We start from the raw sequence: 72089 nt of genomic DNA, 5'->3' as shown, positions 1-72089 counted from the left end.
TGTCTCAAAAATAAATAAACATTAAAAAAAATTAAGTTTTATAGTTTTACATCTTACATTTAACTCCGTGATTTATTTTTAGTTAATTTTTATATGAGATTTATATTTTAGGTCAAGGGCCTTTTTGTTTTGTTTTTGTTAATGTTTTTGCCATGCATATTCAATTGTTTAGGCAGCATTCATTGAAAAGGTTATTTTTCCTTTATTGAATTGGTTTTTATTCCTTTGTCAAAAATCAGCCAGGTATATTTGTGTGGATGGATCTCTGCTCTTTTATTCTTTTTTTTTTTTTTAATTTTTTTTTTTTCAACGTTTATTTATTTTTGGGACAGAGAGAGACAGAGCATGAACGGGGGAGGGGCAGAGAGAGAGGGAGACACAGAATCGGAAACAGGCTCCAGGCTCTGAGCCATCAGCCCAGAGCCTGACGCGGGGCTCGAACTCACGCACCGCGAGATCGTGACCTGGCTGAAGTCGGAGGCTTAACCGACTGCGCCACCCAGGCGCCCCTCTGCTCTTTTATTCTGATCCATTAACCTATATGCCTGTTCTTCCACCAACACCACATTGTCTTACTGTAACTGTATGGTAAGGCTTAATACCCACACCAAGTAGAGTAATTCTCCCCACTTTATTTTTCTTTGTCGAGATTGTTGGGCTTGTGCCTTGCCAAAGAAATTTTAGAGTAAGTACGCCTGCCCCTTCAAAAAGAACCTTTCTAGAATTTTTTATATGATTTGCTTGATTTTATTTTTAAAATACAAGGTAAAGGGGCGCCTGGGTGGCTCAGTCATTTAACCATCCGACTTCAGCTCAGGTCACGATCTCGCAGTCCGTGGGTTCGAGCCCCGCGTCAGGCTCTGGGCTGATGGCTCAGAGCCTGGAGTCTGTTTCCGATTCTGTGTCTCCCTCTCTTTCTGCCCCTCCCCCATTCATGCTGTGTCTCTCTCTGTCTTTTTTTTTTTTTTTAATTTTTTTTCAACGTTTTTTATTTATTTTTGGGACAGAGAGAGACAGAGCATGAACAGGGGAGGGGCAGAGAGAGAGGGAGACACAGAATCGGAAACAGGCACCAGGCTCTGAGCCATCAGCCCAGAGCCTGACGCAGAGCTCGAACCCACGGACCGCGAGATCGTGACCTGGCTAAGTCGGAGGCTTAACCGACTGCGCCACCCAGGCGCCCCTCTCTCTGTCTTAAAAATAAATAAAACGTTAAAAAAATTTAGAATAAAATAAAATACAAGGTAAAGATCTATTTTAATTACTACTAAAAACTAGTTTTTAAATTTTTTAATGATTACTTATTTTTGAGAGACAGAGAGAGAGACAGAGAGACAGAGTGCAAGGGAAGGGTAGAAAAAGAAGGAGACACAGAATCTGAAGCAAGCTCCAGACTGAGCTGTCAGCACAGAGCCCGATGCAGGGCTCGAACCCACAGACTGCGAGATCATGACCTGAGCTGAAGTTGGACGCTTAACTGACTGAGTCACCCAGGCGCCCCTAAAACCTGGTTTTTAAAAAAGACAGACTCATGGACAAATGCAGGTATCTTGATGAATGTCTCTTGTTCAGATGTTCCACAGATTGCATAAGGGGATACGGTCAGGCTCTGTTCCAGTAGTAAGATTATTGGTCACGATGCCATATATCAGGTAATTCAGTAATCAATTTTTTTTTTTTTATTTTCGTATAGACAGCGATGGCATAAACACAAGATGAGCTTTGCTGCTTTTCGGACATACATCTTGTGAAAAGGGAACAGTAATACCTGCTTATGTTTATACTCTTGCAGAGCTAAGATTAGGATGAGTTTGTCTGTTCTCTTACTTCTTTGGAAAAGCAACTGACATCTTAGCTAACAGTCATTGTTTTGCACTGATTAATTTTAAGTTTTTATTCACATTCATCATAATTAGAATCAGAATTCTACGTGAGGCCCTAGTAGCCGCCTCTAGAAAACCAAATGGATTGTAATTAGGAATTGATGAGGTATTTGGCGGAACCGCGGAGCTTTCTGGGTCACTTTCTGCACGTTCTCTGTGAACAGCCATCCACATGAAGCAGCTGGAGCTCCAAAAGGACATTTGACTGGTAAAATGACTTGATTGATTCAAATCTGATTACATACGAGAAACACATTTAGTTCAAGTTAAGTGCATTAATATATATCAGTTAGGATAAAGACCCAATTGCTTCTTTGTTATTCATTAATGAAACTTAATGACTTCAACAAAACATTAATGAAGAGAAAATGTTGGCTTGCATAATTCATTTGGAAAAATTAATTAATTGTTGTATTAAGGGCAGCCTGTTCCACACAGTAATTACGGAGGCTTTGATGGAGAATTGCTTTATGTTATTTATTTAGCAAGCTGTTGTTTACCTTTTCCATTTTATATTGATTTGTTATGCATATAGTTTTTTTCCCCTACAGAAGGAAATTAAGTCCATTTAAAATGATGATATAACCATGTTCTTATAATTGATAAGGTGACTACATTGTAATAGGTTTACTAAACTCTGCATGCATTACAAAGACGGTGATATTCTACACAAACAGATTTTCAACAGTGATATCTGACAAATCATGTCCTTATTTAGTAGGCAACTAGAAGGCAGAAATGGGATAAAATAAACTTTAGCAAGTTAGCATGATGGCTCTTTTTTTGACTAGGCAAAGTCATGGCTTGTTAATATTGTAACATGAAAGTGCCAGAACTAAATATTTAATAAGAAAATTGCAATACTTAATGTTTTCTGAAATGCAATATCAAGGCCATATGAATGAATAATTAAACATAAAGCTGAATCAATAGTTTAGAATTCTAATTTTCTTTCACTTCTGTCTTCTTCTATGGCTTTGATCTACATCCTAAACCTCATCATAGCTATTGATGTAAAATAGAAATTAACAGAAAAGTTCTTGGTAAGTACAGACTGACTGACTAATGACTTTCATCGGTTTGACAATTAGTACAATAATAAGAATTAATATTATTAAAATTAATCCTCAATATAATGTTTATTAAGTTATTTTTTCATTAGATCCAACAAGGAAAGAACAAGTAACTTGTTTTAAATTGGAAACAGCTGATCAAAGGCTACCCTTCTTTTAGAAGATAATTCATTATCTGCTGTGAATAAATGAAAGCGTTTCCACCTTGAATTGCCTCAAAGAGACTTTCATTCCATCACAGGGTAGATTATTTTGCAGGTAATAGCAAGACCACTTGCATAATGGCACCATGTTTCATTAAGATAAAAAAAGATAAAACCTGAAGTAGTCGCATTCCAAAATAAATCAGCCCGGCTCTCTGCTGATCGGCTTTGCTTTTTTCATTACTGTATGGATATGATGGATATTTTTCAAAACCTAGTTTAGACAAACTGTTCAGAAAGGAATGAGTTCTCCAGATCAAATGAAAATTAAGGTGAAAATAGATGTTCTTCCTCCCTCCCTCCATGGAAATATTTAAGAATAAGAGACAATTATTTCTCAGAACTGTTAAGTCCTCTCAGGATTTTTCTCCTTCATACATTATGCAGCAACTATTTTAAACTCGTCTTATCTCAGAGGGGTGAAAGATAGAGAAAATAAATGAAGGACAGCCACTGAATATCATCCCTTCTGGAGACAGACGCACAGGTCTGCCTGAGTCCCTTATTTCTATGATTCCACTGAAGCAAATAGCTCAAACCTTTTTCTAAACATGAGATTTCCCCCACTTCATTCATTTCTCAAGTAACCACCGGATGGCAGCATAGGACGATAAATCAAAATTGATCACTTAATTCAAAATACTCCACCAGAGGTTATTAATCAGACTGGATTCCTTTTGGTGCCTAACACATGGAACTGGTAACAAATTCATTCACGGAGAAAATGTGTGTGATATTTAGTCCACCCGTGTGTGGTTGCAATGACACCTCACCAAGTAATTTCTCAATTGAGTACAGTGGAAAACATAACAGCATCTATCTTTCATGCTGTAGTATCTTGTAGGGTCACAGTGTCACCAGTGTGAACACGAATTTGCAGTGAGAAATAGCAGAGCTTCAAGAAATGTAAAATATCTGTCCATGACAGTCTTACAGTTTGCTTTTTAGGAATCAGTACTCAGTTTCCCGTCTCTGGTGCCATTTCCCTCTCATAAAAAAGAAACTAAACGGTACAAAAACCATTCTGATTATATCACGTTCTTTCGGCTCATTAACACAGGATTTTTACTCCCCTTATCTTTCTGCAGAACTGGATATAATTTATCTTCAAGCTGGATGAATTAGCCCATGAATTTTAGGTACTTTTTAAAGTTTAAAAATTGTAATCTTTTTAAAAATTAGTTTAGGTTTTTTTAGTACTCCCACATTCCATATTTTATTACTTTAGATGTATTTCCTATTTCTGCACATGCCTACAATCACTTCAGATGATGTTAGTTGTCATGTTAGAAATCCTCACTTAGGACAGCATTTTCCCTCGGGTGTTAAATATTATTCTGTAAGGAAATGCTTCATAGAAGATGTTCCATTTAAGGAATTCTACATATACCCTCTTTTTTGAAGAAAAGGAGTACACACTAACATTCGATCTCTGAAAAGTCCTACAAAGGAGAACTATTTTATCTTTTAAAAATCCAGCTTTTAAATCCTGCCATTAACGTGCACCAATAAATGCTAATTTAAAATATATGTCAAAACATTAAGATTACATTTCAAGTTCCATAATATGTCTTACATTCAAAACTGGCATGTGACATCACAAATACTACCTATCCAATCCACTTAGTTATCAACCCAAAATATTTAACCCTGAAAATTTCAAAATTCCTGAGACAACAATTTGAACCCTGTTTTTAAAAATTCTTACAGGGGTGTCTGGGTGACTTAGTCGTTTGAGCGTCCGACTTCAGCTCAGGTCGTGATCTCACAGCTCATGAGTTCGAGCCCTGCGTCGAGCTCTGTGCTGACAGCTCAGAGCCTGGAGCTTGCTTCGGATTCTGTGTCTCCCTCTCGCTCTGCCCCTTCCCCCCTCTCTTTCTCTCTCTCTCTCTCTCTCTCTCTCTCTCTCTCAAAAAACAAACATTTAAAAAATTAAAAAGAAAAAGAAAATGAAAGAAATAAAAATTCTTACATATCTTAAATAATGTAAATAATTCAGTTTATCTAAAATAAAATTTTAAAAATAAAATGAAATAAATTTTTATGTAAAATTTGTGCACTGTGTAACTATAACTCGGACATAACCTTGAAAAATAACTTATCAATATATGTTGCCATCTTGTGGCCATTTCTTAAATCACAGTTTGGACTGAAATGCAGTGGACATTTGGCTTAAAGGTGTCGTAACAGTAATTACATCCAGAAATAGAATTTTAGAGTAGATCATCACTGAACTCGGATGAACATGGAATTCTCTTTAATTGTTAAGAGAATTTAATTCCAAAAATCTATTAAGTTATTTCATTTATCAACTTTCTAAATATACTGAATGCCTCTAAGGGTAAAGAAGTTTACTATTTCAAAGGGGTTGGATATTAGGCTGATTTTGATCTGCCTACTCACGTATATTTCTATATGGTTGTTCATATACATTTAAGTTACAAATTTACCAATCATGTCAAGTTAGTGATTGTCACATTGCCTTTCAGAAGAAATGATAATCATAATATATCAGCTAATTGCAAATAATGAAAATTAAACTTGTGTTCGGTTCCCCAAGTGATGGAATGTGCCTAATGGAAGCCTTAAAAATAGTTACAATTTCATTTACTTAACCAATACTTTTTAAATACCTACCTAGTGCAATATATGCTAGTAAGTAGAAGTAAATTGTAACCAGGATATATCCAATCTCTAGCTCATGGGGCATGTACAGGAGGAAACAAGCTTTGAATGATAATACATGGAAAGTACTTAATTGGAATTTAACCTAATAATCAGTTCCATCCATTCCTTAGTGTATTGGGGAAGAAAGGGTTTTCACACGTCCACCCATTTATGTACCCAGGAGCTTCTTCTCCACCTATATTCCCTACTGGTCACAGCGTGTATCACCCACCGCCACCCAACACGGTGTTACTGTCAACCACAGGACTCAGTCAACATGAAATAGCCCCCTTTCCTTTACTGGTTTCCTCCTGGATCTCTCAAAATACCATGACAAGGGGCGCCTGGGTGGCTCAGTCGGTTAAGCATCCAACTTCGGCTCATATCATGATCTCACGGTTCAAGGGTTCGATACCCTCATGGGGCTCTGTGCTGACAGCTCAGAACCTGGAGCCTGCTTGGGATTCTGTGTCTCCCTCTCGCTCTGCCCTTCCCCTGCTCACGCTGTCTTTGTCTCTCTCAAAAATAAATAAAATATTTAAGTAAATAAATAAATAAAGGTTTGGAAGACCATAACATTTAGAATGATTCTTGAAAAATTAATAGAAATTAGCTTGGAGCACCTGGGTGTCTCGGTTGAGCGTCCGGGACTTCGGCTCAGGTCATGATCTCACAGTTTGTGAGTTCCAGCCCCACGGTGGGCTCTGTGCTGACAGCTGGGAGCCTGGAGCCTGGATCCTGCTTCGGATACTGTGTCTCCCTCTCTCTCTCTGCCCTCCCCCCACTCATGCTCTCTCTCTCTCTCTTCCTCTCTCTCTCACAAATAAACATTAAAAATTTTAATTAAAAAAAAAAGAAATTAGCTTGAATAAAGGGGATCAGACTTGTAAGGAATGAGAATTCTAAGTAGACCAAAAGTCATATTCAAAAGCCTCAGTGTAAAAAGGAGTATCAGTTAGTAATAAATGCACATCACCATTCCTTAGCAGTCAATTATGACTACTTCAAGTCAGCTTTTTTGGAATATGTATTTCTTCCAGTGAGTTGTGTTAACTATGTTATGTCCCTTTATGTTATTAAATTTTGGGCTTGGTTACACTCCAGTGGTATCTACCCCCAATTTTCCTGACTAAGTATACTAAACCACCCAATCCAACACCTAAAGAACAGAAATGAGAGTCCACTTACAACCACATCCCTACTGTACCAGGTGTGCAGAAGTCAGCTTGGAAATTGAGGGCATGGGGACATCGTGAAGCAGATATCCTCATATGACAAGGATTGCGGTGAGGCTGGTCCAAGACATTGGCAGGCTGGTCATCCCACTCAGCTGTTGGACGTGGAGTGCAAGTTTTCTTGGGGCAAGCAATGTTGGTAGTTACGTGGAAACAGGACTGTTGACAGTTGAGGTCTCTGGATATAATTATACGACCTCTCCACTCACACTATTCAGAGCTAGCACCTGGGAGTCTCCCCCCATAAACAACAAAGGGCTGAGGTCATCTCCCAAGGCTGACAGTGGTTTCACTCAAAATGATGCTGACCCACTCTGGATGGATTCATCCTGTCCTAGGGAGTTACCCTCCCTTCAAAAATAGACTATCTTCCTTCACTACATCCAGAGTGTAGGAAAAAGTAGAGAAAAAGAGCGAGAAAGAGGAGAGTTTTCATAGCTTCCTCACTTGGAAAGAAGTTCAAAAGTACTTGGGGAAAGGTAAGCATCAATCAGCAAGTAAGAAAGGAAAAAAGGTTAGGTACATAATAAAATTATGATAGAAAACAATGGTAATATGACCACTAACTGAAGTTTAAGCCAGCTGGCCTGTGAAGCAGTGCAATGAGAGAGCGAATGGAAGAGAGAGAGAAAAGAGACTCTTATTTTCAAAGTGATTATTTTTAATCAGTCCCTTCTCGGCAGAGTTTCAATTTTCAAAACATGGGTAAAATAATACAAGTGTCCCCATTTGTTTCAAATAGTTTTAGTCTTCAGAATTTTTTCAAATTTGATTTTATTGTGGTAAGAACACTTAACATGAGACATACCCTCTTAAATTTCCAAGTGTTCAGTGTAGTATTGTTGATTATAGGGTCAATGTTGTGCTGCAGATCTCTAGAACTTTTTCAACTTGCATGACTGAAGTGCTACACCCACTGAACAGCAACTCCTCATTTCTCCCTTCCTCAGCCCCTGGCAATCACCATTACACTCTTTGAGTCTCTAAATTGGACTATTTTAGACATTTCATATAGGGAGAATTATGCAGTATTTGTCTTTCTGTGACTGGCTTATTTCACTTAGCATAATGTCCTCATTGTTCATCCATATTGTTGCATAGTGCAGAATTTCCTTCTTTTTTTAAGTCCAAATAAAAATATTTCACTGAATGTATATGCTATATTTTCTGTATCCATCTGTCAATGGAATCTTGGGTTGTTTCCACAGCTTAGCTATTATGAACAGTGCTACAATAAACATGAGAGTGTTAATATCCCTTTGAGATCCTGATTTCATTTTTTAATAAATACCCACAAGCAGAATTGCTGGATCATATGGTAGTTCTATTTTTAATTTATTAAGGCGCCTTCACACTGTTTTCCATAGTGGCTGCACCATTTTTGCATTCTTACTAACAGTGTAGAGGGGTTCTAATTTCTCTATATCCCAGCTTATTATTTTTTTTATAATAATCATCCTGACAAGTGTGAAGTAATATTCCCTGAGATTTTGGTCTGCATTTCCCTGATGTTTAATGACATTGAGCATTTTTTCCATATACTTATTGGCCATTTGTGTGGTTTCTTTAAAGAGGTGTCTATTCAAGTCCTTTGCCCATTTTTATACCAGGTCATTAGTTATCTGTTGTTGTTGCTGTTGTTGTTTTTACTGAGTTGCAGGAATTTCTCATATATTTGCGGGATTAAGTCCTGATCAGATATATAGTTTCCAAATATTTTCTCCCATTCTGTAGGTTGCCTTTTTACTTCATTGATTTTTTTCCCTCTGCTGTGAATCTTTGGAATTTAAAACTGTTTGGAAGTCCCAGCTTGACAACAGAAAAGTTAGGTGCTTTTTCAACATATCTACTAAAAACTCAGCATAACTAAATAAAAGTAAGTTAAAAAAAATCTATCACTGAATAAAAATTATCGCAAAAGTCAGTGGCTTAAAAAACACATATTTACTATCTTTTCACAGTTTCTTTGCTTAACAAATCCAGCTCAGCTTAACTGGCTATGTGTTCAAATCTCTCATATGTTGCAGTCATGGTGCCAGCTCTGTTTTAATCAACACAAAGCTCAGGTGTGCAAAGATATGCCCCCAAGTTCACCTGGTTGTAGGCAGGACTCAGTTCCTCCTGGGCAATTGAAATGAGGGTCTTCGTTCCTTTCTGGGTATGGGCATCCCCAACATGGAGGCTTGCTTCATCAAAAACTACAAAAAGTGCAAGAAGGCAATAGAATCTTCAAGCAAGATGGATGCTACATTTTGTAACCAACTTACAGAAGTTATAGCTCATCAACATTGTTCTACTCTATTGGTTAGAACCAAGTCACTATGTCCCGCTCATACCCAACTATGTGGATACTAAGAAACTGGGAAACATTCTAGAAGTCTTCCTGCCACAGATGGGATGAAACTTCTTGATAAAGTTAGTGGTCATCGTGAAGAGCGCTTACTATACACATTTATCATACAAGAGACTGGAGTCTGCCCTTCTGACCCACATGACACATCAACCATATCTTCGAGACCTGAGAAAACGTCTCTTAAGTTTTCCATTCCAAAAGAAGAATAAGGAAGTGTCTCAGCATTGGATAATACAGTGGATAATGTACAATCCATGCACACTAGTGATATCTGCCAGGGTACACATTTCAGCACCCAGCCCCAGAAGTTTCAGAGCCGCCTAAAGTCTAGGCAGTATTTAACTTCATCCATATTTAATCACACTGATTCAGCCAGCAGTAATATTAAATATTTGGACTCATCATTAGATATGGCACTGTATGGGTCAGGGTTTAGGGAAAACAGAATATATTCAAGGTAGCTTTAGCAACAGATATAAGGGAATTAAGTTCTTACAGACTTGTGAAGCCTGAGGAAACAGATGGAATGGAATTGAACTTAACTGAACACGTTGAACATGTAGGAAATAATACAGGGCCACCCAGGTACCATAGGAGCTGTTTCTACAATGGCTAGTTCCAGGAGTAAGCCACCACTGCCGCATTCATGAAATTACCATTGTCAGGTAAAAGCCACAGTCAAGAAGCATTAATTACCAGGAGGCCGTCAGAGGAAAATAAGACACCTCCAAAGATATTTTCAGAAGAAAGGCATGGAAGAAACAAAAACCAGGCCTCTGCCTATCTTCTACCTTCCAACACCTGTGCGAAACCATCTGATGGATGGAACCTGAATTGTAGCCAAAACCCAAAATACGATGAAGTCTGAGAAATGTAGCTTTTGTTTTTCTAGCTTGTGCACTACAGGAAGGTACAGCAGAAGGCAGAGAGAAAGGATGTTTTGAGTGGTTCTGGGTCAATATGAGCGACAGCTTGTCAGGCCTTTGAATATGACTCAAAGGAATTCTTGGCACCATCAGACGAAAGACTGTAGCCACATGTCTCTTCACCATCATTGTACCAGTTTCTGGCATCCCTTTCCTGCTTGCATTCCAGGAGCAGATGCCAGATCATCAATGTCTACAAAGCAGATCGTAAGAAAAAGGAGTATAAAATGGGATTGTGACACCACACGAACTGAGATCCATCTCTGCTTAATGTACACAGTCCTTCAGCTGTAACAAGTAAGCTTTTGGTTAATAGTTTTTAAGCTTTCACGTTTTGTTTAAGTTAAAGGTGGTTGCAATTATTAACGCTTGCTTTTAGCAAGCTTACAAGAAGAAAGAGAAAACCCATATGATCTGGAGAAGAGATCGTAGTCACATATAAAGATAGAGAATTTGTCCTTTAGCAGCTGAGACACAAACTGAAGAAGCATTCACAATCAATCGGCATTACCTGATAAAGTCCAGAGTGCCCACCCTGATCCGATTTGTTGGCTAGATTAATTTCGGTTTCCTCTTTTTAACCAGAAGCAATTTTTAATATCTTGCCACTGGATTTTAGATTTTTTCCATGCTTTGATTTTATGACAGCTGCACCTTCTTCCCACTTTTTTTCACTGTGGTTCTACACACACAGCTATTTTGAGTACATAACCACATCAACACGTGAGTACAAACTCATGGTTTTAAGTTATCTGGTTGAGCCACCTGAAATCATTTTTTTTTAATTATAGCTGGGAATTTCCACCTCCCTCCCCTATTTTTTTTTTCTTTTTGCCTCTCAATGAAAATTTCTTTCCCATCGAGCCTCTGTAAAACTCTCCTTAGTTCTTATAGATTCTACTGTAATATAAAATAATTGAAACCCTCAGTGTGAATGCTATCTCTTTGGATGCTTTTGCTCCCAGAATTCTAGTTTTCTTTTACTTTCTTGAAACTCTGGCACAGAGGCTATTCTTCTGGATAAGGATCTTGGCTATTTTGTTTTTACATCTGCCTTTACTGGCTTGTTTAATAAATTTCTGACTCCGGTTTTGGTTTTCAGAGTCACAATTTAGGATGTCTGTCTATTATTTCTCCTGTTATCAGCCTATTATTTTCTTCCGCAGCTCTTGGTCCCATACTCAAATGTTGCCTTTATCAAATGTTGTATCAAATGTATCAAATGTTGCCTTGTATATATTTATCTTACTCAGCAAACATCCTTCCACTCTGCTAATTCTGTCATCCCACTTACTTCCAAGCATCAGAAAAATAACTGTGCCCTTGTAGGATTATTCTTCTTCTCAGTTTGAACGTTCTTACCCTCCTCACTAATCTCACACAGAGATTAAAGATCCATACCTTTGTGGAAAGGACAACTCCCACATTACAGGAGGTAGCTTAAAATATGGTCTTTAAATATTTGTAAATATATTTTAGAAATATTTCATATGGCACCTCTCTAATGGAAATTTGCAATCCATTTTGGAAGAAACCATTTGTAATATGGAACTGTTATTGAAATATCAAGATTTTCGGCATTTTTTCCAGCTAGCACATCTGTAGCAAGATAGCAAGTAAGAATTAAAAAAAAAAATTAAATGCATGCTGACTTACTCAAATAAGTGTTTTGGTGTAAATTCTTCTTTGATATATTTTAAAAATTGACTAAAGCAATAGTTTGTTCAAACACTACCATTGTTTTCACAAGCTAAATATAGTTTATAACATCTATTATTGAAAATACTTGGATTCTTGACATGATATGAATAGAATGTTTGTGGATAAAATTTTATTTAAGATTTTATTTTTAAGAAATCTCTATACCCAACATGGTACTCAAAGTTACAACCCCAAGATCAAGAATCCCATGCTCTACCAACTAAGCTAGTCAGGCACCCCTGTGGATAAAATACTTTTGATGTTGGTAAACAAAGCTCGGATATAAGATTCTGATACACTGTATGACATCTAGATAAATTTATAATGATTTCTTCTCAAACAGGGTTAACATGTACGATAAAACCAGTTAAAATAAATTCATCAGTTGCAGAGAAACAAGGAATGAAGCTTAATCATATGCCCAAAACTTTGAAAAGTAACACCAAAATAAATAAAGATTTGTGGGTTTCACAATGTAGCAGATCCTCTGACCCCACCCTACCCCAAACAGACTACGAAGGGAATAAAAGGAAGTTATTTTAATTTTTTTTTAGTATCCCAACCAACCTCTTTCAATTCTGAGATGAACTGGGTAACACTTTGAGTGAGCAGACCTAGAAATTACAAAGGAAAAGCCACAGAGAGCAGAAAACTGCCAGAAGTGGAAGTTCATGTTCACCTTGAGACCTTAGCTTGGGCAGGAAGGTCACACACATCTTTTCATCTATCAGGGCACTAGGCTGAATAGAGGGTGAAATTTTGGTGCCATGACAATAGAAAAGATCCCTACCAGGATAGTTTAGACTCATAAAATTTGGAGATGGTATGTATTTTATGATTTATGCTTTTCTTTAAATGTTTATATTTCTTAATAATGAGCACGTATCAATTTTATTATAACAATGCATTATTTAAATGCATTATTTAAAACAACGCATTATCTTATTAAAACAATGCATTATTTGAATTTAAATGCATTAATAATAAAACAATTATTGTTGTTTTTATTTATAACAATGCCTAAAAAAGTATAAGGAGATAATTGGAGATATTTACCAATCATATGCACAAGAATATTTATCATGATAGTAAGTGGCGATTGACTCATTGGGGCATAAACATGTTGGCACACTCTTCTAGGCCATCAAAATAATAAAACAACTCACCCCTCTCTAATGTTTATCCTTGCTTCTTTATTTAATCCTTTGTTTTTGGTTGGTCATTCTGTCAAAATGACCCCTTTATTCTCAAAAGTCTTATTTGGACAAATTTTTATCCATGAAGCACTTGTTAGTTAATTGAAAAGGTAATTGAAAGCAAAAACCAACTTTGAAGACTACTTGTGAAGACATCTTATAATTACAACACTGATTGGGTTCATTAAATCAACGCGATTTTGAAAATTACTTTCACAAAGACAATTCCTATGTCCACATACTATAGTTTCACTTTTAAAGAAACATTGTTCTTTAAAAAGAGAAATACAAGAAATCTCCAAAAACAGGGGGGGAAAGGGATTTTAAACATGAAGGAAATACTACTAGATATTTTAAATTGTATTTTTAAAAAGAGAAATAGTGGGGCTCCTGGGTGGCTCAGTTGGTTAAGTGTCCAACTTTGGCTCAGGTCATGATCTCATGGTTCATGGGTTCGAGCCCTGGGTTGGGCTCTGTGCTGACAGCTCAGAGCCTGGAGCCTGCTTCTGATTCTGTGTCTCCTTCCCTCTCTGCCCTTCCCCTGCTCACACTCTGTCTCTTTTTCTCTCAAAAATAAATAAACATTTTAAAAAATTAAAAAATAAAAGAGAAATCACAATTCCTTCTTTTAAAATTTTTTTTTTCAACGTTTATTTATTTGTGGGACAGAGAGAGACAGAGCATGAATGGGGGAGGGGCAGAGAGAGAGGGAGACACAGAATCGGAAACAGGCTCCAGGCTCTGAGCCATCAGCCCAGAGCCTGACGCGGGGCTCGAACTCACGCACCGCGAGATCGTGACCTGGCTGAAGTCGGACGCTCAACCGACTGCGCCACCCAGGCGCCCCCACAATTCCTTCTTTTAAATTGAAAACAAATAATTTTATGACTTGAAATAAAACATAAGTGATATTTGAAGTGCATATTGAAACATTTGAAATATAAAGATATTTACAGACTCTACAAGAAAATCAAAGGCAGGATCATAAGATGTTTTACATAAATATTTCACAAATCAGAAAACATTTTATAAATAATTTCTATGGTCAAATGCTATCACTGAACCTGAATCATTAGAACTTAGTATTTACTTGTGGCACAATGAGAAATTAGAAAGCTAATCTGTTGCATGGTAAACAATGCATCTTTTGATTTTGTTTTTATTCCCTAGCTCATCTTTCCACATATAAAATGCCAGAAGGTAGGAAGAAACATGAAAAAAAATTGGAAATCTTTGGGTAGCTAAAAATTCTTACAGAATCCAACATCGGCAAAATGGCAACCTAGGAAGGTCCTAACTCTCCTTCCCACATAAAACTTTAACAAAACAACCAGAAGCTAAGTAAACCAATTTTGTAAAAGCTCTAGAAACAAAGGATTGCTACCTAGCAAATGCCCAGTCAAAAGAAAGCTGACTCCAAAATGGCATGGAAGTTTGTGTTTTTCTTTGCCCTCACCCCACCTCTTCCCTGGTCTTGAGCGGCAACAACCCAGTACCAAGTTGCCCTAATCCTTGGACCTGACTGCACCTGTCTGTTCTAATAAAGCTGCAGGATATCTGTGGGCCTGACTTGTTAGTTTCTGTCTCCCATAACTTGGAATGCAGGCATGAAACAGTGGTAAACACGCCTCATAAAAGCTACAACCCACAACACATGGAGTAAAAGATTATGGGTGGAGACATACAATAGACCATCTAAGGCCTGGGGGAAAATCTAGGGGTGAGACTGTGATATCAGGACATTCAAAACCAACTGCTTATACAGAGGATTTTAGAAAGTCACATGTGCATGCCTGGGCAAGATGCATGCTCAAAAAAAGTCCTGAGAAAATCATAAACCTTAACTTTGGTCTGATCCTAGGCTTGGAGCAAACCTAGCCAAATCAACGAAGGATTCCCACTTAACACACATGGCAAAAAACTACTCCACAAAGACTGGGAATCATCATTGTTTCTCTTTTTTCTCTTTCTTTTTCTTCTTTCTTTCCTTCCTTGTTTCTTTCTATTGAGTGATTGATCGTGTATTTTTATCAGTTTCAGCTCCTGGCATTCGAGAAAAACTCTATCAAAGCATTTTCTGAACATGAGCTAAAGGAACAGAGACTTCAATGAGCACACATGACAAGGAATACATGTCGCATAGTTTGGAAAAGTCTCAAAACAAATACAGCTACAGCTTTTTTAAAAATCCAGCAAACCCTGGAGAAGGGAAATACCTGATTTCCAGAGTTGCCACATTATAAAAATCAAATGCCCAATATTCAACAACAAAAAAATCACGAGGCAGACAAAGAAACGGGAAACTATTGATTATTCAGGGAAGCAAAATAACTCAGCAGAAACTGTCCCTGAGGAAGCCCAGACATCAAGCTTCGCTAAAACAAAGAATTAAGACAGTCTTAAATATGAATTATTTGCAAATTGGTAAGTAGCTCATGGGAAAAAGTGATGCCAAAATGTTGAGATCACTACCTTCCACTTACCTTCTCTGTGAGCCCTCAAATATTCTCTGACTTGATGCCCTTAAAATAAAAGATTTTTAAAAAAACAGTAGTGATGCCTTCAGTTGTTCTATTTGTCTCAGGCCTAATGGTTGAGCTGCAACAACCTAACTAAGTATCAATGAAAGTAAAAATAGTAAGACATTTTATTTCAATATGCAATAATAAGCAATAGCCAGGAAAGTACTGGATTTCAAACCTAGAAACTAATAGGTTTCAAACTTCCATCATCCAAGAGTTGCTTGCTAAAAACTATGGCTAAAAAGGACCGTCAACAAGCATTTTACATTTATAATGTATATGTATTAAATATGCAAACGTATTAACTAAGAACTAAGAGGAAGCAGATATGAGAATTAAAGTAACAGAGCAGTATGTAAGAAAGGAATGACCTGACCTGACAATGTAAAAACCATAAATCTGCTAAAAATTGTAAGTGAAAAAGAGAAAGAAAGGAGTTAGAATATGTATACTCGTTACTCCACCTGCATTAGCTGACACTTAAAATACATTGTGTGAACAGGACGACTCAAATAACAGAAATCTCAGCACATTTAAAAGTACGAAAGTAAGCACGATGGAAGACAATACTATCGACTGAAACTTTGTGGTACAAAAAAATGTAAGGGAAGAGAGAAGAGGTAACATGCCAATGTTATTACCACTAAATATTCCTTCAATATACACAAGCGTAACAAGCCTTAATACACTTATCAAAAGAAAAACAGCTCTAGATTGGAAAAAAAGAGGCAAAACAAAATTCTCCACTTTGAGAATATGTAAGTATATGAGAGATGAACCTAAAACAAAGCGACACAAACAGAAAATACAAAATCAATATACACAATTCTATTGTTGCAACAAATCCAGAAATGACTTTAAGAAGACAATTCCATTGACAATAACATAAAAAAAAAATACCAGGAATAAATTGAACAAAAGAAATGTAAAACTTGTACTGTGAAAACTGAAAAATATTGTTGAAAGAAATATCATAATAAATGAAAAATTCATCTTTGTGGATCAGAAGGCATAATATTGTTAAAATGGTAATACACCCTAGGTAAGTACAGTAACATGTCAGAATTAAATTCTACTATCAAACATGTACTCAGTGATACTAGTTTTCTTTCTTCCTTTCCTCTTCCCAATCATCGTAAACGTTACAGATGCACATTATAATCTTAATTGCATCTAGATAGAACAGCTACAGCAGAAAATGCGATGGGTTTACGACACAGATACAAGACATTACATATCCAAAACTATAATATGGCCTAAGGAAATGGGAGCCCTCAATAAATCATTAAAATTTCTATCAGTGGGCTTTCAGAATTAACAAAGAGCTCCAAGTCAGTGTTTTTCTACCTTTCCTTTGGGAATTCATAAGACAGCAGTAAGAAACATTAAAAGCAAAGCAGAATAGGGGCTCAATTGGTTGAGCGTCTGGACCCTTGGTTTCAGCTCAGGTCATGATCTCACAGTTTCCTCAGTTTGAGCCCCGCTGACAGTGCAGAGCCTGCTTGGGATTCTTTCTTTCTCCTCTCTCTCTGTCTTTCCCCGATTCACAGTGTCTCTGTCTCTCTCAAAATTAGTGAATAAGCTTAAAAAAAAAAAAAAAAGAGAGAGAGCAGAATAGACATAAAACCCTGAAGTTCCATTTTCAGTGAGACCAGGAGACAGGCTGTGGTAACAGACCCAGAAGTGACCCCCTATGGTTTGCTGGTGTCCATGCCTTTGTGTCATCCTCCCCTCTGCATGCAGATTAGACTTGTCGTTTGCATCTGGTCAATAGAATATGGCAAAGATCATGGATGTCACTGCCATGATTAGGTTGCATTATGTAAATAGGTGACTTAGCAGACTGGAGGGAGAGACAAGCAAGAAGATGTGTTGAGGAAATCCACAGGACAAGGAAATAAAGTGGCTTTGAACACTTGCTCGTCCTGAAGGACCTGCAACCGATAAGGACAATAGTCAGCCCCAAAGTGGGGGACCTTCAATTCTATAGCTGCAAGGAAATGAGTTTTGCCAAAAACCTAAAAGAGCTTGGAAGCGATTCTTCCATAGCAAGCCTCCAGATGAGCCCATAGCCCAGCAAACATCTTAGTTACAACCTCATGAGACCCTGCGCACAGGGCGTAACTAAGCGGTGCTCAAGCTCTTGGCCCATGGGGTGGAGAGAACAAATGTGTGCTGTTTGAAGCCACTCAATGCATGCTAATTTGTTGCATAACAATAGAAAATGAATGTACAAAAGTAATTCTCAGGCAACAAAATGCATGCAAGGACAAGTAAAATCAGCTGAAATCAGAAACCTTCTGAGGAATAAAGAAACAGTGAGTTGAAAAGTGAGTGGAGAAAAATCTCAGAAAGTATCAATAAAAACACATTCTTTGAAAGAGCTCATGCTAACGTGCAAAAGCTTTAGAACTTGTTTTCAAATATTGTATGGGATGTGGGGTGACTAGTTACCATCAAGGACTCAGGTTAGTTTATAGATATTTGCAAACCATGCAGGATTATAGAAGGCATAGCATGGATGCACCCTAATTGTAAGAAGCTGAAAAGAGGGAGGGGATCTTAGGTGGGGATGTGATTGTGCCCTCTCTTTCCCAGGAAACTCCTCAATAAGCTAACTTAATAAATCACATTTTATTTCATGTTAATGGGATTTACTCTTCCCAGAGAGAAAAAGTATGAATCGCATTGAAAGGGGCAGGGATGTTTTAGGTTAACAGAAAGAATTTGATCAAGGATCACTGTAAGGTATAACATTGTTACTTAACACATAGCATCTTAACCCTTGTGCCAAGACATTCAGGTGATTAAGCATCCAATAGGTTTTTTTGTCTGTTTAGGTTCTTGGATCACTAGGGATAAGATGCCAAATAATTGCTGAGGGTGAAGTTTCTAAATGTAACCCGCTAGTATATGACCCTCAGTGTATTTTTCATTGGGTCATGATATTACGGTCATTCAAGTCACTGTGAGAGCCTCCACAATATCATAGATGAGGGATTCTAGGAAGTGATGAAGCTGGGACTTCAAACCCAGTTCTGATTCTAGATCTAGTAAAACTGAGCAACCAAACAAATGCTCACATTTGCTGAATGCTCACTCCGGGCCAGGCAATATTCTAAGTACTGTCCTGGCCAAGGTAATCAGAGCGATCCAGTGAGGTGGGGACTGGTATTGTAACTCACGTCTCTCGTCTGATTAAAAGTCACCAGTGGACTCTTACTTTATTCAGAGTGAAATCTCTGACAAGAGATTTATGAGTCTATGTCACTTCCAAAAAAGTACTTTGTAAAATTCTTCTGAGAAATTTCAGAGTCCAGAAATTATGCCAACTTGCCGTGCAATGGTGCTCTTAAAGAATGGAAAGAGATCTGTCTGTTAAAACTGCCTTGAATTAAGAATAAACTAATACACTGGGTACCATTGCCCATTATTTCTGTCTCAAGGGTCATAGTGAAATTACTAAAATCTACAACTCTGCCTGGAAAAAAATTCCCATTTTTTTGAAACTGCCCTGATTTGGGGAAGAAAAAAAAAGTCACCCTGCCAACAGAGGTATAAGCGTGGATAGCTGCAGGTTTAGCAAGTATTATTTTAAGTAGGAAATTAAAGAGAAGTGGAAAAAAGACACTTATATATTTGGTCTCTATCCTGAATTCTTAACCTCATTAATTTTAAAATATAAGTTTTGAAAAATAGCCCGTAGCCCCAAACTGGGATTTTCACCTAATGGTGGCAAGGTATGAAAAATAAATTAATTTTCTCATAGAAACCATCTCAAGTACATTAATTTGATTCATGTTTGGTATAAGCAGCAGCAGCAGGAAGAAAGCACTTATAAATATCTATCCACCACACATGAATTGCACTGAGCTTTTATGGTGTGTGAAATAAAGCGTTTGGTTTTAAATAGAGAAGGGAAAAGAAAAAAAAAAGAAAACTGAATTAACTGTGAGTTTGGGTACAGCTGACATAATTAGGAATAGATAAAATGCATTAATAATCATTGTATCATACACTAGTCATATTGATGTCTTCCTAAAATATCCAAAACATATCATTTGGACACATAAATAAACCCAAAGAGAAAATTAGCTCTCTAGCAAAATAATTTAACAAGTGTCATCTCTTTTTATAGTGAAAGTCAGTAAACACAATGGAGATGATTTTTAATCTATAATAAATGTAGCTATATTGCCAAATTTTATCTCCTTGAGATCTTTGCAGTTTAAAATCTGCTTACTCATCAAGGAGATGGTTCAGCATATTTATTTGGTAGGCTCCTGGGAACATGAATATTTATGTCTTTTACCCTTCCTACCAGCACATAAAATTATAGGGCTGCTGGTGCAGAGATGAATAGGAACCTAGACAGTGGAATATAGAAGGCCCAAGTCATGATGAAAGATTAGAGAGGACAAGCAGGCTCTGCCTAAAAGGGATATTTTTCAAGCATTGTAGCCAGAATGGATTGACTTGGGGTGGAGACAAAGCGTCAAGGGTCATATAAACCAGCCAGAAGGCAAACATCAGATCTGAAATCAGATCAGGCTCATAGCTATAAAGACATGTCAGAAGACAAGTCAGATTCTCATTGTTAGAAGAGGAACAAGAGGCCAAATGCTGACATTAGCAACTTAGGTTCTCAAAAAGACCAGCTGGTTTATGCCTATTTATGCATTTCCTGTGATATTCCCAAGTCATTCACATGGGTGCCTCCACCATATGTGCAAATGCGAGGATCTGGCAAGTGGCAAAGTTAGGATGCAAACTCAGTTCTAATTCTGGCAGGCAGCATCTAAGACAAAAAGGAAAGGGAGGGGGGGAGGACAAGGAGGAGGAGGAGGTCAAGCAGGAAGAGAAGGAAAAGAAGGGAAGAAAGAAACTGAGGAGGAAAAGAATATTTAGAAAAGAAAATAAGGTGGTGAAGAAGAGGAAGAGAAAGAAGAAAATCTTGTGTACATGCTAACTCATTTTACATACGGTGTAGGCATTGTTATAACTCAAGCCCCCAATAGGCTCTCGCCTATTCAAAGATCCCAAACCACTATTATAATCACAGAACCCTGGATGATTGGGTTTCTCACTGCCCTCCTCATCCCACCTCTTCCAACTCTTCCCCTCAAGTTCCACTGTACTAGCTTTGTGGAATATGCCAAGCAGAATCCTACCTCAGGGCCTTTGTGTTAGTGGTTTCCTTTCCTCAGAATGTTCTCTCCCACCCCCTGCCCTTATAACAACATGACTTGCTTAATCTCTCCCTTCAGGTTTTTGCTCAAGTGTCACCTACACAAGGACTTTCTATAACTCTTAATAAAATAAAAATCTCCCATTATTCTCTGCTCCTTATTGTTTAATTTTTCTTTGTACCATTTATTACAGCATGACATTAAGCACATATTTGTATATTTGTTTATTATCTTCTTGGGATGCAGTTGTGAGAACACGGACTTTGGCTATTTTATTCACTGCTGTACCTTTAGCATCTAGACTTAGACTTAGCATATGGTAGGTGACCAAGAAATAATTGCCAATGACTGACTGATTGAATGATTGACTGACTGAATGAATGAATGAATGAAGAGCCTTGCTTTAGACAATAAACTGAAGCACAGAGAGATTAGCAAGCTTATCCAAGTTACATGGTAAGTCTTTTCCCAAGCTGGGCCCAGCAATTTTTGTACCATTTAAAAGAACAACAGAAATTGCATTCAAATTTAAAAGTTCTATTTTGTTTGTGTATACGTGTGTGTGTGTGTTTGTATGTGTTGGTTTGTTTTGTTGTTCTTCTCCTTACAGTATTGTTTTTCTTTAATTTTTTTTAATGTTTATTTATTTTTTGAGAGAGAGAGACAGAACGTGAGTCAGGGAGGGGCAGAGAGAGAGAGGGAGACACAGAATTCGAAGCAGGCTCCAGGTTCCAAGCTGTCAGCACAGAGCCTGACGTGGGTGCGGCTTGAACTCATGAACCATGAAATCATGATCTGAGCTGAAGTCGGATGCTTAACGAACCAAGCCACCTAGGTGCCCCTTGAGCATTGTTCTTATGTTGTCTTAGCCTCATCTGTCAAGATAATAATCTTATTCTATTGTTACATATCTGGTATGTGTGTTGGTGTGTAGATTGAAGATAGGAAATTAGACTAATTGGCTGGCTGAGCTAATACTTTGATTCAATAATTTGAATGGATTCAAATTCTTAGATTACTTAGCAAATCCAGTCAGAAAGATGGGTTATAAGAGCATACACGTTTTTTGAGAGTTAGTAAATATAGTGAAAAAAGTGGGGGGATATTCTGGTTCTTAAGATCTCAGGACCAGAAATCCTTCACTCTGATTCCCAATTGCTGCAAGTAACATAAACTCTCTGAAACTCAGACACGACTTGCGAATACACGAGAGTGAGGGCGAACCCTAATAGGGGTTGTTGGGTGGGGGTGTCAAGACAAAGACAAATTATGACAAAATACTGACATTTTGTACATCTGAATTTGTGATCATGGATATTATCTGTAGCCCAAGGAAACACATATATAACAGAATTCCTTCAAAATGATGTATGATCTTTCTGAAGCACGAGGGTGGGAGGGAGGGAGGGTTCCCTTATAAAGAACACAGTGTGTTGAGAATTGGACTGGAAAAGGTGTTCCTTTTTCGCTCTCGGACACATTCTCCTTGTCGATCAGATACATCCAGCTTCACCAAGTTAGAATCACAGAACAGAAATGTTGACTAACCCACCCAGCTTGGTTCCAGTAAAATTCACATCATTTTTTTCCTCTCTACTCTTTCTCTCCCTATGTCTAATATACTTAAGCCATTTTCCTGCCTTTCCCCAAGTAACCTTATATTATTACGTATTTGCTTTAACTTGTCTGTGATGATCCATATTAAGGGGGAAGAAACCACAGAAATTTCAATTAGAAATTGAAATTGGGACTTTCTGTGAAATTGCCCTTTAGCTTGGAACCTGCCGCATCATGTCAGAGAAACTTGCATGGTGTATGAAGCCAGAAGGCCAGTCTCAGCAGAACTCTGTAACCAGCAATGCGGTTTAACTCCATAGACTCAGATTTACTTCTATACAGGAAGTGAATCTATTAAGGTTAGAATGTAAATCTTTTAATGAAATAAATGTAAATACACTAATCTCACACAGCGTATCTTTAGCTTAATGTACTTTGAAAAGAAAGTGAAATCAATACAAATCATGTGGGAAGTTAGTAACAAATACTCAAGTTTATTCTGGCATCATATTGGACCTATTAGCTTTCCCCGGACGTAAACTGCTGGCTTATAATAACTTTCCCCTGATGTAAACTACTGGCTCATAATATCCGTGGTGCATATTTACCTCCCGCTATGGTTGCAATGTACTCAGGAGACAAAGAACAATTACAGGACAGATAGATTGCCGGTATTTCTGCCCGTGTTTGCATTTTTCAAAGTGGCTTCCAAAGACCCTTCTGTTCTTGAGGTCCCCGTAGAGTAACGACAGTGCTTCCAGGCACTGCCCACAGGTTTGAGCAGCCCCAGGTATCTTTCCGGTCGGTACTGGAGCACAGCTGAGGTAGGTAGGTGTGACTGAAGGGTGTGTCCTCTGCTCTCACAGATCATTGAAAAGGAGCCTTGACACCTTGAGAGCTGGAGGCAAAGGCAGAACACCCAGCCTCTCCTACCTTGAGGATTCATGGAAACGACCTCGCCCAAAGAACACTGCAAAACCAGTTTATCCTGAAAGGAAGTATGTTTCTTTTATGGTGGTCATTGTTGTTTTCCAACGTGGTGAAAAACACTCAAGCTGAGACCTACCTTCAAAGGTTTACCTGCACAGTATAGCATTGTTAACTGTAAGCACGAGGTTGCGTTTTCATCTTGCACGACTGAAACTCTATCCCCATTAAACAGCAACTCCCCATTTCCTCCCCACCTCCACCAGCCCAGAGCAACCACCACTGGGCTTGGTGATTAGTGGCTTCCAGGAGCTGAGAGAATGGGGAAACGAGACTGGCAGTTTAAAGGGTTTCCTTTCTGGGAACTGAAGGATGAACATGTTCTGGAACTCGTTAGTGTCGATGGCTGCACCAGATTCTGAACGAATGACACTGAACTCTACACTTCAAAATGGTTCAAGTAGGGGCATTACTTTAAAACAAAATCATTAAAATGCCTTAAGTAGGTGAATTTTATGTTATGTGAATTTTACCATAATTAAAAGAAAAAAAAATACGGGGAAAACAAAAGTTCTGAGGCTCAAATTAAATGAAATCAAAATAAGCAAACAGAACAGCTAGACCTGCAGGGCACCTGGGTGGCTCAGTGGTTAAGCGTCCCACTCTTGGTTTCCCGTCAGGTCATGATCTCCTAGTTGGTGAGTTCAAGCCCCGCATCAGGCTCTGCACTGACAGTGTGAAGCCTGCTTGGGATTCTCTCCCTCCCTTTCTCTCTGTACCCCTCCCCTGCTCATGCACTCTCTCCCAAAATAAATAAACTTAAAAAAAAAAAAAAAAAGAACAGCTAAACCTACAAACTTAATCTGGATAGTGTTTGCTTAAGTCGCTGCCACCATGTTTTCTGTCCACAAGCCAACCCTAACCCTGACTAACGCAAGAGTCATAACGAAGCTGTCTAGAGCTGGGATTAACTCTTTTAAGTAAATAAATAAATAAAATATTATCAATGTTCGTTGTAGAAGATGAACACAAAATACAAATCAACCATAATTCCGTTGTCTGGAAAGAATCTATTCAGATCTTTTTTTATACATAGAAGCATAAACTTTTCCTTAAAAAGAGATTAAATATTTTAGTAAATTCAACAACATGAATTCATTGCCTGTATACCTAACACTTGCACATCTTTCACTATGTACAGGCAGTGCTCTGTTACCACAAATACTCGGTGCCCAGGAGGAGACGAGTGACACGCACTCGGGGAATCAGAAAAGACTGTTTCTTCTGCAGTCTTCTGCAGTGGAGTCATCTCCAAAGGCTGAGCCCCGAACCTTGGCATCAGCCTCTTTTTATGGCTGGGATTGTAGGGGCTCAAGGGGAAAAAATGAAAAAGGGGAGGGGGCACTTATCAGTGGTGCTACTCGGGCAGTTGGTAGATGCAGGAGTGCAGGAGGTAAGCAAGATTACCAAAATCAAAACCATTCAAGGGGAGCATCTGGTCTTGGACATCTGGTTGACCCCCTTTTTTTATCTGCCCTTGCCAGATTTCCTTCTCACTTTTGCCCACTTCTCTTCTCAGTTCTACATGCTATGAATATAGTAACTCATTCAATCGTCCCATTAACCCCTTGAGGTTGGTATTGTTATCTTGCTTTTAAAGATGAGAAAACTCGGGGCGCCTGGGTGGCTCAGTCGGTTGAGCGACCGACTTCGGCTCAGGTCATGATCTCATGGTTTGTGAGTTCGAGCCCCGCGTTGGGCTCTGTGCTGACAGCTCAGGGCCTGGAGCCTGCTTCTGATTCTGTATCTCCCTCTCTCTCTGCCCCTCCCCCACTAATGCTCTGTCTCTCTCTGTCTCAGAAATATATAAACATAAAAAAATTTTTTTAAAAAGGTGAGAAAACTCAGACTAAGACTGAGACTGCAAAAAGTCTGACTCTAGAGGCATCCATTCTCACCACTCTGACCATATCAATTCTGCTGGATGCTTGGCATTTACCAAATGTTTGGATATCAGAAACAAAAATTCGGGGCACCTGGGTGGCTCAGTGCATTAAGCAACCGACTTTTGGTTTTGATTCATGGTTTCGTGGGTTCGAGTGCCATGTTGGGCTCTGTGCTGGCGGCATGGAGTCTGCTTGGGATTCTCTGTCTCCCTCTCTCTCTGCCTCTTCCCCGCTCATTCTGTCTCTGTCTCTCTCAAGATAAACAAATAAACTTTAAAAAAAAGAAAAGAAAAGAAACAAAAAATTCAATGAGCATTCTTAAAGACAAATACTTAGACACAAAAATAATAATCGCAATAAAAGTTCCTGAAATTGAAATCATGGCTCGAGTTTACACTACAATTTAAAGCTTTTGATACAACCATTTTTGAAATGGTCAGTCTTACCTCTGTGGGAAAGCAGACACATACACGTCTAGGGAAAAGATTTGCTGTGAGGTACACAGCACCATAATCTGGTTGTGAACAAAGCTTGAAGGTCATATACTCTGTAAGTGACAGAACAAAGATCGGAATATTGCTTGCTTTTTTTTTTTTTTTTTTTTTTTTTGAACTCATGATGCTTCCTCTTGACTACACAGCTCCAGGTAAGAATGCTATATCAGCATCTTATTTCTGGAACACCCTACAATTACAACCACCTTCCAATACTTCTTTACCCAAGAAAAATCAGCTAGAGAGATACAGATAGATATCATCTGTAAAGCTGTGCCCCAAATAGTGCTCTCCCCCCAAATAGCTTAATACGTAAATATATGGACAATTTGATAATGACCCATTCCCTAAAACATTATCCCAGTAATGAATACAATGAACACAATGAAGACACTCTTGAGGATCTATTTTCATGCCAGTCTTAAGCACAATTTTACAACGTGATCACCTTGGAATCATCTTATCTCTAAATACGGCAAAGACAAGATTATCAAGTTAACAGTTTCATTACATTCTATATCTGCAACTATTACTTTATACATTCAATTTTTGCTTATTTTAACCTGCCATGTTCCTTTAAAAGCAAAGCAATTCCTTTTAATAGCAAACTTCAAAATTCTGTTAAAAATGCTACAAACCAAACCTCACTGCATTTTAGACAGTTAACTGCTTCCTTATAAAAATACGAAAAAACAATCTGTACATTGACATTAAAAATTCAAGAACATTCACTGGAAAAAAAATGAAAGTTATTTTTACACTAAACTAGCATAATTTCCCCCTTACATATATATGGAAAGAAGAATGCCTCATGTTAAAAATGTTTACATTAGACATAAGAAGACCCTTATAAGGAAGAAAGAAAAGTACCCTTTTCAAAGTCTAGGTCTGTAAAATCTAGATTTGGGGGGGAAATTAGAAAATGGGAAAAGTGGCAACAAATAAAAATTGAGAATCAAATAAAAATTGAGACACACATTTAATTGAAGACATTGTAGCTCAGGGCCCAGAGGGCAACATCAGGAAGAATGTATTCCCCATGAATGCCCCGTTTGTTCTGCGCAGCCAGTTTGGGCCCGTTCTGTAAATGCCTGAAGACTTGACATGCAGCCGGCTTTTCCCTTGATTCCACACTCCAAATAAGGTGAGGCATGGAAAAAGGGTTGGTGATATTTCACCAAACTTAAATGGGAGCCACCACTGGCCTGAGAAAAGAAGGCAAAGGGGGAGCCTGGCCTAGAAAACCTTAAGTAGCAACTAATTTTGTCTCTACTACCACTCGGTGTCTCTTTATTGGTCTCTCTCCTTGCCCTCGAAGGCCTGGGTTTTCATGTTGCTGACTGTCCAAATACCACACGTGGACTTGCACTCCCCCTAAGTTCCCTGTGTTCCCAAATGACCACTGGGTCTTTTTCTTTCCTGTATTCAAAATTTCTATTTCTTCTATTACTTAAAACACCCTTGTAAGAAAGCAAGCTCATAGAAATTAATTCATACTACAGGGTGATTGACAGCCTGGAGTATTCACCACCTAAGTGTTATTGATCGCATTGGGAGAGAGATTAAAGAAAGGGGATGGATGGGAGAGCTGGATTTCTTTTGAATCACACCAACATCAGTTTAAAACAGGGCAGTGAGGGGCACCTGGTGGCTCAGTCAGTTAAGCGTCCAACTTCGGCTCAGGTGGTGATCTCACGGTTTGTGGGTTTGAGCCCCGTGTCAGGCTCTGTGCTGACAGCTCAGAGCCTGGAGCCTGCTCCAGATTGTGTGTCTCCCTCTCTCTCTGCTCTTCCCCTGCTCATGCTCTGTCTCTCTCTGTCTCAAAAATAAATAAAATATTTAAGAAAAAATTTTTAAACAAAAACAAACAAAACAAAACAAAAAAACAGGGCAGTGAGTGGGGAAGTGGCATTTTACAATTCCCAGGCTTGAATTAGAACACAGCAGATGGTGATGGGTTTGAGGTCTTGAATCTTAGGATGGTCATGCCCCACTCAGTCCCTTCAGTAAGATTTGTGCCCCCCTCCCAGCTCCCTTTATCCTTTAAAATCTGACCAACACAGCAGGGTTTATCGGCTCTAAATTTTACAAATGTTGATTAATAGAAAAGGGAAGGAAAACGGTGATAGAATCTTTTTACCAGAATTAGGTTTTTTTTTTTTTAAATTTTTTTTTTCAACGTTTATTTATTTTTGGGACAGAGAGAGACAGAGCATGAACGGGGGAGGGGCAGAGAGAGAGGGAGACACAGAATCGGAAACAGGCTCCAGGCTCCGAGCCATCAGCCCAGAGCCTGACGCGGGGCTCGAACTCACGGACCGCGAGATCGTGACCTGGCTGAAGTCGGACGCTTAACCGACTGCGCCACCCAGGCGCCCCCAGAATTAGGTTTTTAAAAGCGTTCAGTATTATCTCCAAGAAAAGCATTTCATCTCTGGAGCCTTGCTGGTGGGAGTCAGGGAGCCTGAGCTGGAACAGCCATTTGCCAGCTGGCTCCACATTTGTGCATGCAGAAAGAAACTGTGAAGCAAGGCTACTGTTCCACCTAGTTCCCTCTTCCCTTCCCACTGAAACCAGAGAAGTTTAATTAGCTGTATACAATTTAAAAAATCGTTCTTAAGTTTATTTTTGAGAGAGAGAGCGAGTGAGCGTGGGAAAGGGACAGAGAGAGAGGCAGATGGAGAACGTGAAGCAGGCTCCACGCTATCAGCCCAGAGCCCGATGCAGGGCTCAAACTCACCAACCACGAGATCATGACCCGAGCTGAAATCAAGAGTTGGACGCTTAGCCAACTGAGCCACCCAGGCGCCCCTAACTGTATACAATTTTAAAGAAATTACCCAAATGTTCATGAACAATTTCCTAATATGCTTAGTTAATGCAGCACATAAGAACTAAGTATAAGAGGCTCTCTCTTTTTAGAACTTTAGATTCCTATTGTCAGATACATTCGGCTCTATATCATCATCCTCCCTTTTGGTTTTCATTTTATTTTAAATGTTGCATTAAGTAATATATGTGTGTGTGTGTGTGTGTGTGTGTGTGTGTGTGTGTGTTTATCCTTACCCAAAAGTAGAGCATTCCTATGAAAACTTTCATAAACCGAAATGGCGTAAAGCAAAGAAGCAATTACCATTCATCCACATGGAAAATTTTTTTAGTGTTCCCAGTCCCAAAATTTAACCTCTCTTAGGCTTCTCTGATACCTGAGGACACATCTTACTAAGTGATGTACAAAATAAATGGAGATAAAGCAGAGATGCTCACAGACACAGTTCAAAGCTGAGGCAGCTTGATACTGAGATGCTGAGTGAAGTTCCCCGGGGGAAGGAGCTTGGCGGGCCCCCCTTCTCTGCTCTGGGTACACGCTGCCTCTATAAGGCTCACTGCAAGGTAAACGCTAAATGTTATCCTCTCTTTTTGCATATAAGCAAAATTCTTCTTCAGGTACCTTTAGGTTAGCAAAAACAGGTAGTAATGCAAGGTTTTCATGCAAGTGAAGTGGCGTAACATGAACTTTTGAAAAGTGGGGGATATCACTCTCTCTCTCTCTCTCCTATCTATCTATGTATCTATCTATCTCTCTACTCTCTCTATATCTTCAGTAGTCCTGAATCTCAGGGAAAAAGATGTTAATACTTAGGATTACAATCTCAACAGAAGATCTTTGGTGTTTTTTGTTCAAATACTGACAATAACTCTGTATAGTGAACATAGTTCTCTTTCTTGAGAATAAGGAAACTTAGATATATTCCTCATAATAATCCTTCTCCAAACCATAAAGCACACACTCAAAAGCATAAAAACAACACAATTTTTCAGTCTACAATTTCCTGTTGTAGTTTAACATGGTGGCTATGTATTTTTTAAGACCTTATTAGGGTAACCAAGCAGACAGAACTAACTGCCCTTCATGATCTAGTTGCCAACCAGAAGGAAAATGAAATTCCAGTGGTCTTTGGAGCTACTAACTCAGTGGTACAAAATTTTTAAAGAGCTAAAAATTCCAGTACAGTTTACCATAATGTTTGATATAATCCTATTAACTTAAATCTGGAATAAGAACAGAATTTCTAGCCCAGATAGCTGTTCTATATTCAATCAAGTACAGCATAGTTATCATTGGACTGATATTAACTAAACACATTTGTTGGAAAGCTATCTATAAAGAATAGCAGATCCTTTATAGACCTTAAATCCAATGTTACAGCATGATTTTGCTAGCTGTCTATTTATTTTGCAATAAAGAAGGCAAAATACGTTTTAACATTTCAAACTTCTTGGAAAAGATAAGCAACAAATTGCTATAAAACTACAAATTGGTAAATAGTACAATTAAAAATTTAGAAAACTTCATATCTATTTTTCTAATATATATGTTAAAAACACATATCTATATATATTAGAAATTGAAATTCTAATATATATCTAGCTAAATATATACATATATGTATGTACATATATACATATATGTATATATTAGCAATTGAAATTGAACTTTAAATATCCCTTTTGGAAACGTCCAGAATGTCTGGCAAAAACACATCTCATTGTAGCACATTAACATTATCTCTTTGTGCATGTTTCTGCTAATGTAGTAAATTTGGCTCCCAAATTATTTAAAAAGTCAAGGCCATCTTCTTCCTGTTTTTCGCTGCAGCACCCTACAGAACCAGCTGGAGATCCCTTTCCTTCATAGTTATACGTAAGGACATAATCTTGAGATGGCACGTGGTTTTCATTCTGATTACACAGATGCAATTTCTGTAAAATAAACAAACAAAAAAAAGGATCGTATTGTTGTATTATTTTAAGTATTCTTAAACATATGAACATAAAATTTATTATTTTATTTACCTTTTATGTCTAATTTTTAACCAGTGTGTCCTCTAATGGAGTCCTACATACAAAAAATGCACATGATTGGTCGATATCACAACCATACCATAAAGTCAGTATATCTTACATTTCTAGTAATCCATACAAATAAAAAAAATTATATATATACAAATGTTATATTTATGTATATTTAAATTATCATTAAATGCTTAACTCTAAACTTTCTATCTGGAGTTCGGGCTAGTCCACAAAACGGTGACACTATGCGTGGTGGCCTAGAATTTGACGTTGGATGTCGGAACAGTCCGGGTTTTGAGTCCCAGCTCTGGCTGTACCAGCTACGTATGTGACTTTGAGCAGGTCACTAAACATCTCTCAGTCTCACTTCTCACTCTCTTTACATCTAAAATGGGAATATACACAGTGACTATCTCACGATAATGATGACATAATAGCGCATGAAAAATACTCTTCCTTCGCCCAGCACATAGTAAATATTCAAAAAACATTAACTAAAACCACTACTACATGCAGTTTTAAAGTAGGCAAGAATTACCACATTGGTTTCAGAATGACGTTTTCCGAGATAGCCAAAACATGACAAAATAGAGAGATGCGCAAGACGTTTTAGTGAAATTAAAAATAACATAACCCGGATTGCAAAAACCAGCCCTTTGCACTGGAGAGGCCATGCATTCAGCCACATCCACCCTCACAGTCTGTTACTGGCCAGCTTGTCTAACCCCCCGGCTCCTCCTCCTCACCTGTGTGCCCCCTGCCTCTCTAACCCAGAGCTTATTTCCTTGGCTTATGTTATCAAGTGTCTTTCTTCATGACCGCTTCAGCCTCGTATCCCATTATGTGATGTGCACATTAAAGAACACCCCTAGGAGTGCTTCTTAAGCTTCACTCCTTCCCAGCCTGATCTTACATGAATACTGACTGTCTAGAAACAGAAAAGAGATTAACACTTGAATTTGACGGGAAAAAATATGCTATGGACATGCGATAAGCTATAGCCGCGTCACAGAAAGGTGCCTAGTTGCAATCCATTAAAGGATTAAGGGCTTCTGGTCCACTGTTGGTGTTACAATGGTACTGGCACACTCTGATAAAAAGAAAACTTAGTACCAGGAAGAATATTCAATCCAGTGGTTCTCTACCCAGGTGGCACATGTGAATTGCCTGAGGAGTTTTAAAAATAATAATACTAGGGCCGCCTGGGTGGCTTAGTCAGTTAAGTGTCTGACTTGGGCTCAGGTCATGATCTCCCATCTCATGGGTTCCAGTCCCACATTGGACTCTGTGCTGACAGCTCAGAGCCTGCAGCCTGCTTCAGATTCTGTGTCTCCCTCTCTCTCTGCCCCTCCCCCACCCTCAAAAATAAATACAAATTTAAAATAATAATAATAATAATAAGCCAAACCAATTAAATCCAAATCCTTCAAGGTAGAGCACAGGCATTAATATCTTTTAAAAGCTCCAGGGGGATTTTGATGTGGTCCCAGGACTCAAAAATCATGATTTAATCCCTCCTTTGTTTTACATCCTTGCTGTCCCCTGAATAAAAATGTTTTATATATGAATGGTGCTTTTTACATTAAATATAGTTTATACAGCTCATCTTATTTAATGTTCATCCTAGAATTGTGTGCAGATGTTTTGTTTTCAGAGAGAGATGTAGATTGGATTGGGGGAGTTTTGTGATTATAGGGAGTAAGATTTTTTTTTCACATTCTTCTATATGAAAATAATTCCTGAGGTAAACTACATCTAGAAGTGGCATGTGGCTTTAGGTTGGATATTAGAAACTTCCAGATCTCATGAGATTTTAGAAATTAAAAGAAATATGACAGATGGAATAAAATCTCTTTTATGTTAAATAATGTAACAAAATCAAAGGGCATGGGGGTGGGGAGGCGTGGAGGAGGGCAATGCTGGGAAGGACCAGAGAATGAAAGAGAAAAGATACATTGAAAAGATACATAGGGAAAAGCAACTTCTGCAACTGTGTGCTAATTTCAATTTCCTCTTGTTCTACACTTGGATATTTAAACCGTAGAATGGAAACGCTGAGGGAAACTCACTTCACCAAGGCGGGGCTGGGTGAAATTATGCCACTCGGAGTAGGTGTGTCTGCAGTTGTCCGTCTCCACGTGTCCTCCCCTGCAGGAATCCAGGGTGTGATGATGCCCCGTCCCCCGGCACGATTCCAGGGTCTGGTGTCCGCCTTTCACCATTTCAATGGTCTCCTGCCCTCCATTCTTCATTCCTGATCCCATGGTACCGCAAAAGCCTTGGCCAGAGTTATTGACTGTCTGGGTCATAAACCCATTGGCAGAACACTGAAATAAAATAAAATAAGACCATTTGTATCAGGAGGAAATGGATCCCAAGTGATAAGAAGGCAAGGGAGAGAGAATGTTTATTCAATGTTTTATTGATTCATCCGTTCATTAACAGACATTTGTATTTTCTAATTGTGTGCCCGGTCTAGGGATACAAAGATGGGCATGATCCCTCACCAGCTCTAAGAAGCTCTTATTCCAGTGAGGCAGAAAAATCAGATGATTACTTTAAGAATGTATACATAGGTGAATGCAGAATGCTATAGAAACACTGAGGAACACATTAAAATCCACATCCAGAGAGAGTAAGTGGAGAAGTCTGAGAGTAGGGGCTCCGACTGAGAAATGGGAGGAAAAAACCACCACCTGCAGGAAGGTCTACAGGCAAAGGCAACGGGGTGCTTTGGGGGTTTTCAGCTTCAGCCTGTTGAGAGTGGCTGCCACATAGGGTTCAGGGTGAGAGAGGAAGTGGAGAGGTTATAAAAGGCCAGAGAATATAAAGATCCATATGCCATGCTAAAAAATATAGACTATCATGAAGATTACGGAGACTCAAAGAAGGGTTTTAATAGACAGGCAAGGCACATATTTTTAAAAAGTCATTCTAGGCAATAATGTAAAAGACAAATAAGGAGACAATAAGTTGAGTGTCACAGATATCAGAGAGATATCACAGATATCACCTGAACCATTCTAGGTGAACCATGATAAGGATCTAAGCCAAAGTAGAAGCAAAGATGACTCACAGTGGCTGGACCCCATACAAAGTTTACTGGCAGTTAGATGGATGAAGCAGCAAATGGAAGGAATTATTCCTATGTGCTCTGCTTGTGCAACTCCAGATGGCATAATTCCCTGAAGTTGGGATGAAGGATGTGCTTGTGGGTGAGAGGAGGGGGAACAATTCAATTTGGGGCATGGCAAGTTTAAGAAACCTGTGGATGTCCACAATGCATATATGAATATGGAGCTCAGGTAGGGGAGCTGAGCTGACGCTATAATTCCAGAAGTCACCACCATATAGATGGTAGTTGAAGTCACAGGGATAAATTATAACACCCAGGGAAAATGGTAGACTAAACAAAAAGAAGGCTAATAACAGAACACAAGAACAAATGTTTTAAGGGGTTGGTAAAGGAATTAGAAGACAGAGCTGATCTGAAATAGCAACTGAGAGAATGAAGGAATCCAAAAGACAAACTCTGAAGCCATGCAGAGAGAATTATGGTAAGGAGAAAACATCAAAGCTGTTTAAGAACTGGTCCGAGTAAAGTAATAGCCTCTCAGATTCAAGTAAAAGAGTGGCCACTGGTGATCTGTGTCAAAAGAATTTCCACGAAGTGCTGAATGAACAGGAACGAATGTCATGGAGAAATCGAGTATTAAATCTCTCAAAGAGTTCAGTTTCAAAGAAAAAGAGACATGGAGGGAACTAGAGCAGACAGAGTTGAGGGAATGTTTGAAGATGAAAAAGACTTGATTCAACAGTAACTTAATGCTGGAACCTCAGTTGGAAGTCTGGGCCATGGGTGAGAAGTCGAGTTACTGTGGCAACCTCAGGGTGTCAGTTCTAATTATAAACCGTTACTTTCAGACAAGACCTCCATTAAAATCAGGCTCCGATGTGCCATCTTCTTGCCAATTTGTTTTTCTTCTATTGAATATGCAGAGTCTCTAACTAAACTGGAAGATTTTCAAGTTCAGATGATTTGGAGTTTCAGATATTTCAGAGTCTGAAATGTATCTATAAATGTCATACATAGTATCTCATTGCCTTAGAAAATTATACCAGAAAGGAGAACTAAAAAGTAGCCATTTGGTGGCGCTGCTGCCCTATATTTTTTGCTTAGGTTGCTGCTACCTTGAAATTCTATTTAAAAAAAAAAAAAAATCCTGATTATCAAATCTCCTTGATGGTATAATTTTTGTCATTATAAATACATGTTCAGAGATCACGCAAGCTAATACCGGGAGACTTGAAGATAAACTAAAACCAAAGCTGAGTCCACAGTTCCTTGTTTCACATTCTATTCTCTGTTCCTTCCTGACCATCTCCAGGTGCTCTGCCCAAAGTTTATTCTCACATGGTATCAACAGCTCCTTTTCCACGTCAATGATTTCCAGGTTTAACTTCTCCAGTCCTGACTTTTCAACCAGCTCCTAACCCCATCTGAACTGCCTCTGACTTAAACTTAGCTCTAAAAGTAACATCATCATCTTTACTCATTGTACTAAAATGAGCTTACCCATTCACTACAAAGTTTTGTTACATTTTTAAAAAAATTTTTTTAAATGTTTTATTTATTTTTGAAAGAGACAGAGCGTGAGTGGGGAGGGGCAGAGAGGCACAGAGACCGACACGGGGCTCGAACTCACAAACTGCGAGATCCTGACCTGAGCTGAAGTCAGATGCTTAACTGACTGAGCCACCCAGGCGCCCCTGTTACATTTTGCAAAAATATGCCTAAAATTATGTTCTGGTATAAATTAATAATCCCAAGTCCTTCTGAGAAGTGCTCCTAACAGAGAACAGGTAAATAGGTGTGAGTATGTTATGGTGAAATGGCCAATTAATACCATCAGCTCCAGCATCAAATGGTAAAGAACAAATATGAAGAACATCTCAATCATTCCATTCTCAGATATAAAATAAGATCTTACTTTGAGCCAAGGACTATCAGGGACTAAATGGATTTTCTGAATGGAAAAATAATTACAGGGCTCCACATGGAGGCATGGCAAGCACAGGAGGGCTATGACTTTGCATGATGGTGGGAGGAGGTTAAAGAGAGAAAGTCAGTAAGAAAGGTATCTCTGACATATCAAAGGCTTGATATGAAGTCACTGTCCCTGGCTGTGGCCTCTGTCACTTTGGCTTCACTTTTTATTTTGTTACTCTAGAGTTAATAAGCTATCATTTACATACTGGAAATATTGATTATCCTTATTTTAATTTTCCAGTTATCATTAGACTACTAGAGTTATCGCCTGCTTAAACTATAGCAAGATTGTAATCCTTGAACTTCCCCATCCTTAGTGTCTTCCTGTTCTCACTGATCACCCTACTGACTCGGCATCATGCTGTTCCCATTATGCCAATCTATGCAGAAAAACTTTCACTGGCCCTTCCTTTCCAAGAAGATAAACCCCAAATCCTTAGTGTGGCATATGATAGCCCCATCTCTTACATCCTCTCCCACAAAACCCTAAGTTTCAAGCTTCTATTCTAAAACACCATTTCTTCCATCTCAAAACAACTTCTTTACTATTTGTTGAATAATCCCTAAACTTTGTCATCCCCTTTTTCATTCTTTATTTTTTAATTTCATGTTTATTTATTTCTTTTGAGAGAGAGAGAGAGAGAGAGAGAGAGTGAGAGGGGAAGGGGTAGAAAGTGGGGGAGACACAGAATCCCAAGCAGGCTTTGCGCTGCACAGAGCCCAAGGCGGGGCTCAAACTCATTAACTGCAAGATCACGACCTGAGCTGAAATCAAGACTCAACCAACTGAGGCACCCGGGCGCCCCTCCTGTTTTATTCTTAAGGCTGTTTTCCTCCTCTTTAACTATTCCCACAATCTCTCCACTTTCAACCCCTTCTCACTCTTTCAGCTACAGAGTGATCTGTACCTCTTTCACCAGGCCCTTCAGGTTGATGCAGACAACACGAATGCACTTATGTATCACAAGTGTCTTTGAACTAACAGTGCTCTGTCATGGTGCCAATGTTTACTGAAATGTTCCTACTTATTTTTCCCATAGAAGTAGATTCAACTGCTCACAAGTACACTGAAATCTTTTTGAGGGAAAAATATGCCTTGTAAGAACTCTTGAAATATATGCGCCCCCCCCCCCCCCGCCGCCAAAGAAGAAGCCTAGTACTAAGCACCTCAGCAGTCCCAAGAAATACATAAGGAAAGAAAGTGGCAATAATCTTCCAAGTAATCTACCCTCCACCATATAAAAATATATATCTCTTTGGTATTTTCTTAATTTATCGTCAGAACTTTTAGTAGATTTTTCCCCCATTATATATGATCAAAGAGAGAAACAAATGATATCTGGAAATGTACATGGTACAGAGCAGCTGAAACACTGTTATTATAATAAATCCACATCAAAAAGTTTTAAATCATAGCACTAGAGGGTGGAAAAATGATAATTAAAACAACACATGTCTTTTTGTAATTTTTTTTCAATGTTTTATTTATTCTTAAGAGAGAGAGAAACAGAGCATGAATGAATGAGGGGCAGAATGAGAGAGAAACACAGAATCCAAAGCAGGCTCCAGGCTCCGAGCTGTCAGCACAGAGCCCGATGCGGGGCTTGAACTCACAAGCCATGGGATCATGACCTGAACCGAAGTCAGACACAACTGACTGAGCCACCCAGGTGCCCCAAAACAACACATGTTTTAAGAATTCTAATAAATGCCACTACATAAATATCTGAATATCGGCAGATAAAATACTTATGCCTACAAAATCTGACCAAATTAAAAATATAAGTTAACCCCTAAATTTCAAAATAACTTCAGGAGAATCAGTAAAAGAAATTATGGCAGATATTCAGAGATACTCATTTAAAACACTTACCACCTTATCATCTCCAGGTGCTTCTGTGTTTGATATGATTAAGTTTTGCTGTGCTAAATCTTCAGGAAAACCTTTTCTTTTTTTGGCACCAAAAACTCCACATACCAAAGTTAGCAATACAGCTGCATTTAAAAAAAATAAATAAAAGTTTAACATACATGGAATAAAATACTCATCTTTTATTTTTTATTACCTCAAGTGCACAGGAGGAAAACCACTAACCACGGTCCCATGAATTACCTTGGCCTTTCTAAATTAATAGGCCATGATTTAGCTTGGATTTTAAAAATGTGAATTAATTATATGTGTGTATATATATGTATATATATATATATTTAAGTTTATTTCTTTTGAGAGACACAGAGACAGCACAAGTGGGGAAGGGGTAGAGAGAGGGGGAGAGACAGAGAAGAGAGAGAGAATCCCAAACAGGCCCCATTGCAGGGCTCAAACTCATGAAACCGTGATATTGTGACCTGAGCCTAAACTCAGAGTCAGACACATAACCGACTGGGCCATCCAGCAGCCCCATTAATTATATGTATATTTTGATAATAGTTCTTTTAAGGGTTTGAATTCTATCTATCATGCATGTTAAAGTATTCACAATCGTGGATTAAATAGTAAATTTTCAAAAAATTCAATGACATTAATTTAAGACAGTGACTTTAAGAGATTTACTCATTCCCAAAAAAACGGTTTGCCTGTATGAAAAGCGTGACAAACATACTTTTTTTCTAGAATATCTTATCTCCAAGTCTCTTAATTAAAACTACTCCGTATTTTGTCTATTCAAAATTTTCACTCTATGTCATACCTGTGGGAGGTTGAAATATGTGTCAATAAGATTAGCAGTAATAATAATAACGGTTAATAATCACAGTTCCTTACAATGTTCCACAGGCGCCTCCACCAAGGATGGCCAAACTGCAGCCCCAAACCCCTTCCCATGAATTTTTTGGATGACCACATGTTTTTGAATGGCCCACGAACTATGGTTTTTACATTTTTAAATGTTTTTTTTAAAATCAAAAGAATAGTAGTTCATTACATGTGAAAATTATATGAAAGTCAAAGTTTAGCATCCATTAATAAAGTTCTTTTGGAACGCAGGCATGCCCATCATTTAAATATTTTCTATGGCTGCTTTCCTACTAGCAGGGTAGATTTCCCTGGTTATACGTGAAACCACATGGCCTGCAAAATGTAAAATATATACTATCCAGCCCTTTACAGAAAAAGGGTACCAATCTCTGCCTATTCTATGTGGCCACTTGTTAAACTTTCTGGTTCCGTGTCCTACCCCACTCTCTTGATCCACTCCACTCCAGCCACACCAGTGCCCCTGTCATGCCTTGACTTCTCCAGCCACCCTCTCACCTCAGGGCCTTTGTGCTGACCTCTGACTGAAAAACTCTTTCCCCCAAGTACTGTACTTAGCTGACTCTTTGACCTTTCACAAAAATCATTGAAGATAACCTTGTCAGGCCTGCCAAACCATCCACTGAAAACCGGAGTCACTAGCCCTAATCCTCCCCCAACACCACACACACACACACACACACACACACACACACACAGGCTCCACAGCACTACAGCTCCTAATTATTTCACTCTATTTTTTCCTCCACAGCATTTCACTTATTTATTAGTTTACTGTCACAAGGCACACTGTTTGCATTTGGTTTTGTCTGTTTTGTTCACTGATGACTCCCAAGCACCTGGACAATTTCTGGAATATAGTAGGTGCTCAATGTATATTTATTTTGTTGAGTTGTTGAAAAATAATGAGCATTGTACTGTTTGAGCTTTTCACATGAGTTACCCAATTAATGCTCAGTGCTGCCCCATAAAGGAGGCTACAAATACCCCCTTTCACAGATGGGGAAACTGAAGCACAGTTAAGTAACTCGCCTCCGGTCTCATGGCTTGCAAATGATAGAGCTGGGATACGAACTCAATGGTTTGGTGCCTGGGTCTTGCTCTTAACCACTAGTCCTATCACAGAACAAAGGAACAACAGCTAATCTAGGCTGGAAGAGTGGATGGAAATAAAAAAAAAAAAAAAGAGGATAAAATATGGTACCATTGGGAATGACACAACTGACAAGCAAGAGGTTAAAAAAAATCCAAAACTGGCAAGATACATCCAAGAAGAGATATTGCTGTGATCCGAGTAAGTGCCCTAAGTCCGTGGCTGAATGATGACAAGAGATCACAGTGGCTTATAGTGGACTTTCATACGGCAGTAGTTTTAGAGTGTTGATTTTGCCCTAAAAGGGGTAGTACTAGGACCAAGAAATGGAAACTATACGTTGCCAGATTTGGAAAAATCTAAGGAACTTTAAGCAGCCCTGTCCAAATATGAAATTTTGTATCACAAAAAGGATCTTGTTCCTTCTTCCGGAAAATATTCCATCAGAAATCTGATAATAACACGAAAGCAATTTGTAATGAGGACTCACCCCGGCTGGACAGTTGGACAAGATTACTTTTTAAAGACTTTTTCCTGCACTCAGACATTTGTGAGATATAGATAGATAGATAGATAGATAGAGATATAGATTTTTTTTAGTTTCTTTTTTAATGTTTATTTTTGAAACAGAAAGACAGAGCACCAGCGGGGGAGGGGCAGAGAGAGAGGGAAACACAGAATCGCAAGCAGGCTCCAGGCTCTGAGCTGTCAGCACAGAGCTTGATGTAGGGCTAGAACTCAGGGACTGCAAGATCATGACCGGAGCCGAAATCAGACGCTCAACCGACTAAGCCACCCAGGGCCCCTTTTTGTGATATATTTTAACTTTAAATAGGCAAAAGGACTTACAAAATAGTAATGCTATGCCCAGCAGTATGGCCAGGATCGCCCATTTTCCGAGTATTACTCCTGCGCTCCTTCGGGTCGGCAGACATTGACTTGGATGAGTACAATCACACAGATTAACTCTCACGGTTTTTGTTGCAGATTGACCTTCTCTATCTTTTACAGTAATAGGAACACTGTATTCCTGAAATTCAGCATTTTTCTGATATGAAAGACGGGCAGCTGTATCTGAAAGAAAATGAAAGAATTATATTTTTAATGGACATTTACTTCTAGCATTTGTTTCATCACACTTGTTTCTAAACATGTTATTCTCAAGGAACCACCTGCCACATGAAAATGAATAAAAATGGACAACTACCTTCTATTATTCTATCTTCTGTTCTATTCTTAGTGCTACCTTTATCAGCACTAATATTACCATGTATGTGTTGCCCATCGTAACTTTCTAGAAGAGAGGCTTAGAGAAATAACTTGGCATTGGAGTGACCCAGTAGCATTTCTGCAGTATTTAATATTACTTATCTATATCCTTATTTACAAACCAATGATGCTAGATTGGCTCTTGACACACATTTCAACCATTTTTCTATAGTACCAGTTTATGGTACTTATAAAGAACTAACAATTGTTACACACAAAGCATGTCCGAAGTCAACATTCTCTTATCCATTTATTTTCTGGTATCTGTCCATTATCTTTATGTACAAGGTAACTTTTCAAAGTACAATAGACCCTTTGTTATTATGCCTTCCCTCTAGAAGTAATCTCAATACCACAAAGCTAGTTAATGCCACCCAGGCTGGGTATAAGGCTTACATAAAAACAGATGTATCTGTATCATAACAATATGTTCGTATCAACTATGATATTTCCCCAATAGTCTTGATACCTACTGTAATGACTTCATTATCAACTGATCAAAAGCTCCATGCATTTTCAATGCCAATCACAACCTTCTGAGTTTTGCAGTAAGTGAAATGAAGAAGTAGCACCATGCACATCCTGGAAGTCATCTGTAATGTCTAAGCCTTTCTTAAACGCACTGTTGCAGCTGTTAAGAACTTCAAAGACTTCTGCCTGCATCTCAAATGTAGAGCTCCCCAGAGGAGAGTGAATTACTGCTAAGGTTTAGATGGAACCCTCCCATCTCCTATTGTGGCTAAGGTAAAATCCTCCAAATTCCTCTCCTCCCTCAAGACCACAAGCTGTACCATAGTCACCTCTGCTGTCCTTGTCACTCAACTCTGCCCTCTTCAAACTGTCCTGTCACCAATGTCACCTTGTTAAGACAAATCTGGGCACAGCATTCCTTACTGGCACACTCCCAGTGCATTCCTGCTGTCACTGACTGTACAAAAGTCAGTCTCCTCAGCTTACTACATAAGGTGCTTCATCACCAGATTCCATCGCCACTCCCCCCCACCCCAACTCTCTGGGCATTCCTGCTAAAACCTAAACTCTAACACTGGTTTATTTATCCCCTTAGCATTTTCCTTCTTTATGCATATTTATTAACCAATTATTTATTAAACAATCACTTATTAAGCAGTTAGTATCTACTAACCACTGGGCTAGGTGCTGGCGAAACACAAATGAATCACAACTATCCTGAGAAACTCATGTATTGGAAAAGAAAGGTAAACAGGTGATAACACAATACAAAAGGAGGTATAATAAAGGTACAAAGGTCATGGTGCTACTCCTTCTACTTCAAGAAAGACTTCGTAGATGTGAGCATCTGAATTGCCATCATGTCTGTCTTGTTAATCTCTACATGTATCACCAGGGTCAGAACGGTGCATAGTAGATGGTAGGGGCTCCATAAGAACCTCATGAATGAATACCAAGCTATGAAATGGGAAGGATAGTATTCTAGGAAGAAAGGATAGCATACACAAAAATTCAATTGTATGGAAGAGAATGTATAGTAAGAAAACAGCAGTGAATGGTGGCTGAAATATAGAACTACACTCCCCCAGAAATCACTATCACAGGATGCTGTCCTGACAGCTCCCATCCAACATCTCTGTCCATAGCTCACCATGCTTCTTTCCAGAACACCATAGAGTGCTTGCCTCCTATACCCACAGTCTCATTTCCAGAGTTTGCTTACACTAAAATTTAAACGCCCCATCTCTGTTCTCTCTTCACCTCCCTGGAGCCACTTTAAAACCACACCGGAAACAATTCGTCTTAATGATAAGTTGCCCAATATTTTCAGCAAAGCTTTTTTGTCTTTGTTGTAAATGTAAATCTTGCCTTCATAAAAAATGATAATTTCTTTCATTTTATATACAATATAAAGATCCCATCATAATATTTGTAAATGGTTGAATTAGGCTTCTAAAATATGTTAATAAGAATATTTTAGCAAACAAGCAAATTCACCCTCTGTTATTTTAGAGCATATAAATCGTTACTGTTTATTAAATACCATTAACTTTGGTGAGGGTCCACATTCTGTTCATTTCTGGAGAAGTGTCTGCCAAGCTGAAATAAAATGGAGGGCCATGGATAGGTTCATCGGGATCGACAGCTGAAATGTCAGTATACCTCATCTTTGGTTTGCAAATTGTTACATAACTTTGAAGTATTTCTGGTGGGTTATCATTCATATCTTCAATGTTAACTGCAAGTGTTCCAGTACATGATCTACCATCTAGGAAGAAAGGTAAAAGATTTAGTGTAGTTTTATGCATTAACATTTTCTTAATAAAATAAATTAACTACCTTCTATATATGATATATGTTTCCTCAAATAAGCTGATATTGGAAAAAATGGTAAATAAGAATGTAGAAGAATAAATGAAACCTGTAGATCATCTAAAATGAGTACTGCCATTGATAATATCAGTTACAACTGCCAATAAACTTTTTGCCAGGATCACTACCAAACAAGAAAAATCAATGTGTGAACTCTGTATTCGCAGGGGTACCCTCTGGTACAGATGTTAATGAGCACTAGAAAGGCTACAAAAAGTTATTCTAATCTTGGTACACATTTAATCCACTTAGCAAGATTTTGAAAATATATGATGCTTGGGTTCCCCAAATATTCTGATTTATTTCATCTAAGTCAATGCTACAAAATGATTTTTTTAATTTTTTAAATGTTTATTTATTTTTGAAAGACAGACAGAACGTGAGCATGGGAGGGACACAGAGAGCGGGAGACACAGAATCTGAAGCAGGTTTCAGGCTCTGAGCTGTCAGCACAGAGTCCCATGCAGGGCTTGAACTCACGGTGAGATCATGACCTGAGCCGACGTGAGATACTTAACTGACTGAGCCACCCAGGTGCCCCTACAAAATGATTTTTTAAGTGCCCCAAGTTATTGTAATATGAAGCCAGGATTAAGAAACTCTGAGTTGTTTTAAGCAACAGAATTCAAGCAAAGGGTCACTGTGACCTAATAATCAGCTAAGTTACTCAAAGATTCGATTTAAAATGGCATGAAAAGATCTAGAAGATTCTGGTGAGATCGTCTCATCCGATCCAAGACTTAAGTTTCCTCTTTGCCCTCCACCAAAGAGATCTATAAGCATGTGAGGTCCCACCATGCTGGGGATATAAAGATAAATAAATGGCTTCTTGTTGCTATGAAGGTTCACCTCGTTATATGATTAAGGGAAATAGGAACCGTCTTCAAAGTAATTTCTGACAATTCAAAAATACCTATCACAACAATTCTGCACAATAATAATTACAGCTTATTGTCCAATTCCTCCTAAGATACCATATTAAATAAAATTAACATTTTTTTTTACCTTGGTCTATTGCCAGGACTGTTATATTATATAAGTCATTTCTGGGAGTCATGGCCTCCCGGTCCAGGATTTTGGAAGTTGTGATTGACCCTGAAATCTCATCAATGGTGATCCATCCTTTAGGATCATGCAATTTTTTGTACCTATTAATATAAAATAAAAAGTCTTCAGCAATATAAAACATATTAAAATAAATTACTGTCGGGGCGCCTGGGTGGCGCAGTCGGTTAAGCGTCCGACTTCAGCCAGGTCACGATCTCGCGGTCCGTGAGTTCGAGCCCCGCGTCGGGCTCTGGGCTGATGGCTCAGAGCCTGGAGCCTGTTTCCCATTCTGTGTCTCCCTCTCTCTCTGCCCCTCCCCCGTTCATGCTCTGTCTCTCTCTGTCCCAAAAATAAATAAACGTTGAAAAAAAAAAAAAATTAAAAAAAAAAAAATAAAATAAAATAAAATAAATTACTGTCTCAATTATTACAAATACATTATTAGTATGTGGTTACACACTTCTTCATACCTTATGCCACTGGCACTTCTAGTTTCAGGGTCATATGCCTTATAACCATTGACCTTTGACCCCACTGCTGAGTGTTCTTGAATCCGTACATACTGGGCTGCAGGGCTACATTCGGGTCCTTCATCCTGATCCCTCACGTGAACTGTGACCAAGGCTCTGTTCATGGTTGTTCTGAGTGCAAAATCTCGAGTAAATGGAGCTTCATTGCTTACTCCAATTTCCAGGGTCACTTGGTGGTTTTCTTCATAATTCAGTGGCTTTTTAAAAAAGCACATGCATATCAGCATCAGTGTAAAATACCTTCGGAATTTCAAATAACAAGTGAGCATCTGCAAATATGAACAGTGGTGCATAAATTCTATGCTCCCATTCAATCAATATGGACTTTTACCCTTTGCTAAAGAGACAGGTGATTCTTCACTAAGCCTTTAGCAAGAGTGGTCCAAAAGTTTCTACAGATGGTTTTATGGAGTTGTGGAAAAACAATTCCAGTTATACTCTCATAGTTCATTCTTACTAAGGAAGATTACTCTGAACCTGGAGACAATGCAGAGAGATGACAATGTTTTTATGACCCTGCTTTAGAGTGCTAACAGACCAGCCGAAGGGGCATCTAACTCCAGGGGAACGCAATTTTGTTTGACTCACTACTTCCTATTGACTATGTCCATTTCCTTAACCACCACACTATAATCCCTCTGCTACACTATGCTGCTTAATTGGTTCACCAGCCTCTAAAAACATTTAAGTGAATCCTTTGATTATAATTGATTTTTAGACAGCGAATCAAGCAAACCCATAATAACATTATTTTACATTGTACTGCAAATTTGAAGTATTTTTTTTTATTTGATTCTCTTTCTGCTTATCAAAACCAACACTGGCTGACCATTGAACAAAATAAAAAATGAGGAGTAACATTTTTATTTTAAACCTTTCCCCATACCTAGCTATTTTCAAGCTGAGATACTAATATCATAAGTCCGCTAAGAAGTCAAGAAAATTTCTGAATCTTAGAATCCACAAAATATAGGTGAAACTTTTTAAAAATTTTTTATGAACATTCTAGAAAGCAGAGAGGCAAGAAGGGAAAAAGAATTAATATGTTTATCTATTGCTAATGAACACTCTCACAAATTACATGTGTTGATATATGATCATGCAGAGAATGAAAGCATTCATTGGAGATAAGGCATGGATAGAAAGTCAGGAAACAGCTGCTGCTCTGGGGGAGGTGCAGTGATTTGATCAGGGCCACTTACTAAAGCCTTAGAATTTCTTTATGTAATTGTTCGAGGTTTGCACTGCATATTGGTTTAGAGGCTTAAAACTCTGCAAGATTGGAAATCTAGTAGGATGAAATCAGCGATTAATGAAAAACCAGGAATTCTCTTCCACCACACGGTAGCTTTAATGTTTCATCAATTTATTTTATATTTTTAATATTTATTTCTTTCGGGGAGAGTGCAAGTGGAGGAAGGGCCGAGAGAAGAGGACAGAGGATCCAAAGTGGGCTCTGCACTGACAGGCTAGCAGCTGTGAGCCCAACGTGGGGCTCGAACTCACAAACCGTGAGATCATGACCTGCGGTAAATAAAGTTGGACACTCAACCGACTGAGCCACCCAGGCACCTGTTTCATCAACTAAAAAAATGTTCAAAAATATCTTATATCTGCACTTAGATGCTAGTATCTCGCTAGAAAATGAAGTGCTGTTTTATGGCGGACTCTCTATGTTGAGAATGACCAAGTAGAGTATCTTCTTCATCAAGCCCATGTGCAACTGCCGCTGTTCAAATAGAAAGGAAATGCTGAGATGGAAAGATTACCCAGGACTGAGCTGAAGACTGCATCAGCTCAGGGTCTACAGTTCCAGAAAAGTTCTCCGACATGGACAATTATAACACAAGACCCAAGAACATGTAAGGCTTCTAAAAATAGAATAATAATATCCTACAGTTTACCAAGTGTTTTCACTTTCATTATTATAATTGAATAGCTACTAGGGAGGCAGAGAGAAGTATTATTTATATTCTATAGATAATACAGAGGCTAATTTCCAAGATCACATAGCTATGCAAAGCAATTGAACATGGTGCTTAAGAGCATGTACTTGGAATCAAAGAGACCTTCACTCAAATCCTGTCCTACTGCATCCTAGCTGTGTCACTTTGGGTAAATTTCTTAATCTCTCTGACACTAAGTTTCGTCCTCTGCACAACTGTTGTAAGAATAACATTTATTTAACATTGTAAGCCCACAGCGAGTGCTTTACACTATAGGTTTTAGTAATCTCTCCGGCTGTCATGCAGCCAGTCGTAAGAAAAAGGTGATGTATTTTTTGTTAGCATCCAATATGATGCATAATAGGAGACACAAACTAACAAGACAATGTTTGGAAGCTTTGTTCAGATAATGAAGTATATTTGAGCAATCTTTGGCTTGAATTACTGATTATTTAATTCTTTTTTGGTATAGAGGAATGAATAAAGTTCATTCCTATCCATTATTAAGTACACAGCCTATGTGAAAGAAAGATGGATTTCAAAATGCCTTGGTTATACAGTGTTTGATTTTAAAATAGAAGATACCTCATCAATGTTACAAAGTACTTACATATATAACTTAAGTACATGAACACAAATCTTTAGCAAGGTAAAAAATAAGGTACGTTTACATTTTTTAAATATTTGTTTACTTATTTTGAGACAGAGAGAAAGCAAGTGGTGGAGGGGCAGAGAGAGAGGGAGAGAGAGAATCCCAAGCAGACTCCACACTATCAATGCAGAGCCTGACGCAGGGCTCAATCTCACAGACCAAAAAATCATGACCTGAGCTGATATCAAGAGTCAGACACTTAGCTGACTGAGCCACACAGGCTCCCCAAGGATACAATAACTTTAAAGACCAGTGCAGTTACCAAAGGATCTCTGTAATGAATTCAGGTTTTCTAAGGGGTTGCGTAAAATATAGAAAGGAAGACATACCATAGAGAATGCAAATTTTATTGCCCAAAATGTTAGAGAATATTATGAATGGCTTAAAGAAAGAAGGAAGGTAAAATTACCAAAGGAGCTAATAATAACAGAGGAAAGAGATAATTTAAAGAGTAAACTCAGATGGGGTGCCTGGGTGGCTCAGTCGGTTGAGCGTCCAGCTTCGGCTCGGGTCATGTCTCACAGTTTGTGGGTTCGAGCCCCACATCAGACTCTGTACTGATGGCTCAGAGCCTGGAGCCTGCTTCAAATTCTGTGTCTCCCTCTCTCTCTGCTCCTACCCTGCTCACACTCTGTCTCTCTCTCTCCTTCAAAAATAAATAAAAAACATGTAAAAAAAAAGAGTAAACTCATAGAAGTAGAAATTTATTGAAGATACAAAAAGAGAAGACCTCCTTGTGCAACTGAAGTCATGATTTTATCAAGCCATGTAACCCAAGTATGGGAAAGAGGAGAGCTAAGGGGAACATGACCCCAAGGGTAGCACGCAGGAAGAATAGCACAGTAGCTCTGACAAAGGGTTCTGCATCAGGAATGTCTCAGTTTGCATCCTGGATCTGTCACCTTCTATCTCTATGAATGGGGGCAAGTGACTTTACTTCTTTTGACTCAGCCTCTTCATCTGAAAATGGGAAGAATGATAGGAACAACCACTGGGTTGTTATGAAAGTTAAAAATAAATCTTTGGAGTCCTGTATATTTTTGGAGGTTTTTTTTTTCCTTTACAATTTCAAAACATGGGAAAAGCAGCAAAATAAATTAATTTTATAAAGCATACCTAATATTGATTTAAACAGAAACTGTGCAAATTAAGAAAACTATATTTTTTATCGTAAAATGGGGATAATAATAGTATCGTATCCTAAAGGGGATATGACAACTAGTTAAAACCTACGTAAGGTGTTTAGTATCATTCCCTTGACATGAAAGATGATCAGTACTTGGTAACTACTTTTAAAATTCTAAAAGAATTTCCTAGATATAAGAACTAGGATAGGGCGACTGGGTGGCTCAGTTGGTTAAGTGTCTGACTTCAGCCCAGGTCATGATCTCACAGTCTGTGAGTTCAAGCCCCGCATCGGGCTCTGGGCTCACAGCTCAGAGCCTGGAGCCTGCTTCAGATTCTGTGTCTTCCTCTCTTTCTGCCCCTCCCCTGTTCATGCTCTGTTTCTCTCTCTCTCAAAAATAAATAAAAACATTTAAAAAATGTAAAAAAATAACTAGGATATAATTATCAGTGCAACTATCTTATGTTTAAAGATAAGGGGATTAAATGCATATAAATTTTATTGCAGAGGGAGGGGTGTGTGGATTTTCTATATTCTTCATATGTCCAATTAACTTAAATAACCAGTGAAAAAAAGTAAAGTATCACCATGTAATTGCTCTCTCTCCTAAAGAATCCTGGGATGGTACCCAGAAGCTGTTCACCAGAAATAAAATATTTCACCAGATGTTTATTAGTCACATGGAGTAAGAGATATTCTAGAATATAGTCTATTATTTCTGAAAATATGTGCAAACATCTTTCTTAACGTCTCTGTGATAAACATTCCTTGAGGAGAAAAAATCCACTCTGAATATGAAAAAAATCAAATGTGCCAACATACTATGATTTTTTTTAAAGCTTCCTAAAATTCATTTTGTATTGGTCAAAAAACTCATAATAAAAATTTAATTCCTAGCATTACTTGATTTGGCCTCCCGAACCAAGATAAAATTATTGCGATTTAAAAAATAATAATAACAGGTCTTTAATAATGGCCTTGAATAGAGAGAACTGAGAAGTAGCCTTCTAACCAAGCAGTAGATACAAAACACTCTAAAAGGTCTGAGCATGGGTCTTTGACCTGAGCTACCGCAGCTGGCATAATCTACCCATCTTGGCTCTCAAACTATTCCTTTGACTTATTTCTAGAAAGAAGGAAAGGTGGGGTTGAGGGGTATGCAGAGGAAGGTGTACGGGAGAAAACTTTAACAAAACATCTGTTGCCAATCACATCAATTTTGAGGCAAATGCTTGTCCAGCTTTGGAAACTGATGCATAGCAGCCTTTTTCAAAAGAATTACACACCACAGACCCTCAGCCTACCTGACTTAAGCTGCAGCTCTGGTGAACACCTCTACCATTTATACTGATAGACTCACACCTCAAGTGCACAAAGATTCAGCTCTTCAGATTCAAAGTTTGGTCCAAAGCTAAGGAGCTCTCTCTCAGGCAGGCACAGCCACGCCCAGAAGTGCAGGAGAGCTGAGGTTCCCTGGAAGCAACCTTCAACCAGTGAGGCATGGGTATCAACAATGGGAGTTGATGGACAAATGCCCTGGGTACCACTTTTTGAGGAGATAATTCTGAAGTACATTCTACATGGTTCATTGCATGACTGAACACCAGAGGTGACTAAGTCAATAATGCAGACTTGATTGGCTTTTCGTTCTTTTCTGTCTTAATTTTCCATTTTTACTCTGGCTTTCTAGGATCCACTTCCTAAATAGTTTCCTTCACTGAGGTCCTTGCCTCGTGTTCTGCTTTCTGGAGAGTCCAAAGGAAGACTGACTGAGGTGGGCCAATACAAAGAAAATATGACCAGTACCACCTGCTTATTTCCTTTCCTACTACTATCAATTATAAAACTTCTTTTTTCTTAAGTGGCTGCTTTTAGTATTCAATTTGAGTGGATCATATTATAGAAAACTGAAATAGAGGGAGGTTTGATGTTGAGAGTCATCTGGAACAAATATATTTGACTATTCACATCTGGATAGAACTTGCCAAAGTTGATTACATAATCTGTGGAAATTTTTAGTGAGGAAATAATTACAAATAGATACTGTTGTATCAAAGTCTACACCATATTGTTGTTGGCAGGAAAGTTTGCTTTATTCAATGGATGACTCCTTTACCTGCCCATAGGACAATTTTCTTTCTTGTTCAGGGCTACAAATATAAAACCAAGGGTCCTTCCCAAATAGGGCCTTCTCTGCCCTCATAACCTGCACCCTAGAATGAAACAGGGCAACCAAAAACACAATATATAGAATAAACATATATGCTGTCTGATATAACACTGTATTTCACCCTCAAAATCACCTATAAAGGATCAGATACAACCAGGCATATATTCCAGAAAGAGAGTAAGTGAGAAGACTATGGGCTTCTGAATTATATCATGTAAGGAATAGTTAAAGGAATTAGGAATATTTATCCCAGAGAAAGTAAGTTTCAAATGGACATAGCAACCTTTTCAAAAGAATTACACTTCTGTATAGGATTAGAGCCAGAACATTAAAGACAGAACCTAGACATGGGCTAGAAGGACAATAATTCGAGCACAGTAGAAGTAAGGACTTCTGAGAATCAGAGCTCTCCAAAAACAGAATAAGCTGCCAATGGAGATCCTCAGAACTGAGAATGTTCAAGCCTAAGCTAGGTGACTAATGACTGGCAACAAAATTATGGAAGAAAGACAGCATTCAATGGGAACAGTTGGACTAAACAGACGAAGCTCTATTCCATCTTGTGGATTCTTTGATCTGAAACTGTTAGGTTGATTAAACCAATAGTTGAAGAGAACTTGTTAACTTGCCAAGTTGTCAAGTGTCCATTATTACTGTACCTTTACAACGTACAAAACACCTTCATTAGTCTCTTTGTCTGTGCTGATTTTGAAATGTCCATTCTCATTCCCCTTCAAAATGGTAAAATTGGCTCTCCAGTTGGCAGTGTTAATTAAATCCTTATCTTCTATAGGTATGCGTAAGATCTCCACATTGTATGCATTTTCCTCTACTGATGCTTCATACTGAAACAGAAAGAACTCATTAAAAACTTACTTTATAAAGAGAAGTTTTACAAAGAAAGTAAAGTATTTCTTCCACTCCAAAAGTATTGGTTCTTATAGTTTTTAGCTAGTGTATTTTAAAGCCATGAATCTCTCAAAGGATTATCTTTGAAATGAAAGAAATTCGTTATAAATGAAGACAAATGCTACAAGAGGATAAAATACTACTATGAGTAAATAAAGGAGATTTATATGTCAGCTGTTCAAACTTTAATTTTATTCATAAAATAAACATACATACTTCAAAGCATGACACATGTTATTAATTTATATTAAATAACAAATAACAATTGACAAGTAGACATAGATTATGATATTATATACTTACAGTATTTTGTTTGAAAGTGGGTGCATTGTCATTTGAATCTTTAACTGTTATGATGCAAGTTGATGTACTCATCAATCCAAATAATTGACCATCCATGTCTTGTACTTTCATTATCAGTGAGTACTTATCTACAGTCTGGAAACAAAGCAAATACTTAATTAGTTTTGAAAACATTTGTTCCAACTTATAAATGAAACTTCAGTTGTGTAGTCTTCCATTTGTGTGAATCCACGCTTTTATTTGATTCCATATTTGCAGACACTTTAAGAATTGGGTAGACAGGGATAAGCTGGAAAGGTAGACAGAGGTTAAATTACAAAGAGCCATACGAAGAATTTAGACATATTTTAATTGGCTAATAGGGAAAAGTTTTATAGGAGTCATAGGGGGAGCACAAAATAAGAACACTGGAGTTTCAGAAAGAATATTCTTAATGTAGATTCAGCATAATTTGAAGTAAACTGAGCTGAAAGTCAAAGAAATCAGTTAGAGGCTCCTAAGTGGCTGAGTCAGTTAAGCATGAGACTCTTGGTTTCAGCTCCGGTTATGATCCCACGGTTGGTGAGACTGAGCCGCATCAGGCTGTGTTGACAGTGCAGATCCTGCTAGGGATTCTCTCTCTCTCCCTCTCGCTCTGTCCCTCCCCTGCTCGCTCTCTCTCTCTCTCTCAAAATAAATAAATAAATTTTTAAAAGTTAAAAAAAAAAAAAGGAAACCAGTTAAAAAGCTCCTGAAATCGTCTAAGATAGGTGATCCACATCTGAGGCAGTGGCAATGAGGACAGAGAGTAAGGGTGACAGGAAAGCTTCTTGGGAGTTAGCATTTAGTAGGATGTGATGGTAGATTCTATATAAAATTTCAGAGAAGAGAGAGTTGAGAATTATGCTCAGGTGTCCTATTTGGATAAAGCAGAGGGGTATCACCAACCAATGTAGCAAACGCAGAAGGACAGCCTGTGCTCTGAGGAAGTGAGCACTAGCAGGGTGAGCAAAAATGGCCAAAAAGAATGAGTTGTGCCTGGCATATACTGAATTTTATGTGCCTATGGGAAATCTAAGGAGAAATGTTCAGAAGACACTTGGATGTGTGGCCCCCTACTTACAGGAGAGTTCATAGCCAGAAATACCACTCTGGGAGCCATTAGTATGTAGATGGTGGCTGAAATTGTAGCAGGCATCAGATTTATCGAAAAGAGGTTAAAGGATAAGAAGAGCTAAGGATAGAAGTAACAGTGGCATGTCAAGCATGGGGGAAGTAAGAAAACTAAGCGATGGACAATAAAAAGGAAAGATCAGAGAAACAGGAAAAGACCCAGAAATCCAAGAGAAGAGAGAGTTTTAGCAAGTGCCAACAATGGACAGGGGCTTTAGGTAACAGGTGGATTTGGCAACTGGGAGGTCACTGTTGACTTTCTGTGAACAGAGTTTTGCAAATGGTGGGGTGGTGATGGATGATGAATTTATTACTTTGTGACACAATCCTGTTAACTTTCTCTTCTCTCTTACTATTCTTTAGCTATACCTTTTGGTTTTGTTTCATTTTGTTTTTTTACTTTTCTCCATTTTCTGGAAACCAACATTCTCACCCTGAGATGCTCCTCCTTAGGCTCCACTCTCTGATACCCTGCTTCTTCTTCCTCTAAATGCACTGGTTTTGTTTTTATATCTCCCTTGTTCATTTCTTTATTTCCTGTGTTGTTCCCCACAACACACTGTGGCAGTTCCCCCCAAAATCCTGTTGACTTTTAAAAAAAAATTAAGTTTATTTGTATTTATTTTGAGAGGGAGATAGAGAGCAAGCAGGGCAAGGACAGAGAGATAGGGACATAGAATCCCAAGCAGGCTCCACACTATCAGCATAGAGCCCAACGTGGGGCTTGAACTCACAAACCCGTGAGATCACGATCTGAGCTGAAATCAAAAGTAGGATGTTCAACCCACTGAGCCACCAAGGCGCCCCTCTGTTGACTTTTTTTGATCAGGAAAGCAGACCTGGGTGTGACCACAAATATGTATCTTACAGGCTGTGTGCCCTTAAATTATTTAATTTTTCTAAGCCTCACTGTCAATGTGTAAAAACTGAGGGAAAATGCTTGTTTTCACTTGGTCACTACATCAGCTCTACCTCTTCCACATATACAAAAAACACATTCATCTTGCTCCTTCAAACCTTCCCGTTTGTTATTATCATCATGTGCTTTATCACATAAAATGTACTGACCACACCCAAAAATAAAAATAATGACAAATAAAACCTTTGTACTATTTTTGATTCCTTTCCGTGGCTTCTCATCATCCCTTCCTTTTTCTTTGGCAACCAATTCCACTGATTACTTCTGTACATTATCTGCCTGAGTCATATCGATCCTTCTATTTGTGTTATTCAGGGTGCAGTGGGAACCACTGAGTGTTTTAATAGAGCTATTTTGTACACATGAAATTGATTAATCTGCCTCAGTCAGGAATTCAGGTCTGTGAGTTAAACACAGGCTGACAAAATAGAGCAAGAGTAACAAAAATTAGAAGATTGAGTTCAATGATTTGATTCTGGTGAGTCAATCAATCTTTCTGACTGTCACGTTTGTCCTCTATAGATTGGATGTAACAACCTATCTAGTCAAACGAGGAAATTATAAAGATCGAATATAATTACGCATAAAGAATTTGAACATAAAATGCTATATACCTGATAGTGTGCTAGTACTATGATCCAAATAGTGTTACAGATTTCATAATAAGCCATCAACTAATTCCTTCCTAATAAAAAGTACATATCCACAATAACTGGATAGGAATCAGCATGTGATCTAAACCCATGGAGCATGCAAAATTAATTGTCCTACATGAGAATTGAAGGCTTTCCTGAGCTGAAACCAATTAGTCACACATAAGAACAGAATAATATTCCACAGCAGCAACTTTCATAAGAAATGTATTTTGTTCCCACTCCTTCTAAACACCAATTGATCTGTATTTCTATTCCAATGGCTTTCCTTACATAAGGAAACAGAAGTCATATTTAAAAAAAAAGCATGTAACATGCCTGGAAATTCTTATTGTCTTACACCTAAATAAAAGAAAATAGAAACTCCTAAGTTCACGGGAGAGCAAACTACAGTATATGGGGCAGGGATCTAAGCCCCTGGTAAAATTATATGCTAAGGAGTGGAAAGCTACCTCTCTGTCCAAATAATGAGCGACTGTGGTGATGACACCTGTGGTCGGATGCACAGAGAAGATCCCCGGGGACTTTGGGGTCTGCTCCAAAATGCTATACTTCAGGCGTGTGTGCATCGTATCTGGTTCATCTTTGTCTGTGGCACAAACCACTCCCACTGTAGTACCTACATGTTTTACAAAAAAAAAAAAAAAAAAAAAGAAAGAAAGAAAGAAAAGAAAAAAGAAAAGAGTCTTTAATTTGCAGAACTGCAAAACATATTTATGAATATCTACACTTTTCAAATTTTGACAATGGTAGTGGAAATTTTAAATGGGTTTCTTATGAGACATGTTCCATCTTTCAATAGCACCAATGAAGAGGGCTTCAAATTTATAATATAAACACTATGAGACTCTATATCAAGGCACACTTCTACTTTGCTCACAGTTAAAAATGTCTGATAAGAAATTACTGAAAACTTATTTAAATGGCAATCAAGAATAATTTCAACACATATTCCCACATACTGCAATAACAAACCGAGCTGGAGAGAGAAATCATGTTTCCTAGGTAAATCAGATTTTTTAATTGAATTTCTGATTAATAGATAAACCAAGACTGACTTGGGGTGTAACTGTATAAGTGGTCAACTTGACCTTTCACAGTCTAGTCTCTATTCCAGTATTTTTTTCTTTTTTGTGCCAGTCTTTAACGTGTTTCATTATCTTTCACCCACTTAGCATCCACACCGCACTGCCCTCAGCCCCACTTAATCCTCGGTAAGGGATTTCATACTATTCATCCTTCAGGGAGAATTTAGGTCAATTGTTTCTTCATTTGGAGCTATTAATATTTGTCATCTGTATGGAATGTAAGAATATTGCTCAGGTAAAGGATTATACATATCAAAGAGTACAAACAGGTGGTATTGTCCAGTGTAAGGTCAGTGTTCCAATGCCCATGGAAATGTAATACATAGATCCACTTTGCCTATAGCCCAGTAAGGGCTGGCCTGAAGAACAAATACATAGACATATACAGTCACACAGATATTCACACACACACACACACACACACACACGCACACGCACACACACACACACACACGTTTGCTGAAATACAGTATTTGAAGGAAATAAAAACCAATTAATGCCAGAAATATTAGTTTTAAATATTTTTCCCTGTAATATGTCTTTAAAATTTGTATATATGTGTGTGTACATGAACAGATACATACACACACACACACACATACACACAGATAGATAAACATTATAGAGAATGTCCAGTTACATATTCACAAATAGTGACAAGACTTTTGCAGTGGATCAATATGAAGACATGAAGTAATTATCTTATTATGAGAAAACAAATGCTATTCATCTATGTTTGCATAGAAAAAAAGTTCCTAATCTTTTTAAGGCAGAATATTTTCTTCCTGAGATTTTACTGACAGGACACAAACACCATGTTAATTCTCTGGATTAAAAACTGTTTTACTTATCACAGAAAATCCTCCGAAAATCTCCAAAACCCCTTTTCATGAGCAGTATACTTAAATATTAGTTGAGCACCCCATGTCCCCATGTCCCAAATTCTGTGTGTGAATTAAGGCAAACTCAAAGAACACCCAGCAGTTCAGAGTATCACAGCCCAAACTGGTCTGAACCTTCTCGTGTGGGTTGCTTAAAGTACCTTGGGTTCATCTGGGAATCAAAGTACTTGCCCTTGGTTCTCATCTATCACTATCAAAAAGAAGAGAATTCTCAAGAAAGACTTTGAAACTAATAATCTCTCTTTGAAAAAAAAGTAAATTGTACCAGAGCCACAGTCACTCTGAAGCTGAAAATATTATAGGTCATCTAATGTAATTAACTCCTTTTACAGGTCAGAGAACTCAAAGGGACTTCCACCATTTCCCACAGTGAATTAATAACAGATCCCAAATCAAAAACTAGGTTTTTTAAACTCCAAACCAACAATTTTTATTTTTTTAATTGTACCATATGAGTAATAAGGAGGCTAACATCTATGACATCAAATTATCCAAGTAAAATATAAAGGGGTATAGCAGATATAAAAATATACTGAAGACCTAAGTAACTACTAGAAACTTTAATAGGCAAGTTAGCAAAGTCACCCTTTATGAATGAGTCCACATTGTTTCAACTTTATTGTGAATGGCTACTTTCCATGTTGCAAGTCTCAGAAGACATCAGGGCCAACTAACCTGAACATTTTGGCTTTCCATGTCTGAGCAAGTGTTTAGAATATGTGATGTAAGCTTCTCTAGAGTTATCCCCATATTCATTCTAAATTGGAAGTAGTAAAGTAGCAGTTTTAAGAAAAGAGGTAATATAAATTAGAGCTTTAAAAAATTGTGTTCTCAGTAGATGTCATTTAACACCTCCTTAAATAAAACCTAATATAGGGGCGCCTGGGTGGCGCAGTCGGTTAAGTGTCCAACTTCAGCCAGGTCACGATCTCGCGGTCTGTGAGTTCGAGCCCTGCGTAGGGCTCTGGGCTGATGGCTCAGAGCCTGGAGCCTGTTTCCAATTCTGTGTCTCCCTCTCTCTCTGCCCCTCCCCCGTTCATGCTCTGTCTCTCTCTGTCCCAAAAATAAATAAACGTTGAAAAAAAAATTAAAAAAAAAACCTAATACAAATATTGATATTAATTTTAATTTTATTGTGATTCTATCCTATATGTCCTATCTTAGAGGAGAGAATGATGATAAACCCGCAAAATGATCAAGTGTAATAAAGTATATAAATTAAATATGATTCCAAGATTAAATAACTGTTATCCGCTTTTATAATTAATTGGTACCATATAGACCACACCAAACTCTTCTAATATCCTATAGGTTACACTCTGTTTGGATGTGATAGGATTAAATGTATTCTGGAAAGTAGATACTGGTTCAATATCATCTCAGGATAATCTGGTCTTGAGTATAAAAAAAACCCAATGTCTCAAAAAAATGTGCACAAAGATATTTAGCATAATACATTTTACTTTTAGAAGTTCTCTTGCCATAAAGTCCAAAAGGAATAAGGATTGATTTAACTAAATGCAAGTCCTGAACCTCTGTACCTCAAAAAGTAGACTTAATAAAACTGAAAAGCATCAATACAATGGGAAAATATTTGCAGTGCAACAATAGGTTAATAACCTTAATATGTAAAGAGCATTTTTAGGTAGATTTAAAAAAAGAAACAGTTAAGAGCAAGATAAACACCAAGGAACATAAGAGCAAAGGAAATGCACATACAGTTCCTAAAAGAAAAAAATACAAATGGCAAAAGAAGCCATATGCAAGAAAGTTCAATTTAAAAAAGTTATCTTACCAAGTCTGCTACTTTCTGGAACTTCAAAATTATAAATAGCTTCTGTGAAAATAGGGTGGTTGTCATTTTCATCCTCCACTCTGATGGGCAGTGGAAGAGGCATGTCTGCTGAATACCCATCTGCAGTTGAGGCATAGGCAATCAACTGTAAAACAGGAAAAAGCAATATCGATAGTCCATTAATACAAGATTCTAGCAAGAGAGAACACTATGCTTTATCTGCTACCTTCTTTGCAAATCTTTTTGATAACAAACCACTAAAAACTTCTACTCAATTCTTTTTTAATCACCCAAGCATCAAATGGAAAAACACTTTAAGTACAGTAAAGAGCATCCAATATTTAGTAGAAAGGGCTACACGTTGAATAAAACCCCATAGTATAGCCAAGTCAGAGATAATTCTGTCCATTAGACTCAGATTATAGTCTTATTCTATCCATAATCCATATTCTATCCATAATCAGAAAGTTATACTGGGGACAACAATTAAACTCACTGCAAACAGAAAAATCCCTACTCTACATCATCTAAATAATACCATGATTTTTCCATTTGTAACTAGCAAAGCCCTTTTATTGTTTTACTTCATAAATCACATATTTATAAGAGTTTTTCTGACAAAATGCATTTACTAGTTTCCACATTGCTAAGTAATCAAAGGGCAATGTAATATCAAATAGAATGTATTTCTATTCAGCATGTGATTATAACACCGAGTTAAAAATTTTCTAACCAAAAGCAAAGAAATGTCATGTGGTGGACATTAGTCACATTTGCTTACCAGCATCTCTTCCTTCTTCTAGGAAGAGAATCCCTCTTTCCTATGGAGGAACATTCCCCTCTGCACCACAGGGATAACCACATGACCTCATAGAATTTACCATATTACACTGAAAATTGTCTGAGTTATTCTCCATTGATTGTAAGCTCATCAATATCAGAAGACTGGCTTATTAACCTTGTTTGGATTTGGTCTCCCACTTTTGCTCCCTTATCTAGTTCCCAGACATGGTCAGAGAATCACACAAGTGGAAGGAGGGAAAAAAAAGAAAACTAAAAGAAGAAAAAGAAGAAGAAGAAGAGGAAGAAGGAGGAGGAGGAGGAAGAGGAGGAGGAGGAGGGAGGAGAGAAGAAGACCCTTCTAATCTACTGTGGCCACGTCCTGGAGAGAGGAAAATGTAGCATGACCAGAGAGAGAAAGCACCTCATAAACAAAACCAACTCTTGGAAATATACTGGAATATACATCCAAATACAACTAAACCTCTTTGCTCATTTTAGGCTTACCTACCAGAAGTTAAGATAAAGAGCAAATCAAATATTCCAAAATACTGCACAACTTATTTCTTTTGACTCTAAGAAGAGAATGAGGGAAGACAGAAAAGAGTCCATAGGGTATCAGAAGAAACACAGTTTAATCATTTAAAATCATGCATATCAATAAAACTCCTACATCAAAAACTTCATATTCTTCACGATCCACAGGCCGGGTACAATACAGATTTCCAGTGTCTCTTTCTATGAAAAACAAATTTAAAGGTTCTTGGTCAACTCCATGCCCACTTATTGAGTAGAAAATGGAATAGTTCTGTGCTGCATCAGATTGAACCTAAGAGGAAAAAACACAGATGTAAAAATTTTAAATCAAAATCTGTTAAAATGCTATCTTTTTTATGTAGCTTATGCATTTATATCTTTTTATATTAAATACGCTTTGGGAAAATAATCACATTTATCATTTCATCAACGCACAAAACAGTAAGAAGCATTTGGTAAAAGATTTTTTAAACTGCTCAATTTAATGAAAATAATGTTCAACATAAAGAGTAACCAAAGAAAATCTAATTAAAAACAATAAACCATAACCTATACAAGGAAGACTCTTCCTGGCAGAGGAAACATGAATAACAAAGGTGAGGGTTGTATCTGGAGTGTTCAAGGTGCAGCAAAGAGGCCACTGTGATTGCAGCAGGGAAAGCCAGTAGTCAGCAAGAAGTAGGAGATAAGGCCACATCATATCAGGGATTTCAATGCTGTTGACTCTTGCCTACAAACAGGTGGAAAGCCATTGGAAACTTTAGACAAGACAATAACTTTACACAGATATTGTAAAGTGTAAGTTATATTTTAAAAAGATAATACTTGGAGTTTTTTTTAGGACTAAATGGGGGTGGGTGGGTAGGTAAGCAAAGAAGCAGGAAGACCACTTGGTTACTGTAAGAATTCATGGGAGTAATGATGGTTTGTTAGCATGTAGCAGTAGAGATGGTGAGAAGTGCTTAGATTCTGTATATAATTTGAAGGTATAGCCAACAGGATTTGTCAATGGGTTGGACGTGTAGCGTGAAGATGACACTATGTCAGAGGGTGCTGACATCCCCTAATATCTATTCTGCCCATGTTCCTTTGTATTAGAATTTATAGCTGAGTGCAAGATTTCCCAAAAGAAAGACACTTCCCAGGCTCCCTTACAATTAGGTATGGCCACATGAAAAGATCATGTCAATGAGATATAACCAAAAATTATATATGCAAGATCTAGACTGTGCCTAGAAAGTGAAGGAATGGGTCCCCCCATGTGGACACAGAATGATGCGCTCTCTTGAACCTGCAGAGATGGTCAAACTAAAAAAAAAAAAAAAAAAGTCTAGGTCCCTGGTGATTTTTTTATATTAAATATCTCTACCAGATCATACTTTCACATAAAATAAATAAATCTGTCATGCATAAGCCACTTAGTGACATTTTGGTTCCTGAATTATTTGCTACCCCATCATGAAGGAAACAGCATGTCCCTTGGTTGTGGATTCTGCAGTGTAGCTTGGAGACTCATTCCTGAAAGTTCAACCTAAAGTTTGTTTCTTCAGTCCCCGCCACAATTCTATAAATGGCTTATGTGCTGTAATAAATCACTCTCTGTTAACTACTTAGAGGGACGTATGTTCTCTACAACTAAAACCTTACCAAACCGACTCTGATGCCCTAAAAACTGAAAGAATGAGGTGTCATTAACTGAGACGGTTGGATGTTTTTAGGAGAAAACACAAATTTTTTGTTTTCTGCATATGTTAAGTTTGAAATATCCGTTAAGCTTTCAAGTAGAAATAGCAATTAGGCAGTCTGTCCTAGAAATATGAAGTCTTAAGTCTCCAATAGATAACAGTACTCAAAGCTACGAGACTGGATGAGATTATCAAGGCAGTGAATATAAAGAAACAAGAGACAAGGTTCGTGGGTCGAGCCTGGAGCTCTCCAAAGTTTACAGAAGAGGAACCATGGGAATGAGGAAAAACTAGCAAAACATAGTATGAAAGAGTGGCCAGGGAGGTAAATGGACAACCAGATGAGTGGTGTTCTAGAAGCCAAGTGAATAAAGTATTTGGAGGAAGAGGGAAGGGTCAGCTATGGCCAATGTACACATGTCAAGGAAATGAGGACTGAGGAGTGGTGACAAGATTAGCAATGCAAAGGCTAAAATTAGCTATGATAAGTATAACTTTGGTAATCAGAAATCATGTCTTAATATGCTTCATCAGTGCTTAAAATACAAAATTTGAGGGGTGGCTGGGTGGTTCAATCAGTTAAATGTCTGACTCTTGATTTTGGCTCAGATAATGATCTCATGGTTCGTGGGATTGAGCGCTGCATTGGGCTCTGTGCTGACAGCACAGAGCCTGCCTGGGATTCTCTCTCTCCCTCTGCCCCTCTACCCCTCTTGTGCTCTTTCTCTCTCAAAAATAAATAAATATTAAATATATATATTTTTTGGGGCGCCTGGGTGGCGCAGTCGGTTAAGCGTCCGACTTCAGCCAGGTCACGATCTCGCGGTCCGTGAGTTCGAGCCCCGCGTCGGGCTCTGGGCTGATGGCTCAGAGCCTGGAGCCTGTTTCCGATTCTGTGTCTCCCTCTCTCTCTGCCCCTCCCCCGTTCATGCTCTGTCTCTCTCTGTCCCAAAAATAAATAAACGTTGAAAAAAAAAATTAAAAAAATAAAATAAAAAAAATATATATATATATATTTTTTTTTGAAAAGGAAAAATAAAGTCTAGCGATGAACAGAATTTTTGAAAAAGTGCGAAAGACACTGGAAAGACAGTTAAAAACATCAACAAATAGGACACAGGTCCCACTGCTGGAATGAAACATCAGCCACAATAATAGAAAAAAGCAAGCACCAGGCCACAGCCCTACTTCAGCAATGGCTTTCGTTGTATGTGTTCCATGTAGATCTTTATGAAAAGTAAACTTGACCTGATTAAAAACTTCTCCTTGTTTTTAGGAAAAAGTTGAACTCCCTAACAGGACACACATGGTCCATTATGGTTTAATGTCTACCTGCGTCCTCTGCCTCATCTCCCTGCTCCAGCCCCATCATAAGTAGGAGGACTCCTCCAACGAGCTTGCCTTCTCCACAATTATTTACTTGCACAATGTTTTCATCCTTCAGGTCCACCCTCTGCTGTCTCCTCCTCTAAGTCTTTCCTTGATTTGTACCACATTTCATCTCAGGTGCTGACCCCATGAATTCTCAGATCACCCAAACCATCTCTACCACAGCACCTATCACTCAGTATTGTAACCACCTGCCTACCCTTCTTCCTCACTAGAATAGCCTACAGGAGAGCAAGGGTATGACTAAATTTATTTCTAGTGTCGTACTTACAGCAGTACCTTCCACGGGACATAGTAGGTGCTCAATAAGTAGCTGCTAAATGAATGAAAAAACTAATAAAGATCTTTTAGTGGCTGCATTCTCTCTCATATTATTCTTAGTTTTTTAGTGATTTTCTCATTTTACTCACTTTTATTATACTTCATGAAAATCTTCAATCAAATCTGCTTATTTAAATGTTTAAAGAGTTGTGAAGCCTGAACAAAACAGGCTCTGGAATCAAAACCTTCCCAGTCAGAAAGAATGTAAAACCTACTTGTTGAAGAAACAAAGGGAACGGGCCCAGTGAATTCTCTTGCATTGAACAGGGAATAGGGGCCCATCTCCTCTTGGAACGCCTGAGAACGGCTTCTTTAGCATGTCTTTTCCTCAGCACCTGAATTTAGAGAAAGGAAATTAGATAAATAAAAGTACCACAGCCAATGACGACTTTGTTACAAATGAGTAGCCGGTCCATAAACCTAATGCCTCCCTGGAGGCTCAGTCTCAGGAGTTTTTTAAAGTATTTTTTAAGGCTTTTTTGCATTAGGTGGGTAAGAAAGAATGCATCCACATTTTAAAGGTTTCATAAACTGAAGAATTTCATTTTGTATATCTTTCTAACACTGACCATACTTTCAAGGTTAGGAAAATCATCAGTGCACTCTTAGTTTTCCTTCTTTCCCAAATACACATAGTGAACACATTCTCTTTATAACAATCTATAGATGGCCCTTACCTGTTCTTTCTGCTAAAACCTCACGGTCTCAGAAGAACCAGAGCAAGAAAATGCATGCTCTTCATTGCCTTATCACTCCCATCTGCACTCTCCAATATGGCAGCTGTAGCCATACGCTGACTACAGCAAGACCTTGGATTGCAAGTAAGTAACTTGTTCCGAGAGGGTTGCAAGACGAGCAAACATTTCTAATAAATTTTAATTCGATAAATGAGCGATGTCTTGCAATACAAGTAGTATGTGACATCGAACGTCACATGATCATAACTGAGCCAATGGTTCTTGAAATTTCCTTTGATATACAAATGCTTCGGATTACAAGCATGTTTCTGGAACGAATTATATTCACAAAGCACGGTTTTACTGTATTTAAATTTAAATTGATTATAATTAAATAAAATGTAAAATTCCATCCTTCAGTGGCACTAGCCACATGCCGAGTGCTCCGTAGCCATTAATATTGGGCTACTATATCAGGCCATGCAGATTACGGAACATTTCCATCACAGCAAAAAGTTGGATGGGACTTTTTAGTGATTTCTATTTCATTTCATGGTGTTGCAAGGAAGAAATTTATTTCCTGAGAATTAATACATAAATAATTTTATTAAACATTTATTGATGTGCTAAAGAGTCATTTAAATTAATTTTATCATTAATACACTTAAGACGGATTCATTGTAATCCACTCTAAATTTTTAATCTTTTTTGTGACTGCTTTCACAATGGTGTTTCTCATGATGTCGAATCTAGAACTGCCAATACCATGCCACGTATACTTTTATTCATACCTACACACTTCAGGATTTCCATCCTATTTTAACACCAGAATCACTGTGACACTTGAAATCAACCTCTTATTCACTGGGAACCTCTGCGCCTAACGTGAATTTAACATACACCTACTGACTCGGGAATTAGGTATTACTGAGACCATAAGCAGAAAAAGGATCAATTTGTGCCCTCAACAACTACAGACAAATTGTTTACACAATAAAAAATTCCAAATGCTTATAAAAGAGGGGCAACCAAACTGACAGACACAGACACATGAAAGCAATTAGTTGGACGTTAGAAGTGGAAGAAGCCTTCCCAAAGGAGATGATGCTATGTAGATTTCACAAGGCCAAACCCAAAGCCAATGTTCAGCCTGTGTTGGTGGGGAAAAGGGGGTTAGAAAGAGAGGGAGGGAGAGAAAGCAAACTGAAGGGAAAGGAGAAGAGGAGGCTTAAAAACCCAATTATCTTTTTGTCCTCTTTGCAATTTTTAATGAAATATTTAAATGAAAAGAAAAGCACGCCTGAAAACATCAACGTGTTTTGAATACCTTCTTCTGATGTTCCAGGAGCACCTTAATCTCTTTCTGTGCCTGTGTCCTGGAGTCAGAAAGCCATATGGTGAATGATCTTTTCTCATCAGACAACACCACGGTGCTAGTTGTGTATACTGATCCATCATCTAGAACTCTGAAATCAGGGTCACCTGACCGGATGAGGTCTGCAGACCTGAGGCACTCTTTCAAATTAACTGCAAGCAAAAGTTTCCAAGTTGTAAAGTAGAAACACATGCAAAAGAAAAAAAAAAAAAGACATGTTAAGATAATGTATACATTTTCTTCAAAATCATGAAGTAGAATGAAATAAATCAATCACTCTGCATTTACCAAATATCTTAACTAGTTTTCTTCATATGTATAAAAAACGATACTTTTCTTTCAGTTAAAAAGGAATTCTTGGGCACCTGGGTGGCTCAGTTGGTTGGGCATCCGACTTCAGCTCAGGTCATGATCTCACAGTTCATGGGTTCAAGCCCTGCAGCAGGCTCTGTGCCGACAGCTTAGAGCCTGGAGCTTGTTTGGATTCTATGTCTCCCCCCTCTCTGTTCCTCCCTCATTCATGCTTTGTCTCTCTCTGTCTCCCAAAAATAATTAAAAGTTAGAAAAAATTTTTTAATTAAAAAATAACTCAATTGTATACAGGCATGAAAGTGTTTTTCAACCTTTATGTGCTTCTAAAAGACTTATAAAAACGATCTATTAAAGAGGAGTGTGTGTGGCAATCACGAAGAAGCTGAGACATAACGCCCCCACACACAGCTGAATCAACACACACAGCTGAATAAACAAACAGAAAAGTTTTCCTCAACACCAGTCTGAGTCTTTTAAGATACACCTGTCTTCAGCCAGAAGTTGTACACATGAGCCCAAAGAGTAATAGACAGTATGAATTTAGCAAATAGTCAAATAAGAAAAGTCTATCTTTGTTTTTTTTAAGATTTTATTTTTAAGTAATCTCTACACCCAACATGGAGCTCGAACCCCCACCCCAAGATCAAGAGTCGCATGCTTCACCAACTGAGCCAGCCAGGAGCCCCAGAAAAGTCTCTGAATTCTTCCCATTGGCACTTTTTTGTTACATGCCTCCCCCAAGCCATTGGCTCCCCTTCCGCCCTTAGTTCTCTTCGTGTTCCTATTCCGCGCTTTCCAGGGCTCCCCACTGAAACCCCCCATGCAAGTCTCCTCTCCCTGGGAGTTTTCCCAGGTAAAAAAGTAATAAAATATAAATATCAATGTAAGTGGTTTAAAACTTCGGTCAGAAATATCAAATCCATCTCATTCTTCAACTATCCGTTTTAACAGCCACCAAACTGATACATTAATGTTCACTTAAGGAATAACTTCTCATAGGATTCCTATATTACTCATGTAAAGTGTTTTCACTTTAATCCAAATCTGTCACAGATGGAAACACGTAATCAAAAAGAAGTGAACATTTTTAGTAATGATGACATATTTCTCTCTTCACATTTTTGGCAAAGTAACTTCTGGTCTATCCCCTCAAAGGAACACCCTGACCTCTCTTTTACATCCTTTTTCTTCTTCCTTTTCTTAGGAATGAAAGTGACATTTGCTTAATAAAAATTAAATGAGGCACTTAACCACAAATGAGACACTTTGCTGAAAAAGTAAATTTGGTATCTGTGGGACAAGCTATAGCTCTAAAAAAACCACAAAAACAAAAACAAACAAAACAACAACCATGATGCTTTCTTCTAATATTCCTATACCACATGGCAAGCCCACCTGGGCAGAGCTTCCCAGCTGTTGGGAAAGTTTGAGGTTCCCCAAATTCTCCATGTGAAAATGGCTGATGAAGTTCAGTTTTGAAAGGAGTGGCTCATCTTGTGGTGTGCCTCAAGGCAGCTCTAGCATTGATAAAAATACTGCTCTGATTTTCTCAGCTACTTATCAATATTTCTCCAGTGCTTAGAATCCTAGGGTAATGAAAGGGCTACATTCTACATTTAACTCTTCATGTAATCTCTAAACTATTAAAACATAAATTACTACAAAAACATGGATTAGAACATTTGCACTAGAATCAACCACAGAATTCCATGGAATTATAAAAAACAGAATATATATTTCAAACCATCTTGAATTGTATCTAAATATAAATAGATTAAGGCTAAACCCAAAAGGCAAAGGTTGGATAACATGCTCTTTTCAGCATAAGGAAACTAAATTTCTGTTTTAAAACCACTTGTTTTGAAATGTCTCACCTCTGCCAACTATTTTGTCTGCCTCTAGTTTGGAAGGTATATTAAATGTCACCTTTTTGCAGGCTTCACAGGCAAAACTGAAGACCTAGAATTAAAAAAAAAAGTCACATTAATACAGTATAGAATAAAGAATAAGGTTTCAAATAAACAAGAAAAATAAGTCCTAGAGATCCACTGTTAACTGTAACTGTATCATAGTTAACTGTATCATATTATGTACTTAAAATTTTTGCTAAAAGAATAGGTTTTATGTTCAGAGCTCTGTCATAAAAAATAATAGAAATAAAGAGGGTAAGAGGAAACTTTTAGAAATGATGGATATATTTATGCCAAAGGCTGTGGTGATGATTTGACAGATGTATACTTATCTCCAGACTCATCAAATTGTATATGTAAATCTGTACAGCTTTTTGCATGTCAATCTTAACTCAATAAAGTTGTTTACAAAAAAAGAATAAAAGCACATGATTATCTCAATAGATGCAAGCAACTGACAAAACCCAACTTCTATTTACCATTAAGAGTCCTCAACAAACTAGGACTAAAAAGAAATTTGCTCAACATGATAAAGGGCATCTATGGAAAACTTAGAACCAACATCATACTTAATAGAGAAAGACTGGATGCTTTCCTTTGACATCAGGAAAAAGACAATGATGTCCTTTCTCACCACTGCTATTCAACGTTATATGCAAACTTCTGGACAGGGTAATTGCACATGTGCACATGCACACACAAATTAAAGGCATCTAGATTGGGAAGGAAGAAGAAAAATAGTCTCTATTTGCAGATGATGTGATCTTGTACATAGAAAATCCCAAAGAATCCACTAAAAAAAACTATCAAAAATCATAAATGAGTTCAGTAAGATTGCAAGATACAAGATCAACATACGGAAGTCGATTACATTCCTATACACTGGCAATACAGAACTCTGGAAACAGAAGTAAGCAACCACTTCCTTTCACAATAGGTGTTCCATCTTCATGGATCAGAATATATTTCCACAATTCACCAAACAGATTCAATGCAATCCTTATTAAAATCTCAAAAGTATTTCTCCAAAAATTAAAAATTAATCCCTGTAGAAACACAAGGGACCCAAAGACCCAAATAAATTTGAAAACAACAGAGTTGTAGGACTCACATTTCCCATTTTCAAAATTTACTACAAAGATACAATCATCAAGACAGAGTGGTACTGGCATAAAGGTAAGAGTTGAGACAAATAGGACAGAACTGAAATCCCATAACTTAGCCTGTACCTTTGTGGTTAGCCAATTTTTGGCAAAGGTTTCAGTAAGTTCAAGGGAAAGAAGCAGTCTTTTCAACAAATGGTGTCGAGATCATTAAATATCCTCATTAAAAAAATGAATTTGAACCCCTAGCTCATACCATGTGTAAAATTAATTGAAAGTGGATCACAGACCTAAAGAACTAAAACTGTTGAAGAAAACTTAAAAACAAATCTTAATGATCTTAGGTTAGGCAATGATGTCTTATAACACCAAAAGCACAAATGATAAAAGAGCAATTAATAGGACTTAATCAAATTTAAAACTTTTGCTTCTCAAAAGATACCATATAGAAAGTGAAATTACAACCTAGAGAATGGGAGAAAATATTTTCTAATCACATAGCAATAAAGGACTTATATCAAAAAATATAAAAAAAAAACTTTTACAACTCAATAATAAAAAGACAAACAACACGAAAAATGGGCAAAGGATTTGAACAGATTTTATCCAAAGATGTATAAACAGCCAATGAGCGAATGAAAAGATGCCCAACACCCTTAGGCACTACAGTCATGCAAACCACAGTGAGATACCCATGAGGATGGCTAAAATAAACAAGACAGAAAATTACAAGTGTTGCCAAGGATGTAGAAAAACTGGAACCCTCATGCATTGCTGGTGGAAACATAAATGGTGTGGCAAATTTGGAACACAGTTTGGCAGTTTCTTAAAAAGTTAATCATATACAACATATAATCCAGCAATTTCACTCCTACCCTTAAGAAATAAAAACCTATGCCCATGGAAAAACTTGTACATGAATATTCACAGCAACATCACTTACAATAACAAAAAAAAGTGGAAACAACCCACATGTCCATTAGGTTATGAATGAATAGACAAAATGTGATACATTCAAATGGAATACCATTCAGCCATAAAAAGAGACAAGGAGCTGGTGTAATGCTACGATACCAATATGGATAAACCTAAAAAAAATTATGCTCAGTGAAAGAAATGACACAAAGGAGCACATACTGTATGATTTCACTTATAAAAACGTCCAAAAGAGGCAAATATACAGAAACAGACTAGATTAGTTGCCTAGGACTGGGGGTAGGATTGGGGAGTGGCTATAAATGAGTATGAGACTTCTTTTTGAGATGATAGAAATGTTCTCAAATTAGATTGTGGTAATGATTGTGCATTCTTTAAGTTTGCTAAATTGTACTGAGCTGCACACAGCAAAGGTGAGTTTTATGGAATATACATTATTATCTTGAAAAAGCAGTTTTGAAAAATGATATAAAAACCATAAAAATCACTCTTTCCACGCCCACCTCTACAAATCGGCAGTGAGCAGTATCCCAAATTTACAAATTCATGTAAGTAGCTTCAGCAAAACAAAACTGGATAATAACCACAAAAATATATTTCATTTCTGATATAATCAAATATAAAACAAGTTCATTCATAAAATTAAAAGATTTTAAAACACGGTGGTAACAAACTGTATACACATATACATATATGCATAATCAAATCTTATGCTAATATGTGCTCTAAATATTACTGCAATGTAAGATCTATCAATGATAGATCTATCTACATTTATCTACTTGAGGAAAACAACTCAAAAATAGAGTCAATATGTAATAGCATTGTTTATTTTAAATATAGTAATCAAAAAAGTCATTTTCAGAAAGTCATAATCATATTGCTATTACAATAATCAGTTATTTGTTCTTAAAAACAATTCAACTGTATTATATATGCTCAACTGTATTGTCTCTAAGAATATAGTTGTCGCCATGGGTGAAAAATGGTTTTATTTAATAATGCACCCATTGCTCCAAATAAGTTTTAGCTCTATAGTTGGTATTTCTGAATATCAATAGAAAGCCATGTTCAATACATTTTAATCACAACTGTTTAAAAAAAATATTTGAATTTAAATATGAAATGTTTAAATCAAATAGAACATACTAAAATAAATATGCATGTACATTTTCAGATTTTTAAATTAATATTTTGCAATTTTTGCTTCATTTTTTATGTTTATTTATTTTTTTTTAATAACCTCTACACCCAACATGGGGCTTAAACTCACAATCCAAGATCAAGAGTCTCATGTTCTTCTAACTGAGCCAGCCAGGCCCTCCTTCATTTCATTTTTTTAATTAAAATGTACAGATGTGGCTATGCTCTATTCCATTTCATTCCTCTTCTTCAAGGAATAGTTTCTTCTAAGTTGGCATTTATACTTCCCTTGTAGGCTTTTGTACTTTTATTATATACGCATGTGCCTATAAAGTATAAGCTGATACTGTGCACAGCTTGTGTCTTCATGCGTCCTTTTACAACTCGTATTTTTCACTCAACAATACATTTAAGATTTTTCTGTGAATATACCACAGTTTATTTTTCTCATTCTCCTATGATGGTCATTTAGATTATATTCTTGTTTCCTACTTTCTCTATTACAAATGACACTACAGTAAACAGCCTTACAGGTGCAAGATATTAAGATGCATACCTGCGATAGAGACATATGAGGACCTCCAATTCCAATAATTACTGCCAACTTGTCCAGCGTGAAGATAAATTTATTTCATGTCCCCCAGAGTATTAGATACCTCTATTTCTCATATCCTCTACCCCAGTTCATTATACTTGACTTTTCTAACTGTTGCCAATCTTACAGCTGATGCTTTAATGTGCATTTTCTTAATTTCTAGTGAGATTGAACATCACTTCTTGTGTTAATTTGTCATTTACCTCCTGTAAATCGTCCATTGCTCTCATTTAGTCATTTTTGTATTGCTTGTCTTTTTTAAATCATATTTTACTTGTAGGCTTAGGTGGTTTGCTTTTGTAATCTTTTAGTGGTATCTTTTGATAATCAGTGCTTCACTTTGAAAGTAGTCAAATTTATTAAGTGTTTCCTTTAGTTTTTTAAAGTAGTTTCATTAAAACTTTCCTCCAGTTTATACTTTTGTATATTAATATCTCCCCTCTGCCCTGTCATAAACACACTATCTGATACTTCTTTACAAAAATTTTAAAGTTACTTCCAACTTTTCAATCTTTTACTCATCTGGAATTATTTTGTGTGTGATGCACTGTAGATATCTAATCTTGTCCTTTGCCATATGGATAGCCAACTATCTAGAACCATCATTGAGTAGTTCTTCCCTTCTTAACTAATAATGATACTGCTGCATATATCATATGCATGGACCCCAATTATAGAATCTATTTCAGGACTCTGCATTATTTCATCAGAGTTTATCTCTACACCAACACTATATAGTTTTAATTAACATAGCTTTATTACAGATTGCAGTATTTGTTTTGGTGACCCAATCCTTATTATCTTCCTTTAAATTATGTTTGTTGTTTGTTTGTTTGTTTGTTTGTTTTAGCCTTCTACTCTTTCAAAAAATTCTTATGACCAGCTGACCAAGTCC

General features: G+C 37.7%; 1 protein-coding gene across 1 annotated transcript; it reads right to left on the bottom strand.

The window, feature by feature from the left end:
- Nucleotides 1-30424: 30424 nt before the first annotated feature.
- DSC3 (desmocollin 3) lies at nt 30425-71415 on the bottom strand. The gene is made up of 16 exons (XM_047086880.1): nt 71398-71415; nt 67382-67466; nt 65148-65347; nt 63359-63478; nt 59885-60040; nt 58432-58576; nt 55099-55265; nt 51923-52057; nt 51370-51555; nt 44757-45013; nt 44245-44387; nt 42911-43135; nt 40477-40701; nt 37653-37774; nt 32799-33056; nt 30425-30636 (listed from the first exon to the last, which is right to left on the bottom strand). Exons 1-16 carry the CDS (start codon nt 71413-71415, stop codon nt 30439-30441), a joined length of 2640 nt encoding a protein of 879 aa, XP_046942836.1. The 3' UTR covers nt 30425-30438.
- Between the last annotated feature and the right edge of the window lie 674 nt (nt 71416-72089).

Source organism: Lynx rufus, unplaced genomic scaffold (assembly GCF_022079265.1).
Source record: "Lynx rufus isolate CCGP_SWC_20201006 ecotype Redwood Valley unplaced genomic scaffold, mLynRuf1.p SCAF_22, whole genome shotgun sequence".
In the NCBI taxonomy this organism is placed as follows: Eukaryota; Metazoa; Chordata; class Mammalia; order Carnivora; family Felidae; genus Lynx; species Lynx rufus.
This window is presented reverse-complemented; position numbering and strand designations above follow the sequence as displayed.

Bases quoted from the DNA above. Each gene is read 5' to 3' on its own strand.
- DSC3 (XM_047086880.1), bottom strand. The intron at 37,775-40,476 runs GTAAGTCCTTTT...TTTTAAATGCAG, and splicing joins GGGCATAGCATTACTATTTT to CTGTATTGCTAACTTTGGTA. The intron at 33,057-37,652 runs GTAAGTGTTTTA...ATTTTATTTCAG, and splicing joins CACCTGGAGATGATAAGGTG to TGTTCTGCCAATGGGTTTAT.